Source organism: Gopherus flavomarginatus, chromosome 20 (genome assembly GCF_025201925.1).
Source record: "Gopherus flavomarginatus isolate rGopFla2 chromosome 20, rGopFla2.mat.asm, whole genome shotgun sequence".
In the NCBI taxonomy this organism is placed as follows: domain Eukaryota; kingdom Metazoa; phylum Chordata; order Testudines; family Testudinidae; genus Gopherus; species Gopherus flavomarginatus.
In genome coordinates, this window is record NC_066636.1 from 2,204,695 (window position 1) to 2,271,399 (window position 66,705).

At 60.8% G+C, this 66,705-nt stretch overlaps 5 protein-coding genes across 8 annotated transcripts in view; 2 read left to right on the plus strand and 3 right to left on the minus strand.

Annotated features, from left to right (window-relative positions):
• Positions 1-8,813: 8,813 nt before the first annotated feature.
• On the plus strand, positions 8,814-11,385 carry LOC127038017 (interferon-inducible GTPase 5-like). 2 transcript variants are annotated; one of them, XM_050930341.1, is made up of 2 exons: positions 8,814-8,928; positions 9,748-11,384. In XM_050930341.1, the coding sequence occupies exon 2, from the start codon at positions 9,764-9,766 to the stop codon at positions 11,000-11,002; it is 1,239 nt and encodes a 412-aa protein (XP_050786298.1). In that variant the 5' UTR covers positions 8,814-8,928; positions 9,748-9,763; the 3' UTR covers positions 11,003-11,384. The 2 variants fall into 2 exon arrangements, with proteins under 2 accessions (XP_050786298.1, XP_050786297.1); XM_050930340.1 differs by having other exon boundaries at positions 8,818-8,973; positions 9,748-11,385.
• Positions 11,386-12,120: 735 nt separating this feature from the next.
• SMG9 (SMG9 nonsense mediated mRNA decay factor) lies at positions 12,121-24,840 on the minus strand. 2 transcript variants are annotated; one of them, XR_007770642.1, is made up of 14 exons: positions 24,567-24,840; positions 19,366-19,530; positions 19,203-19,277; positions 18,474-18,717; positions 18,053-18,150; positions 17,629-17,741; positions 17,191-17,302; positions 16,644-16,739; positions 16,290-16,375; positions 15,664-15,770; positions 15,155-15,262; positions 14,415-14,540; positions 13,932-14,158; positions 12,121-13,037 (listed from the first exon to the last, which is right to left on the minus strand). XR_007770642.1 is itself a non-coding variant. In XM_050931084.1 (14 exons), the coding sequence occupies exons 2-14, from the start codon at positions 19,519-19,521 to the stop codon at positions 12,959-12,961; spliced, it is 1,545 nt and encodes a 514-aa protein (XP_050787041.1). In that variant the 5' UTR covers positions 19,522-19,530; positions 24,567-24,838; the 3' UTR covers positions 12,121-12,958. The 2 variants fall into 2 exon arrangements, 1 of the variants encoding a protein (XP_050787041.1); XM_050931084.1 differs by having other exon boundaries at positions 14,014-14,158; positions 24,567-24,838.
• LOC127038351 (uncharacterized) lies at positions 20,530-28,988 on the plus strand. Its single transcript, XM_050930935.1, has 6 exons — positions 20,530-20,783; positions 22,448-22,551; positions 23,748-24,007; positions 24,060-24,429; positions 26,364-26,453; positions 26,949-28,988. The coding sequence occupies exons 4-6, from the start codon at positions 24,358-24,360 to the stop codon at positions 28,986-28,988; spliced, it is 2,202 nt and encodes a 733-aa protein (XP_050786892.1). The 5' UTR covers positions 20,530-20,783; positions 22,448-22,551; positions 23,748-24,007; positions 24,060-24,357.
• Positions 28,989-31,655: 2,667 nt separating this feature from the next.
• KCNN4 (potassium calcium-activated channel subfamily N member 4) lies at positions 31,656-41,919 on the minus strand. Its single transcript, XM_050929785.1, has 9 exons — positions 41,613-41,919; positions 39,810-39,905; positions 37,074-37,483; positions 35,754-35,883; positions 34,907-35,017; positions 33,995-34,113; positions 33,379-33,448; positions 32,936-33,113; positions 31,656-31,745 (listed from the first exon to the last, which is right to left on the minus strand). The coding sequence occupies exons 1-9, from the start codon at positions 41,811-41,813 to the stop codon at positions 31,738-31,740; spliced, it is 1,323 nt and encodes a 440-aa protein (XP_050785742.1). The 5' UTR covers positions 41,814-41,919; the 3' UTR covers positions 31,656-31,737.
• Positions 41,920-62,760: 20,841 nt separating this feature from the next.
• LOC127038260 (protein BTG3-like) overlaps positions 62,761-66,705 on the minus strand; it is a 7,451-nt gene continuing 3,506 nt past the window's right edge. For both annotated transcript variants that reach the window (XM_050930781.1, XM_050930780.1), the window contains exons 2-5: positions 65,815-65,995; positions 65,340-65,477; positions 64,662-64,872; positions 62,761-63,857 (exon numbers count right to left, since the gene is read on the minus strand). In XM_050930781.1, coding sequence (XP_050786738.1) covers positions 63,669-63,857; positions 64,662-64,872; positions 65,340-65,477; positions 65,815-65,987 — 711 coding nt within the window. In that variant the 5' untranslated portion in view covers positions 65,988-65,995 and the 3' untranslated portion in view covers positions 62,761-63,668. The remainder of the gene's footprint in view (positions 63,858-64,661; positions 64,873-65,339; positions 65,478-65,814; positions 65,996-66,705) is intronic.

Genomic DNA, 66,705 nt, shown 5'->3' on the forward strand with positions numbered 1-66,705 from the left:
TTTAAAATAAACAGATTAATACAACACATGCACCGTTACATATACCCCTAAGTATATAACTAACAGACTTCTACATTTTAAGAACACTTTTTAACTACTGAATTCTGGGAAACTCTCACGGGAGAGTGCATTAGCTACTTTGTTAGAAGCTTCTGTGATGTGCTGAATTTTAAAATCAAAATCTTGGAGAGCTAAACTCCAAAGAAGAAGTTTCTTGTTGTTCCCCTTGGCAGTATGAAGCCACTTTAGTGCAGCATGGTCAGTTTGTAGTTGGAACCGCCGTTCCCAAACATATGGGCGTAGCTTTTCCAGGGTGTACACAATGGCATAGCATTCCTTTTCACTGACTGACCAGTGACTTTCCCTCTCAGACAGTTTCTTGCTGAGAAACACGACAGGATGGAAGTTGTGATCTGTTGCTTCCTGCATGAGCACTGCTCCTATACCACGCTCAGATGCATCCGTGGTTACTAGGAATGGCTTGTCAAAGTCCGGGGCCCTGAGCACAGGGTCAGACATGAGCGTTGCCTTAAGCTGGGTAAAGGCCTTTTGACACTCATCAGTCCACCTAACTGCATTTGGCTGGGTCTTTTTGGTCAGGTCGGTCAGTGGGGCAGCGATTTGGCTGTAGTGTGGTACAAATCGCCTGTAGTATCCGGCCAAGCCTAAGAAGGATTGGACCTGTTTCTTTGACCTTGGGACAGGCCACTTTTGGATAGCATCCACCTTGGCCTGTAGGGGGTTTATGGTTCCTCGACCCACCTGGTGCCCCAGGTAAGTCACTTTGTTTTGGCTTATTTGACACTTTTTGGCCTTAACAGTTAGTCCTGCCTGCCTGATGCGCTCAAAGACCTTTTCCAGGTGTAGCAGGTGTTCGGGCCAGGAGTCTGAAAAAATGGCCACATCATCGAGGTAGGCAACTGCAAATTCTCCCAGTCCAGCTAATAGACCATCTACCAGCCTCTGGAAGGTGGCGGGTGCATTTCGAAGGCCGAAAGGAAGGACATTGAATTCATACACCCCCGCATGGGTGACGAATGCTGACCTCTCCTTGGCAGGTTCATCTAGCGGTACTTGCCAGTACCCCTTGGTTAAGTCTATTGTAGAGATGAACTGGGCACGTCCCAACTTCTCCAATAGCTCATCGGTGCGTGGCATTGGATAGTTGTCCGGACGAGTTACAGCATTTAGCTTACGGTAGTCCACGCAAAAGCGTATTTCCCCATCTGGTTTGGGTACCAGAACCACTGGAGATGCCCATGCACTGGTAGATGAGCGGATTATACCCATCTGTAGCATGTTCTGGATCTCCCGTTCTATAGCAGCTTAGGCATGAGGAGACACCTGGTAGGGTGGGGTTCTGATTGGGTGAGCATTACCTGTATCAATGGAGTGGTATGCCCGTTCAGTCCGTCCTGGGGTGGCTGAGAACAATGGGGCGAAGCTAGTGCACAGCTCCTTGATTTGTTGCCGCTGCAGACGTTCCAGGGTGGTTGAGAGGTTCACCTCTTCCACGCCACCGTCTTTTTTCCCGTCGTAGTAGACACCGTCAGGCCACTCAGCATCATCTCCCTGGACTGTAAACTGACAAACCTGTAAGTGTCTGGAATAGAAAGGCTTGAGAGAATTAACATGGTACACTTTAGGCTTTAGTGAGGAATTGGGAAATGCTATGAGGTAGTTTACAGTTCCCAGGTGCTCTTGGACCGTGAATGGCCCTTCCCATGATGCTTTCATCTTATGGGCCTGTTGCGCCTTCAAGACCATAACCTGGTCTCCTACCTTGAAAGAACGTTTTCTGGCATGTCTGTCATACCAGGCCTTTTGCTCTTCCTGAGCATCCTTTAGGTTCTCTCTAGCAAGGGCTAAAGAGTGTTGGAGGGTGCTTTGTAGGTTGCTTACAAAGTCCAGAATGTTAGTTCCTGGAGAAGGCATAAACCCCTCCCATTGCTGCTTCACCAACTGTAATGGCCCCTTAACCTTGTGACCATACACAAGTTCAAATGGTGAAAACCCTAAACTGGGATGTGGTACAGCCCTGTAGGCAAACAGCAACTGCTGCAACACTAGGTCCCAATTATTGGAGAATTCGTTGATGAATTTTCGTATCATGGCCCCCAAAGTTCCATTGAACCTTTCCACCAGGCCATTGGTTTGATGGTGGTATGGGGTGGCAACCAAGTGATTCACCCCATGAGTTTCCCACAGTTTTTCCATGGTCCCTGCCAGGAAATTAGACCCTGAATCTGTAAGGATGTCAGAGGGCCAACCTACCCTGGCAAAGATGTCTGTTAGGGCCAGGCACACAGTGTTAGCCCTGGTGTTGCCTAGAGCTACTGCTTCTGGCCATCGGGTAGCAAAGTCCACTAAAGTCAGTACGTACTGCTTTCCTCTGGGCGTCTTTTTTGGGAAAGGACCCAGAATATCCACAGCTACTCGCTGAAATGGGACCTCAATTATGGGGAGTGGCTGGAGAGGGGCCTTGACCTGGTCTTGAGGCTTTCCCACTCTTTGGCATACCTCACAAGACCGGACATACTTGGCAATGTCCTTGCCCATCCCCTCCCAGTGGAAGGACTTCCCCAACCGGTCCTTGGTTCTGTTCACCCCAGCATGGCCACTGGGATGATCATGGGCTAAGCTTAAGAGCCTCCCCCGGTACTTAGTTGGAACCACCAACTGTTTTTGCGGCTGCCATTCTTTCCGGTGTCCACCAGAAAGAATTTCCTTGTATAAAAGTCCTTGTTCTATAACAAACCGGGATTGATTAGAAGAGCTGAGAGGCGGTGGGGTGCTCCGTGCCGCCGCCCAAGCTTTCTGAAGGCTGTCATCCGCTTCCTGCTCAGCCTGGAACTGTTCCCTTGAGGCTGGGGTCACCAGTTCTTCCTCAGACTGTGGACTTGGGCTTGGTCCCTCTGGAAGCGATGTAGGTGATGGGGTTGTTTCCGTTGCTGGTGAACCGCTCTCCGCTGGTGCACCTGAGGGTATTTCAGGCTCTGGCTGAGCCTTTTGGGTATGGCTGTCTGTTTCTTCTGCCAGTTTTGGCTCGCTGGCGCCCTCTGGCGTTGAGTTTGAAGATGGGGTTGCACTTGCTGGTGCTGGTTGCTGTTCCAGTTCCGGGCCTGGGACTGGAGGTGTTGTGGCTGTTTCAGTGGTTGGCCTGGAATCCGGGTCCACTACCTCTGTTGGGGCCTCTGTGGACGGCTCAGGAACAGGAATGGGTCTGGAAGCTTGCCTGGTTTGGCTACATGTAACCATTCCCACTCTCTTGGCCCGCCTCACCTGGTTGGCCAAGTCTTTCCCCAGTAGCATGGGGGTAGGATAATTGTCATAGACTGCAAAAGTCCACATTCCTGACCAGCCTTTGTACTGGACAGGCAGTTGAGCTGTAGGCAAGTCTACAGCTTGTGACATGAAGGGGCAAATTGTAACTTTGGCCTTTGGGTTGATGAATTTGGGGTCAACGAAGGATTGGTGGATAGCTGACACTTGTGTCCCCGTGTCTCTCCACGCAGTAACCTTCTTTCCACCCACTCTCAAATTTTCCCTTCGCTCCAAGGGTATTTGAGAGGCATCCGGGCCTGGGGATCTTTGGTGTGATGGTGGTGTAATGAATTGCACTCGCATGGTGTTTTTTGGACAGTTGGCCTTGATATGTCCCAGTTCATTACACTTAAAGCATCTTCCATCTGATGGGTCACTGGGCCGAGGTGAGTTACTGGAGACTGGTGAGGTGGAAGGGTAGGGTGTCTGTGGCTTTACTTGGGTGGTATGTGGGGTCTTTGGCTGTCCTCTGTTGTAGGGTTTATGGTCTGTGTGCCCCCTGGGGTAATCGTTCCCCTTGACAGTAGCTTTCTTGCTTTCTGCCAGTTCCATCCATTTGGCTCCAATCTCCCCCGCCTAAGCGAGATCTTTGGGTTTTCCATCTTGTATGTACCGTGTGATGTCTTCAGGAACACCATCCAAGAACTGCTCCATTTGTATGAGGAGGTGCAGTTCTTCCAAGGTTTGAACGTTGTTTCCTGTTATTCAGGCCTCATAGTTTTTTGCAAAGTAGTAGGCGTGTTTGGGAAATGACACCTCTGGTTTCCACTTTTGGGTTCTGAAACGCCGACGGGCATGATCTGGGGTTATCCCCATTCTGTATCTGGCCTTGGTTTGAAAAAGTTTATAGTCATTCATTTGCTGCTTAGGCATTTCAGCTGCCACCTCTGCTAAAGGTCCACTGAGCTGTGACCTTAATTCTACCATGTACTGGTCTTCGGGGATGCTGTACCCAAGACAGGCTCTTTCAAAATTTTCCAAGAAGGCCTCGGTGTCATCACCTGCCTTGTAGGTGGGAAATTTCCTGTGCTGTGGAGCAATAATTGTCGCCGGGTTGTTAGGGTTGGCTGGCACATGCAGCCCAGCTTTTGCCAACTCCAGTTCATGTTTTCTCTGTTTTTCCTTCTCTTCATTCTCTTTTTGTTGTTTTTCCATTTCTTTTTGGTGTTTTTCCATTTTTTTTGGTGTTTTTTCCATTTCTTTTTGGTGTTTTTCCATGTCTCGGCGGTGGGCCAACTCTTCTTCTGCTTGTTTCCTTCGGTAGGCCACCTCTTCTTCTTCTAGTTTTCTTTTGTGTGCTGCCTCTTTGGCTTGTTCTTCTCTTTCTTTCATCTCCATTTCTTTTTGTTTTATTTCCAGTTGTCGCCTGTGTGCAGCTTCTTTGATTTGTTCTTCGGCCTCAATTTTTGCCTTAGAAGTCATGATTCCTGTTTTCTTGTGTTGGGGTGCCCTCCGGTGTTTATCTTCTGAACTGCAGGTTCTCTGTTGCCTCCTGAAGTCTGCCTAGCAACAGTGCCTTTAGCTAATCTTCAATGTTAAGTAAACCTGAAAAACCACTTTATTTGCATTTATATAGTGCTGGTAATGACTCTCAATGGGAGTGCTATTGTGTGACAAAAGACTCTTAATAGCACCTTAATGGTTTCTTGCTTAAGATGCAAGCTACAAACTGCCAGAGAGAGCAGAAAAAAAAATTCTCTCTGGTTCCCTTTTAAAACCAAACTGTTTCTCTCTGCTAAAAAGCCCTTAGCAGAGAAAAGAAAAATATAATATTCCTACTGGCTTCTGGATTCTGTCTATCTCCCGCTGCCACTCATGTCATAACCTTAGTCCCAGATTTGGACCTTAGCGTCCAAAATATGGGGGTTAGCATGAAAACCTCCAAGCTTAGTTACCAGCTTGGACCTGGTACTTGCTGCCACCACCCAAAAAATTAGAGTGTTTTGGGGCACTCTGGTCCCCCTGAAAAACCTTCCCTGGGGACCCCAAGACCCAAATCCCTTGAGTCTCACAACATAGGGAAATAATCCTTTTTCCCTTCCCCCCTCCAGGTGCTCCTGGAGAGATACACAGACACAAGCTCTGTGAATCCAAACAGAGTGACTCCCCCTCTCCGTTCCCAGTCCTGGAAACAAACAGCACTTTCCTCTTCACCCAGAGGAAATGCAAAATCAGGCTAGCAAATTCAACACACACGGATCTCCCCTGATTTCTTCCTCCCACCAATTCCCTGGTGAGTACAGACTCAATTTCCCTGAAGTAAAGAAAAACTCCAACAGGTCTTAAAAGAAAGCTTTATATAAGAAGAAAGAAAAATACATACAAATGGTCTCTCTGTATTAAGGTGACGAAATACAGGGTCAATTGCTTAAAAGAATATTGAATAAACAGCCTTATTCAAAAAGAATACAAATCAAAGCACTCCAGCACTTATATTCATGCAAATACCAAAGAAAAGAAACCATATAACTTACTATCTGATCTCTTTGTCCTTACACTTAGAAACAGAAGACTAGAAAGTAGAAACTACTTCTCCAAAGCTCAGAGAAAGCAGGCAGACCGAAAACAAAGACTCAGACACAAACTTCCCTCCACCCAGAGTTGAAAAAATCCGGTTTCCTGATTGGTCCTCTGGTCAGGTGCTTCAGGTGAAAGAGACATTAACCCTTAGCTATCACCCTTAGCTATCTGTTTATGACAGCCCCTCCTCCCCCCATCAGCGGGCCTGGCCAGATGGGGCATGAAGGTACGGATGGCTAAGTAAGGTGACCACATAACCGTGTTTAGCTCACTGGGTCGTCTTCAGCCCATGCACTGTGCTTTTCAGGGACGGTGGGTGAACATCCTCCCTGCAAAAAGACAAAAAGTGGGGGAATGTCGTAGGAAGAGAGCCTGAGACCAAAGCCCGTGTATGAGAGGCCTGGTCTGAGGCCCGAGGCCTTGGCTAAAGTAGTGAAAACTTTGTTGATATAAAGCAAAGTTAAGCTGTGAGCAAGAGGCAGGCCCGCTCACAGGAGCTGGCAAGCACTGGGTTAACCCCGCAGAAACACACAAGCCTAAGTAAAGCTGGCGTAAGAATAGGGACGCAAGCACATTCCAGAAAGGTGGTACCCAGGGCTGCCCGGGGGGGGGGGGGCAAGTGGGGCAATTTGCCCCAGTTCCTGGGCCCCACAGGGGCCCCCCCGAAAATATAGTATTCTGTAGTATTGCAACTTTTTTTTATGGAAGGACCCCCCAAATTTGCTTTGCCCCAGGCCCCCTGAATCCTCTGGGCAGCCCTGGTGGTACCCGAACACCTCGATACCAAACACATCCCCCAAAGAGAACCGGAATACACTGACCCAGCCGAAAGATAAGGGCAGGATGACAGGGCGATGGATAGAGATGTTTTGATTGAACCAACGTGTACAAGGTAACGGGTGGCACCCAAATACATCCGAAGGTGGCACCCAAATATGGCAGGAGTGATGCGCAACTTGTTTGTATCGGTGAATAAAGACACAGAGGGAGAGTCTTTGGCTGGCTTAGGAGATAATGGAAAGTCCCGTCCTTAACTGAGCTAGTCCATTGCCCTGGGCATACCTGTGTTAGGGTACCTGCGACCACTGAGCCAGGGCCTTAGCACCGTGCTTCGCTGAATATAAACCTGACCGAGAGCCTTCGCTACGAACCCAGTCTGGGCAGTTCTCTCGAGGGCTGCTGAGCCAGCTGCCTGCACCAAACTGGGGGATCTGAACCAGAGCGGGACGGGGACCCCATGCAGGGAGAACACACGCACGCAGCCGAACATCTGATGACAGTGAGGATAGCGTATGAGGGGCAGTCATGCTGGAGGGACCACACAGCACGTGGCCAGGAAAAATTCCCTGCTGTCGCCAATTTCCTCCTGCCGTAGCCATGTGGCGTCGAGGTGCTTCCCCTTTGCCTCTGGGCTTTCCGACAGCCTTGGCCCCCTTCTCTGGCCTCACGCCGCCCGGCCAGCGGCTGGTCAGGGAGACCGAGCTCTCCCGCTACACCGGAACCTGCCAGCAGTGCCACCAGCCGCTCCAGCCTGCCGTTTCCTGGGCTCGTCCAACCCGGCCTCGCTCACGCTTGGCTAGGGTGACTAGAGGGCAAGTGTGAAAAATCAGGACAGGGGGTGGGGGGTAATAGATGCCTATGTAAGAAAAAGCCCCCATACTTGGGACTGTCCCTACAAAATCGGGACATCTGGTCACCCTACGCTTGGCCCTTCTAAGCCTCTTCAGCTCTTTATACTCACCTGCCTGTCCAGCCCCTGGCTCTGCCGGGGCAGCCTGCAGCCCTCTCAAACCCACACTAAGCTGTTCGAGGCCTGAGTGGCGCACACACCCCACCACGCTGCGACATGCGATATAATGAACATAAGGGAACACGCAAGACAGCCAACACTGCACACAGGCTAGATTCAGGCGCCACATAATTCAATTTGTTTATATACAATTTTGCTGGATAATATCGCTCTGGATTTTTAAGGGTTTTTTTTTAATCATTTACATGTTCACAGTTGTGCCAAATTATTTGTCTGACACATTTTCCTCTCCCTATTTTTATCTATTTTAAATATTTGCAGTAGCAGGAAATTCGGGGGGAAGGGAGCAGGGCCACCCAAAGGGTGGGGGCAAATGGGGCAATTTGCCCCATGCCCCAGGCTCTGCAGGGGCCCCCACGAGAATATAACATTCTAGAGTTTTGCAACTTTTTTTTTATGGAAGGGGCCCCCAAAATTGCTTTCCTCTGGGCGACCCTGGAGGGGAGAGGCAATAATCCTTGCAAGACGAGTGATACAGGTTATACTGGAGGCTCCCACGGGACAGAGAATGCAGCCTGCGAGCGTAGGTGGGGTTTCTGGGTTATAAACGCTGTTGCCATGTGAATCCCACCGTGCCCAGTGACTGTGAATGAACAGTGCCGCACCTCGCGGTGTTGAGCACCAGTGGGTACACGAGGGGTCCCACGCGTGCACGGCTGGACTGGTTTTTCTGAGCAAGCCCCAGGCTGGATTGTTAAGGGATCAGGGCCCAACAGGGAGAGGATGAAATCTGCTGTGTGTAGGTTGACCAGACAGCAAGTGTGAAAAATCAGGACGAGGGTGGGGGGGTAATAGAAGCCAATATAAGATAAAGCCACCAAAATTGGGACTGTCCCTATAAAGTCGGGACATCTGGTCACCATAGCTGTGTGCAGCAAACAGAGCTGGGCTTGGCCTTGCTGGAGGAGGAGAGGAGCCGTGTGGGTCCCTGCCGGGGGTGAGCCCTGCTCCGCGGGTGAGGTGCCCAGTGGCACAAGTTTAAATACTCCAACAGCTGGTAAGTGAGCGGTGGGCTGGGCTCAGACGGGGTAGGGGGCGGAGGTTGTGGGGATTTGCTGTGGGAGGGGCACAGGGGAGTTAATTCCTTCCAGCAGGGGTGGATGTGTGCAATCACACACACACACACAGAGCAGGGCTCCTTCCTTCCAGCAGGGGCAGCAGCGACACACACACAAACACACACACACACACACACAGAGGAAACGAAAGTGAAAGCCTCCAGCCGGCGGGTCGCGCACGCGTGGGACAAGGGCGGATCTGGCCCCACTCGGGAGGTGACCACGGGGACGGGGGCAGAGACAGATGGGGCGGCCGGGAAGGTGCGGGAGGGGGGCGGGAAGGAGCCGGAGCCGGAGCTGGAGCCGGGGGGGACAGCCGGAGGGAGGGGGAAGGAAATGGGGCTGGGGGGAGAGTGAAGGGAAGTGGGGGGGATGCAAGGGGAGAGCCGCGGGTGTGGACTCGGGGGGCAGAGGGTGAAGAATGGGGGGGGCAGGGGGTAAAGGGGTCGGAATGGGGAGCAGAGGGAGGGGGAGCCAGGGCTGGAATCGGGGGCAGAGGAAGTGGAAGCGGGGGGGCAGAGGGGGAGCCGGGGGGCAGACAGAGATGGGGACAGACTGAATCAGAGCAGGGCGGAGACCCCCCCTCCCACCACCCCAAATGGGGTGGCCAGAGCGACCGACCCAGAATGGCTGGGGGGGGAGTGGAAACTGGGGAACCTTCCCCCCCTTTCTGCCTGAACCCCCAAGGATGGGGGCCACGTTCAGGAGACATGTGGTGACGATGTGGGTGGGGGCAGGTGAAGACCGCAGCCCAGCAGTGCCCTGGCCTGTGCTCCTGGCTTTTGCCAACCCCCCAGGGGAAGGAGGGATCCCATTCCCTGCCCCCACCCCCAAGCCAGCCAGTCCCCTGCCCTGGGCTGAAACGGGGTCGGCCGCCCCTAGAGGAAAGGCCCCCATGCCCCATTCCCTGCCCCCCTGCGCCAGCCAGTCCCCGAGCTGGGGCTGGATGGGAGCCGGCGTTCCCGGGGGGGGAAGGCCGCATGTCCTGTTTCCCTACATTAACCCCCACTTTTGCATCTCTCTGCCCCCCCCCAGCGCTCTCCCAAGCCCCATGGCTGATCAGACCCCCCCAGAGAGTGAGCGGCGTCCTGCCGACTTCAGGGAAGAGTATGACATCATCACCGATGAAGACATCGCGGAGATCAGAGACGCCCTGGAAGGGGGCCGGCTGGACGAGGCCGCTTCCAAGATCCTGGAGAGCCTGGAGGACTTGGAGAAGACCCAGCTGCACATCGCTGTGACGGGGGAGTCTGGCTCCGGCAAATCCTCCTTCGTCAACGCCGTCCGCGGCCTGCGAGACGATGACGAGGGAGCGGCCCCCACGGGGGTGGTGGAGATCACCGCGGAGCCGACGCCGTATCCCCATCCCACGCACCCCAACGTGACGCTGTGGGACCTACCGGGCATTGGCACTCCAGCCTTCCAGTCCCACACCTACCTGGAGCAGGTGGGCTTCCCTCGCTATGATTTCTTCATCCTCCTCGCCTCCGAGCGCTTTCGAGCCAACCACGGTCAGCTGGCCCGGGAGATCCAAAAGATGGGCAAGCGCTTCTACTTCGTGCGCTCCAAGGTGGACGCCGACCTGTATGCGGCCAGAAAAAGGCGACCGGCGAGCTACAGCGAGCAGGGGGTCCTGACGCAGATCCGGGACGACTGCTGCCGGCGGCTGCTTGCTCAAGGGGTGCCTTCCCCAACTGTCTTCCTCCTCTCCAGCTGGCATCTGGGCAGCTACGACTTCCTGGCGCTGGAGGAGACCTTGGAGAAGGAGCTGCCTGCTCACAAGAGACGCGCGTTCCTCCTGGCTTTGCCCAACCTTTCGCTGAGCATCCTGCAGAGGAAGAAGGAAGCCATGCAGAGGCAGATCTGGAAACTGGCCATCATCTCCTGCGGCGTGGCTGCTGTCCCCATCCCGGGGCTCTCGGTGGCCTGCGACATGGCCATCCTGGTCAAAACTCTCTCCAAGTACCGCCAGACCTTTGGCTTGGACGACGAGTCGCTCTGCAAGCTGGCCGAGAAGGTGGGCAAACCCGTGGAGGACATCAAGGAGGCCATTAGGTCACCTCTGGCCAGGGAGATCTCCAGGGACCTGGTGCTGAAGTTGCTGACCAAAGCCGGAGGGGCAGCGCTGATGTTCATAGAGTACCTGGCCAGCACGGTGCCAGTGTTTGGGTCCATGGCGGCCGGGGGGATCTCCTTCGGAACCACCTATTACATGCTCCACAGCTTCCTCGAGGAAGTCGCCAGGGACGCCCACAATGTCCTCATCAAGGCCTTTGAGACGGATGTTTGAGAGAGGGACCATGGAGCCCCGGTCCACCGGCCATGGCAGAAATCCCCACGCAGGAGAGATTTCGGAGCTGGATCCTCAGAGGGAGTAAATCGGTGTTGGGCTGATGGACACCGGCTGGGGAGTCAGCTGGTATCAGAGCAGCATGTGACCCCCATGGAGGGGGAAAGCAAACCAGGGGGTCATGGGAGGCCATGAGCTGTGGTGCTATTTTGGGGCCCTGCAGGGGGCTCCTTGCGGCTCCTCGTGGAGGATTGTGGGAGCTCAGCGCCCCTGGTCTGCGATCAGCCTCGCTTTGGTGCAATCAGCGTACGGTTCAGCAAAACGGGATTGTTTGGCAGGTGGTTGATTAAAAAACAAAAAACTAAGTTTTTAATTTAAAGTTGTGATGGTGGGGTAGAAAATGGGATCCAGGACTCAGGTTCTGTCCCTGGCTCTGTGAGTGAAGTGGGGTCTAGTGGTTACAGCGGGCGGGGGGGTGGGGTGGAGAAGAAGCCAGGACTCCTGGGTTCCATCCCTGGCTCTGGGAGGGAAATGGGGTCTAGTGGTTACATTTGGGGAGGCCGGGGAGGGGAGAAGCCAGGACTCCAGTAGTTAGAGGAGGGGTGTGGGAAGCCAGGACTCCTGGGTTCTGTCCCTGGCTTTGAGAGGGGAGTGGGGTTTAGTGGTTGCAGGCAGGGGAGGGGAGAAGCCAGGACTCCGGGGTTCCATCCCTGGCTGTGGGAGGGGAGTGGGGTCTAGTGGTTACAGTTGGGGCACGCCGGGGAGGGGAGGAGCCAGGACTCCAGTGGTTAGAGAAGAGAAGGAGGTGGGAAGCCAGGACCCCTGGGTTCTATCCCTGGCTTTGAGAGGGAACACAGTACTGACTTCACAATCTTTCCACAAAGGCCTAACCTGAGCCCCCACTCAACACACTACCAGCGTAGACGCGGCCGTTGCTCTGACACATCGCAGGTGCCCGACACCGGGCAGACGGGCCCGTTGCTCTGCTTTGCAGGTGCAATACCAGGTGGATGGGCCAGTTGGTCAGATCTGGGGGTGGCATGGGGGGGTCCGCACGAGGTGCTCTGCCCCAATGCACCTTCTCCAGGTGTTAACAAAATCCACCACAAAGTCAGTGCCCAGCTTGAAGCTCTCTTTATTAGCAGGGGTGGTGTGGGGGGTCGGGGTGGGGGCAGGCACAGCATGGAGGGTCCTCACAGACAGAGGGGAGACCCTATGGCGATTGTGGGGGACCCCAGTATGGGGTCAGAGCATCACAGGCGGCAGGGACAGTGGGAAGGGCAAAGGGGGTGTGAATGGGGGAGAGGAAAGATTCTTCCCTAAGGCTGTGTGGATGAGATATGGGGGAGGGAAGGAGAGATGAAGGAGGGGGGATAGGACAGAAGGAGGGGGGAGAGATGAAGATGGAGGGGGGTATGGAGAGAAGGAAGGAGGGATGGAGGGAAGGGTGGAAGGGGGAGAGGAGGAGAGATGAAGGGGGGAAGGACAGAAGGAAGGAGGGATGGAGGAAAAGGAGAGATGAAGGGGGGAAGGAAGGAGGAAGGGAAGGGGGCGAGGAGGAGATGAAGGGCTCAGCTCCATGGGGCACTGGTTCAGGACTATGGCCCTGCCCTATGGTTCACCCCGCCCCGATCCTGCCCCATGGCATCATGGGGGGTGCATTCTCAGCCCTGGGCAGGCTGGGAGAGTCAAGGACTCCCTCCTCTCTAGTACCCCTGTCTGGCTGGGGGAGCTCTCATGACTTGGGGGGGTCAGGACAGCTCTGCCCCAAGTGCCTCTGGGAGTGGGATGGTGGCCCAGGAGGGGCATCCCGCCCGGACTCTCACGCACCGCGCCTGGAGTCAGCAACCAAACAGCACCTCCAGGCTGCCCAGCAGGCCCCTTCTGCCCCAGGAGGCAGAGGGCGGGGGTCCTGGTGTGGCCCCCCAGCACGGCAGCTTCTTGGGCAGCAGTCGCTCAGGCCAGCAGGCGGCTGTACTCCGAGAGCGCCGAGGATTTCTTCACCCCGTCCCAGATCCGGGCCGCGTAGTGGAACCTGCCGAGAGGGGTGCACAGCATGTGTGTCAGCGCCGAGCTGGGGGAGAGCCCCCACCCCCTGCAGCACAGCATCCCTGAGGATATGAAGGCCAGACCTGCCTGGCAGGGGAGAGCCCCCCACTCCCAGCCGCACAATGCCCCCTACGACATCGGGGCCAGCCCTGCCTGCCAGGGGAGAGCCCCCCACTCCCAGCCGCACAATGCCCCCTACGACATCGGGGCCAGCGCTGCCTCCCAGGGGAGAGCCCCTCCCCACTCCCAGCCGCACAATGCCCCCTACGACATCGGGGCCAGCCCTGCCTGCCAGGGGAGAGCCCCCTACTCCCAGCCGCACAATGCCCCCTACGACATCGGGGCCAGCCCTGCCTGCCAGGGGAGAGCCCCCCCCACTCCCAGCCGCACAATGCCCCCTACGACATCGGGGCCAGCCCTGCCTGCCAGGGGAGAGCCCCTCCGCCCTCCCAGCCGCACAATGCCCCCTACGACATAGGGGCCAGCCCTGCCTCCCAGGGGAGAGACACCCCCCCGCAGCCGCACAATGCCCCCTACGACATCGGGGCCAGCCCTGCCTGCCAGGGGAGAGCTCCTCCGCCCTCCCAGCCGCACAATGACCCTACGACATAGGGGCCAGCGCTGCCTGCCAGGGGAGAGACACCCCCACCTAGCCGCACAATGCCCTCTACGACATCGGGGCCAGCCCTGCCTGCCAGGGGAGAGCCCCCCACTCCCAGCCGCACAATGCCCCCTACGACATCGGGGCCAGCCCTGCCTGCCAGGGGAGAGAAACTCCGCCCCCAGCCGCACAATGCCCCCTATGACAGCGGGGCCAGACCTAACTGTGACAGCAGAGCCCCCAGCCCACCCCCTATAGTACATCCCCAAACCTACTTACCCATAATCCTTTGCTCCACAATCTCCTACCCAACTTGCCTACCCATAGTCCCCTGCTCCCTGGGCTGTATCCGGCCCCTCACCAGTTCTTCTCGGTCAGGATGGTGTGGGAGAGCTGGGGCCGCGCCATAGACATGATCTGGCTGCGCAGCTTGGCCATGAGCGTCTGGAAGCTGGGGTGCCCCTTGTACCCGGGCAGCAGGGAGAAGAGGGGGCCGCCCCCAGGAGCTGCAAGCACAAGGAGGGAGAGAATGAAAACAGGGCTGCCCCGAGGACTGCAGGGGGGCAGAGGAGGGCACTGCCCTAGGGGCCGTGCTCAGGGACCGCAAGGGGGCATAGGACAGCACCGCCCTAGAGGCCACGCCCCAGGACTGCAGATGCCTGCACCCCAGCCCAGGGGAAGGAATACACACAGCGCCACCTAGGGCGGCACAGAGGGACGGCAGGGTAGGAGGACTCTGGGGGCGGGATCCCAACTCCCTACCTGCTCTGGGGAAAGTGTCGTCGGCGTCACTGTCCGCGAACGGCAGGAGGAAGAGATTCACCTCCATGTCCAGGTAGTCGTAGGGGAGGCCAGGGAAGATGTTACATTCCAGCATGGAGAGAGTGCCTGAGAGACAGAGACACGGGCCAGCTGGCCGCAGCGTGGCACTAGGGGGCGCTGTGCTGTGGGGACGGGGTGGGGGCTCTCCCCTGGCAGGCAGGGCTGGCCCCAATGCCCCAGCGCAGCACTAGGGGGCGCTGTGCTGCGGGGACGGGGTGGGGGCTCGCCCCTGGCAGGCAGGGCTGGCCCCAATGCCCCAGCGCAGCACTAGGGGGCGCTGTGCTGCGGGGACGGGGTGGGGGCTCTCCCCTGGCAGGCCCCAGCACAGCACTAGGGGGCGCTGTGCTGCAGGGGGCGGGGTGGGGGCTCTCCCGTGGCAGGCAGGGCTGGCCCCAATGCCCCAGCACAGCACTAGGGGGCGCTGTGCTGCGGGGATGGGGTGGGGGCTCTCCCCTGGCAGGCAGGGCTGGCCCCAATGCCCCAGCACAGCACTAGGGGGCGCTGTGTTACTTTTGAGGTGAGAATCACACCCAAGCTTCCAGCCATTCCTGGTCAATCCAACCCCCCCCAGCACTTTCTCCTGCAGGAACTGGGCCGTTAGTTCTGCATCCTGGAACCCAGGTGTCCGGGGCCCCGTTCACCCCACCCCCACATGGGGGGAGCCAGTGCGGAAGACTTACCCTTGTATTTCAGGTGCGAGTGCATCATGATTTTATCGATAACCACGTGCATCTGCTTCAGGTTCCGGGGACAGAAATTCTCCCGCTTGGCCTTGTTCTGCAGGAAAACTGGAGCGAGGAGCAGAGATGCCGGAGGGGGGTGGGGGGGTGGAAATTTAGCCTGGACATCACAGCACAGACCAACCCCTGCTAGAATAACCTGGCCCCAAATAACCAATGGAGCGCTAGGGGGCACTGTGCTATGTGAGCAGGGTGGGGGCTCTCCCCTGGCAGTCGGGGCTGGCCCCGATACCCCAGTGCAGCACTAGGGGGCGCTGCGCTGCAGGGAGCAGGATGGGGGGTCTCTCCCTTGGCAGTCAGGGCTGGTCCCAATATCCCAGGCTGGCACTAGGGGGCGCTGTGCTGCAGGGGGCGGGGTAGGGGGTCTCTCCCTTGGCAGTCAGGGCTGGTCCCAATGCCCCAGGCTGGCACTAGGGGGCGCTGTGCTGCAGGGGGCAGCAGCTGCTCACCGACGTGGGGATAATACTCCGTGCCCTCGTCGGCACCCGAGGAGCCGGTGGATTCGTGGCTGGGGGAGGGCGTGGAGGGTTTCACCATCTCGGCCGTCTGCAGGAACCTGCCGTGGGGACACAGGGAGCTGCGGTTAGTGGGGAGCTGGGGGGTCCTGGGGCCATTTAGTGCCTGTGGGAGGGGAAGGGGAGGTCCCCTGTCCCTGCTGGGAACGGGGCTGAGACCTGGCAAATTTGATTCACACATGAATTGCTGAGCCCGGAGCCCATCCCCCAAAACAGCCTGGGGCCTGCTCAGAGCCAGTACCCCCTAGAGGGGAAAGACTCTGTACCCCATTTCCTGATCCCCGCCCAAGCCAGCCAGTCCCAGCCCTGGGGATGAATGGAAGCCAGTGCCCCCCAGGTGGAAAGACCCCATGCCCCATTTCCCATCCCCCTGCCCCAAGCCAGCCAGTCCCAGCCCTGGGGATGAATGGAAGCCAGTGCCCCCAGGTGGAAAGACCCCGTGTCCCATTCCCCACCCTCCTGAGCAAGGCAGTCCCAGCCCTGGGGCTGAATGGGAGCTAGCGACCCCAGAGGGGAAAGGCCCCATGCCCCACCCCCCACCCTGCTAGGGCCCTGCTCACCTGTACAGACTGAGGTCGGTGAACCAGTCCTGCACCACGATGACCACGTGGCAGACGGTGAAGAGGAAGGCTGCGATCTGCAGGGACTGCAGGGAGCAGAGAGCTGTCAAACGAGGAGTCTCTGGGATGGGGTCCCCCCAGGACCCGGCCAGCAAAGCGAATGTCCCTCCTCCCCCCAAATAGTAGCAACCAATCAGTGCAGTGTATCCCACTACCCACCACCTCCATCCCCCCTACCCTGGGGCTGGATCAGAGCTAGCGTCCCCTAGATGGGCAAGGCCCCCTGTCCCGTTCCCCAGAGCCAGTCAGTCCCACGCCCTGGGGCCGGATGGGAGGTGGGGGGCAGCAGCCTACCTGCATCTCCACGTAGGTGTGGGGCAGGTTGTACTCGGGGGGCAGCTTGCGGTCGTTGTTGATGAGATGGTCCAGGATGGAAGGGCTGAGAATCGGCTGGAGGGAGACACGGGGCAGGGAGCGTTACAGTGTCTGACTGTCCCGAGCCGTGCGAGGTGCTCACAGTGACACACACACGGAGCAGGGCTCGTCCCCACCAGCAGGGGGCGACACACATACCGAGAGGGAATCACCTCACTGTATCCCTGCCTTGGCCAATGAGGGAATCCACCCACAGCCCGTAGAGATCCCCCATTGCTAGAGAGCCAGCCAGCCCCACCCTGCCACCAATCAGCCCCCATCGACCAATGTGCCACATAGACCCTCTACTGCTCCCAGCCCAGGGAGCCTCGTCCGGCACAAGGCATCAGCCCTGAGAGCCAAGCTCATCAGGGTAACAAGCTGGGCTGGCACAGACCAGCTTCGGCAGAGGTGGTATTGCACCAGGATCTCCATGCCCATTGCCACCAGAGGGGTGTGCCCCCTGGAGAAGGGGGCGGGCAGGGACCTGGGTGTCGAGGAAGATGATGCGCTCCTGGGTGATGAAGAAGTCGATGCCGCTGGTCTGGTTCCCCCCGCGCTCCTTGATCTCCTGGCTCTGGGTGCGGAACACGTAGGCCCTGGGATGGGGGAGGGGGGGGGAAGAGAAGAGTCAGTAGGGATTGGGGGGGGAATATGTGTCCCCTTGACCTGCTTCTTGAGGCCCATCCTCCACCCAACAACCTTCAACATCCCACCTCCCCAATGTCCCCCAATATCCCACCTTCTTCTCAAACACTTGCCACTGCCCTTACTGCTGTGCCCCCTCCAGGACCCACATCCACTGCCCACCTTCCATCCCACCCCAACTTCCCCCTTTCCCCTCATGCCCCAGCCACTCAGCATTCACGCCCATTTCCCCATGAACATGTCAGACCCCGTGCAAGCCCCCTCCCACCCCACATACCTTTGATCTTCTTCAGGCTGGTTAGCCGACAGCAGAGACATCAGCATGGATTTGCCGGTGCCCTGTAATCCCAGCACCCCGACCACCAGCACGTCGGTCTGGTCCAGCAGGTACTGCCGAGGAGAGAGAGCTCTGTGACAGCCGGCTCCCTGAGAACCCAGGAGTCCTGTGGAGCAGCAGTACAAGAGCAGGGACCAGCAGGCTCAAGGGGCGGGGAAATGGGGCCTTTCCCCTCTAGGGGGCACCAGCTCCTATCTAGTCCCAGGACAGGATCTGGCTAGCTCGGGGTGGGCAGGGAATGGGGCTCAGGGCCTCTCTGCTAGGGGTTGCCAGTTCTGATCTGGCCTCACTAGCAGGGCCCGGGGAGGGCAGGGGGTCGCTGGGAGGATCTCTGTGGGGTGGGGGGCGTCCCGGGGCCAGGTACCTCGATGGCGCTGTCACACCAGTTCATCTGATCGTCCACCAGCTTGATGCTGTGCTTCATCTTCTCCGGGGCCAGCAGCTTTGCCTGGCCCACCACGGCTGGCGGAGGAACAGAGAGACAGGGCTCAGAGAGGCTGACAGCCCAACCAGGGGCTTAGCTACCTGCTGCTCTAACCCACTGGAGAGAGAACCCAGGCGTCCTGGCTCCCAGCCCTTCCCCCCCAGCTGCCTGGAGGCTGGCCCCACAGCCCAGCAGGGAGGGGTTGGCTGCCATCTCGTAGTGCGCATGGATAACTACATGCATATTAAAGGGCACCTGGTTCTCTTCCCACATCCCACCTCCCTGGGGCTACAGTCCCCTGCCCCTTCCTCCTCCTCCTCCTCCCCTTCCTCCTAGCCCCGCCCCCGCAGCGGGTACTCACGGTCCATGGTGCTGCTGGATGCAGCGGATCCCATGCCCCGGTTCTGGATCTGGTAGACGGGTTGCGTGGGGCGCTGTCCCTCCTTCTCCCCCTTGGCAGCAGCTGTGGGGAGCTGGGCAGCCCCCTCCGACACCCCCACTGGGCCTTTGCCTTCCTCCCGTGACTTCATCAGCACGATGGGCTTCTCCATGGGAGGTGGGGCAGTGGCAGGTGGGGCTGGAGCTGGGGCAGGGGCCAGCTTGGACTGTGGGGAGAATGAGGCTGGTAGAGACCTCATGTCTCATCCTCAAGCTGAGGGCAGAACCCAGGAGTCCTGACTCTCACCCGCCCTGCTCTAAGCACTAGACCCCACTCCCCACTCAGAGCTGGGATAGAACCCAGGAGTCCTGACCATGGTCTGCCCAGCTCCTACTCTTACTGGACTCACATATCCTGCAAATGGTTAAGAAGCGGTGGTGAGACACCCTTGCTTGGCGGCTGCTCTGTATAGTAGCTAATAGCCTACTGCTGCTGCCTGCTGACAGAGTAACTCCTTTAGTTTCACGTGGAGGATACCAGCTCTATTACAGCTGCCTACTGACGAAGCCACTCCTTTAGCTGAAGCAGCAGAGTCCTGTGGGCTGGCACTGCTGGTGGTAGGTTCAATCCCCACTGTTGGTGGGGGTCACACACACACAGGGTGGGTGTGACAGGCCCGAGGGGGCAGCATCCTTCCCATGTGGGTCTTACCCTCTCAGCGGGCGGCTTGGCCAGGATGATGGGTGTCTTCTGCATCATGGACCCGACCGGCTCCTCCGTGGGCTCCTGGGGAAGAAATCAGAGAGGAGTGAGAGGGGGCTCCCCACGTGGCCTCTTCCCCACCCCGCAGTCCCTCCCCTGCCCTGTCACTCACCCGGCGCTCGCGGTCCCAGGGGCCATAGTCACGCTCCCGGCCCGGCCCCGACAGGCTCTGGGGGCCGCCCGGGGGGCCCAGCTCCTTGTCACGGTTCCAGCGGCGCCGGCGGTCGGGGCCGTACAGGCCGGGCTGGCTGTGCCCGGAGTCCGACATGGCCACCACCTGCGGGGGGCAAGAGTCACGTCAAGCCCAGCGCTGCGGCGGAGGGACACGGCGCGGGGGGAGGAAGGGGGAGAATGTGACAGCACCAGGGCATTATTTCCCCAGTGGGGTGGAGGGATACCATACAAAGAGGGCATTAGGGACTATTTCCCTGGTATGGCAGATGGACACCGAGGCACACTCTTGGGGACTATTTCTCCCCACTGCGGTGGGATATCACAGAAGAGACACCATCACTGGGGTCTATTTACTCGACATGGTGGAAGGGCACCGGGGTTATTTAACCAGCAAGAGAAAGACACCACGGGGAAGATGGGGCCTATTTTCTCCGCACTATTTACCCTGCCTGGCAGAAGGACACTAGCACAGAAGGGCAGAGAGATACTGGAGAGGTGGTGAACCACCAGGGACTATTTACCCAGCCCAGTGGAGGAGCAAACCAGGACAGGAAACTACTTAATCTGCGCAGCGGCCAGCCACGGGACTACTTTGCCAGCATGGTGGAGGGATACCATGGAGAAAAGTTGACAAGATGCATGGGTGGGGGCAGAGGGGGGCCGAGAGCCATTGAACCAAACTGCAAACCCTGGATATGTTGGAAACCACGTCAAGCCGCACCCCATGTCCCAGCCCGTGTGTGGGGAACTATTTAACCCACGGGGTGGAGAGATATTTAACCTGCTCTTAAGATTCTGGGGTGTTATCAGACCCATGGGGGTAGCAGCCCTGCGGATGGATACGGGGCAGGAGGTTGCTGCGATTCGTCCTGCTCAGCTGAGGGATTCTGGGCACCAGGGTTATGACCCCATCCCAAGGGGGCACCACTGGGATTATATACCCTGTGGAGGGATAAGATGTTATGGGATTACACGGCCTGCGGAGGAATATGGGGGCAGGCAGTGACCCCCCCGGGCTATACTGCCCACAGATGGATACGGGGGGCATCACATCTGGGGCTATGCGGACTGTGGAGGGATACAGGAGAGATGTGAGGTGCCAAGCTGGGAGCCATACGGACCGTGGAGGGATACAGGAGAGATGTGAGGTGCCAAGCTGGGAGCCATACGGACCGTGGAGGGATACAGGAGGGATGTGAGGTGCCAAGCTGGGAGCCATACGGACCGTGGAGGGATACAGGAGGGATGTGAGGTGCCAAGCTGGGAGCCATACGGGCCGTGGAGGGATACAGGAGGGATGTGAGGTGCCGGGCTGGGAGCCATACGGGCCGTGGAGGGATACAGGAGGGATGTGAGGTGCCGGGCTGGGAGCCATACGGGCCGTGGAGGGATACAGGGGGGATGTGAGGTGCCGGGCTGGGAGCCATACGGGCCGTGGAGGGATACAGGGGGGATGTGAGGTGCCGGGCTGGGAGCCATACGGGCCGTGGAGGGATACAGGGGGGATGTGAGGTGCCGGGCTGGGAGCCATACGGGCCGTGGAGGGATACAGGGGGGATGTGAGGTGCCGGGCTGGGAGCCATACGGGCCGTGGAGGGATACAGGGGGGATGTGAGGTGCCGGGCTGGGAGCCATACGGGCCGTGGAGGGATACAGGGGGGATGTGAGGTGCCGGGCTGGGAGCCATACGGGCCGTGGAGGGATACAGGGGGGATGTGAGGTGCCGGGCTGGGAGCCATACGGGCCGTGGAGGGATACAGGGGGGATGTGAGGTGCCGGGCTGGGAGCCATACGGGCCGTGGAGGGATACAGGGGGGATGTGAGGTGCCGGGCTGGGAGCCATACGGGCCGCGGAGGGATACAGGGGGGATGTGAGGTGCCGGGCTGGGAGCCATACGGGCCGCGGAGGGATACAGGGGGGATGTGAGGTGCCGGGCTGGGAGCCATACGGGCCGCGGAGGGATACAGGGGGGATGTGAGGTGCCGGGCTGGGAGCCATACGGGCCGCGGAGGGATACAGGGGGGATGTGAGGTGCCGGGCTGGGAGCCATACGGGCCGTGGAGGGATACAGGGGGGATGTGAGGTGCCGGGCTGGGAGCCATACGGGCCGTGGAGGGATACAGGGGGGATGTGAGGTGCCGGGCTGGGAGCCATACGGGCCGTGGAGGGATACAGGGGGGATGTGAGGTGCCGGGCTGGGAGCCATACGGGCCGTGGAGGGATACAGGGGGGATGTGAGGTGCCGGGCTGGGAGCCATACGGGCCGTGGAGGGATACAGGGGGGATGTGAGGTGCCGGGCTGGGAGCCATACGGGCCGTGGAGGGATACAGGGGGGATGTGAGGTGCCGGGCTGGGAGCCATACGGGCCGTGGAGGGATACAGGGGGGATGTGAGGTGCCGGGCTGGGAGCCATACGGGCCGTGGAGGGATACAGGGGGGATGTGAGGTGCCGGGCTGGGAGCCATACGGGCCGTGGAGGGATACAGGGGGGATGTGAGGTGCCGGGCTGGGAGCCATACGGGCCGTGGAGGGATACAGGGGGGATGTGAGGTGCCGGGCTGGGAGCCATACGGGCCGTGGAGGGATACAGGGGGGATGTGAGGTGCCGGGCTGGGAGCCATACGGGCCGTGGAGGGATACAGGGGGGATGTGAGGTGCCGGGCTGGGAGCCATACGGGCCGTGGAGGGATACAGGGGGGATGTGAGGTGCCGGGCTGGGAGCCATACGGGCCGTGGAGGGATACAGGGGGGATGTGAGGTGCCGGGCTGGGAGCCATACGGGCCGTGGAGGGATACAGGGGGGATGTGAGGTGCCGGGCTGGGAGCCATACGGGCCGTGGAGGGATACAGGGGGGATGTGAGGTGCCGGGCTGGGAGCCATACGGGCCGTGGAGGGATACAGGGGGGATGTGAGGTGCCGGGCTGGGAGCCATACGGGCCGTGGAGGGATACAGGGGGGATGTGAGGTGCCGGGCTGGGAGCCATACGGGCCGTGGAGGGATACAGGGGGGATGTGAGGTGCCGGGCTGGGAGCCATACGGGCCGTGGAGGGATACAGGAGGGATGTGAGGTGCCGGGCTGGGAGCCATACGGGCCGTGGAGGGATACAGGAGGGATGTGAGGTGCCGGGCTGGGAGCCATACGGGCCGTGGAGGGATACCGGGGGGATGTGAGGTGCCGGGCTGGGAGCCATACGGGCCGTGGAGGGATACCGGAGGGATGTGAGGTGCCGGGCTGGGAGCCATACGGGCCGTGGAGGGATACACGAGAGGTGTGAGGTGCCGGGCTGGGAGCCATACGGGCCGTGGAGGGATACCGGAGGGATGTGAGGTGCCGGGCTGGGAGCCATACGGGCCGTGGAGGGATACAGGAGGGATGTGAGGTGCCGGGCTGGGAGCCATACGGGCCGTGGAGGGATACAGGGGGGATGTGAGGTGCCGGGCTGGGAGCCATACGGGCCGTGGAGGGATACAGGGGGGATGTGAGGTGCCGGGCTGGGAGCCATACGGGCCGTGGAGGGATACAGGGGGGATGTGAGGTGCCGGGCTGGGAGCCATACGGGCCGTGGAGGGATACAGGGGGGATGTGAGGTGCCGGGCTGGGAGCCATACGGGCCGTGGAGGGATACAGGGGGGATGTGAGGTGCCGGGCTGGGAGCCATACGGGCCGTGGAGGGATACCGGAGGGATGTGAGGTGCCGGGCTGGGAGCCATACGGGCCGTGGAGGGATACCGGAGGGATGTGAGGTGCCGGGCTGGGAGCCATACGGACCGTGGAGGGATACAGGAGGGATGTGAGGTGCCGGGCTGGGAGCCATACGGGCCGTGGAGGGATACCGGAGGGATGTGAGGTGCCGGGCTGGGAGCTATACGGACCGCGGAGGGATACAGGAGGGATGTGAGGTGCCGGGCTGGGAGCCATACGGGCCGCGGAGGGATACCGGAGGGATGTGAGGTGCCGGGCTGGGAGCCATACGGGCCGTGGAGGGATACAGGAGGGATGTGAGGTGCCGGGCTGGGAGCCATACGGGCCGTGGAGGGATACAGGGGGGATGTGAGGTGCCGGGCTGGGAGCCATACGGGCCGTGGAGGGATACAGGGGGGATGTGAGGTGCCGGGCTGGGAGCCATACGGGCCGTGGAGGGATACAGGGGGGATGTGAGGTGCCGGGCTGGGAGCCATACGGGCCGTGGAGGGATACAGGGGGGATGTGAGGTGCCGGGCTGGGAGCCATACGGGCCGTGGAGGGATACAGGGGGGATGTGAGGTGCCGGGCTGGGAGCCATACGGGCCGTGGAGGGATACCGGAGGGATGTGAGGTGCCGGGCTGGGAGCCATACGGGCCGTGGAGGGATACAGGAGGGATGTGAGGTGCCGGGCTGGGAGCCATACGGGCCGTGGAGGGATACAGGAGGGATGTGAGGTGCCGGGCTGGGAGCCATACGGGCCGTGGAGGGATACAGGAGGGATGTGAGGTGCCGGGCTGGGAGCTATACGGGCCGTGGAGGGATACCGGAGGGATGTGAGGTGCCGGGCTGGGAGCTATACGGGCCGTGGAGGGATACCGGAGGGATGTGAGGTGCCGGGCTGGGAGCTATACGGACCATGGAGGGATACAGGAGGGACGTGAGGTGCCGGGCTGGGAGCTATACGGACCGTGGAGGGATACAGGAGAGATGTGAGGTGCCGAGCTGGGAGCTATACGGACCGTGGAGGGATACAGGGTGTGTGAGACATCACTCCCCCGTCCCCGGGGCTATATAGCCCACACAGGGATACGGGGGTAGGGATCACCCTGGGGCTATATGGACCGCGGAGGGATACAGGGCACGGGAGGCCTCACCCCGCGGAGGGATACGGGGCGCTATATCAAATGGAAACGGCTAGGGCAGTGGAGTGCGCACCCGCGGAGGGATACCTCCCTAGGTCATGCCCTGCGCGGCTCACCGGGCTGCGGTGAGAGGGACCGCAGCACTGCACACGGGGCGGATTAATCGCCAGGTAAGGAGAAGCCAGAACTAGCTACCCGCGGAGGGATACCGGACTGGGTAACTTGTCTCAACCGCCCGCCCCTCGGAGGGATACCGGGGGTGTGACGCGTCACCCGGCGCTATTTACCCCGCCCCGCGGAACGGTACCTGAGCGCTGCTGCTGAGAGCAGAAGCCGGAGCTGTCGCCCCGGTAACGGCGGAGGGATACCGGGCGGCTCACTGGGGCTGAGGTACCGTGCAGCGGCCGGGACAGACTGCGGGGGAAGGCCGGCGGCGCGAACACAGCATCTAGGCGCCGGCTTGGAACGAACCTGCTCGGCCACCGTTGTTTCGGAATGCGCTTGCGCGCAAGGGGCGTGTCCAAAATGGCGGCTTCACGCCTGCGCCTGCCGCTGATGGCACATGCGCACTACTCTGGCATTGGTTGACTAGACCCCTCTTAAGGGGCGTGGCCTCCAGACAGAACAAGGCTGGAAGTGGGGGCGGGGAGACACAATGGTGCGCATGCGCAGGGACGCCTGGGTCTCCGCGTGGCTCCCGGAGCGGAGCGGGGCCGAGGGGGCGGAGCCTGGATCCCGGTGCGGCTCGGGTCGGACCCGGCTCCTCAGTCCCCCCCGCCCAGCGCTGGGGGCGCTAATTAGCCGGAGACAAACAACCCCGAACAGGGACCCGCCCGCGGGCTGGGCCCGGCGGGGAAAGACTCAGCGCCCCCCAGGGCCCCCCCGATCTGTCCTGCACCCGCCCGCCCCCCCGTGTCCCCCCCGATCTGTCCTGCTCCCGCCTGCCCCCCCCAGGGCCCCCCCGATCTGTCCTGCACCCGCCCCCACGTGTCCCCCCCCGATCTGTCCTGCACCGCGCCCGCCCCCCCCGTGTCCCCCCCGATCTGTCCCTGAACCCGCCCCCACGTGTCCCCCCCCCGATCTGTCCTGCGCCCGCCTGCCCCCCCCAGGGCCCCCCCGATCTGTCCTGCTCCCGCCTGCCCCCCCCAGGGCCCCCCCGATCTGTCCTGCACCCGCCTGCCCCCCCGTGTCCCCCCCCGATCTGTCCTGCACCGCGCCCGCCCCCACGTGTCTCCTGCGGCCCCTCCGCACAGCCCCCCAGCCCCCCTCCCTCTCCCTGCACTGCCTCCTGCCCCCCACAGCCCCCCCTTCTCGTACTGACCCCCAGCCCTCTCCCTGCACTGACCCCCAGCCCTCTCTGGCCCCCTCCGCACAGCCCCCCACCCCCACCAGCAGAGGCACCTTCCCTGTTCCAGACAAACGGGCCATATTGTCCCGCCTCCCACTCCGTAGCTCTGGGCCATTTAAAGGCCGCAGCTGATGGGGGGGTGAAACTACATTTCCCAGCATCCCCCTGTGGCCCCTCCCCCCCGCTGCCAGCTTCCGGGCTAACAGGCTGGGGCTGGGGAAGGGGCTGGAGAAGGAGCTGCTCCCCCTCCCACGGGGTGTTTGGGATCCAGCGAGGACCATGCACGAGCGGGTCCTGGGCTGGGTATCTGCACCACTAGGCCGGGCAAGTAGCCCCAGGTTGGCAGCACAGGCCCTGGGCAGCCCCCCCCCGCCCCTGCTCTACCCACTAGACCCCACTTCTCTCCCAGGTTGCCTGAAATTTACTCCCCATCGCTCCAGCCCCGTCCCCATGAAAACTGAGGTCTGCTTTCTCCAGCCTTCGCAGGACTCCTGGCTTCTCTCCCTGGCTCTGGAAGGCGACTGGGGTCTAGTGGTTAGAGCAGAGGGCCTGGGAGTCAGGACTCCTGGGTTCTATCCTCTACTCCACCACAGATACTCTGCGACCATGTGCACATCCTTGCTTGTATGCCTCAGTTTCTCCCTCCCACCGGAGGCAGCAGGCCGCTGTGCACTTTTGAAGTCCTGTCAAGGTGGCGGAGGCCGCAGCGTGCTGCTGCCGCCGATCCACTGAGCGTGTTCCCTGCTTTGCTTCCAGGCAGCCATGGACCCGGTGCCGGCAATGGAGGTTGGGGCCGAGATTGAAGTGACCGAAGATGGCCTGTTGGAGGAGCTGCCGCTGCGGCTGGTACGTCCCGGCACTTGTATCTGAGCAGTGGGTGCTCCGGCTTGGGCGGCAGATGCAGCTGTCTCTGGGGTAGGGCAGAGGTTGTTTATACAAGACCCCTCACCCAGCCCTGAGATGTGCTGCTCTGGAGTGGGGCGGGGGGGCTGCTTAACACTTTGAGACAGGAAGTGCATGAACTTTGCATACGTGACTGTCATTTTAGGGCGGGTAGTTTTGGTCTGGACTCAGAACTTCACTCCACATCCTGTTCATTGTGTGGGGACTCCATAGAGACCTTGATGTGCTTCAGGGGGTGAGATGGGGGGATTTCCCGTGGCAGTGAGGGCTGCCCCCGCCCCCCCCGGCAGCAAGACGGGGACTGTGCTGCAGGAGGTGGGGAACCCTGAGTCAGGGCTGGCCCCGATTCCCCAGTGTGTCAGTAGGGGGTGCTGTATCACAGGGAGTGGCGTGGGGGTGCTTCCCCCTCCCCAACTTACCCCCATTTCATCCCCCCAGGAGAACGCTAAGAACTGCCTCTCATGGGAAGGCCTGGAAGTCTCCAGCAGCGATGACGACGGGGAGACCACCGCCCCCACCTCCCTGCCCCCCTTGCGCCCACCTCGGCCCCTGGCGCCAAACCTGCTGGCTCCCCCCTTCACCACCAAATCCCTGCCTCTGGAGAACATCATTGTCCCCTTCCGCCCGGGGCCTGCCGCCGCCCCAGGGACCCAGGCGTGCGGGGCCTACCAGTGCCAGGAGTGCTGCCAGGTCTTCGTGGAGGAGTGGCACTACCTCCAGCACGCCCAGGAGCATGCCCAGGAGCTGGCCCGGCGGCCCCGACCAGCCCTGCCCCACTCCCTGCCCCGGAGGAAGCAACGCTGCCCAGAGTGCGGAAAGAGATTCTCCCACCAGCCCCGCTTCACCAGACACGTCAAGTGGCACCTCAAGCTGGCGCAGGCAGGCATCTGGGTGCAGCGGAGACGGGGGGCCCGGCCTTGCTCCCTCACCTCCTACGTCTACCAGCCACTGGGCGCCGGGAAGAACCAGGCGGGTTCTGGGGATGTTCCTTGCCCGCCGCCCAGCTGGGAGGGTTCGCCCGGCCTCAGGAAGCAGCAGGGTGGGAGGTGTGTGGGGCAGACGAAGGGGCGTCAGATGCCCGAGGCCCGGACAGCGAGCAAGGAGCAGGGCACAGAAGGGCCCAAAGGGACCCGGCAGCGTAGACCGACTCTGGGCCGGGAGTTCAGCCTGCCTAGGCCAGTTGGCATGAGTCCTACCCAGCCAATGAATATGGAGGATGAGGAGCGGGCGGACATCTTGGACAGCAAGGTTGTCATGAGTCCGCCACAGCCAATGAATGGCCAGGTTAGCGGGAGCGTGCTTCAGGCGGCCATCTTGGACAGCCAAATTGGCGGGAGCACCTTTCAGGCAGCCATCTTGGATGGCCAGATTGATGGGAGCCCTCTCAGGACGCTGGTCATCAATACCGAGGAGCAAGCGGCCATCTTGGAGAGCCTTCTTGGTGGGAGTCCCCCACCACCGGCGCACCTCAAGGAGGAGGCGGCCATCTTGGCTAGCCTGGTGGGCGCCAGCCCTCTCCACTCTTTCCGGACCGTGGTGGTGGGAGCTGAGGAGCCGGTGGCCATCTTGGAAGGCCAAGTTGGCGTGAGTCCCCTGCACCCCATGCCCCTGCGGGCCGAGGAGCTCCCGCCTTCCTTGTTCCTGGAAGCCGAGCCTGGCCTCAGCACGGCGGTGGATGCGGTGACCCTTCGCCTGGTCCCGTTGCTCCCTGACCCCCAGGGGCTCGTGCCGTGGGGCAGCCAGATGGTGAGGGAGCTTCCCGATGAGGCCGGAGACGCTCAGCCCACGGCTTTCCAGCTCACGGGCTACCTTCCGCCACTCAACCAACAGTGCTGCCCCCCAGGCCCGCTCAAACTCCCCCCCTCTCCACGGGCCCCCCTGCTCCTCCACCTGGTGCCCACCCACCCTGACGAGCTGCCCCAGGTGCTGGAGCTGGAGTATGCACCGGGCGGTGGGCTGGCAGCGGAGCCCTGGCCAGGGGGCTTGGCACCAGAGGCCGGGGACGACTTTATCGTGGTGGAGCTGGAGGCGGATGCTGGTGGGCAGGAGGAGGTGGTGGCCGGCCAGCCTGGCACTGCAGGGCCTGAGCGCTCTTTGGATGCCAGCAGGCGCCGACACTTCTGGTGCCCGGACTGTGGGGTATGCTACGGCCGGGCGGCCCAGCTCCGCTCCCACCGCCGGGGGCCAGGGCGCCGGCTATGCGGCTGCGGCCGGCCCTTCCGGGGCCTCCTCCACCTCCTGCGGCACCAGCTCTGGCAGCTGGAGGGCGCCGCCTTCCTTTGTGCCGCCTGTGGGGAGGCGCTGAAGGGGCGCCGGGCACTGGGCCGCCATGGGGGGCGGCACCCGGGGGCCTCCTGCTTCCACTGTCCCTGTGGGGCGGGCTTCCAGCGCCTACCCCGCTACCTCTGGCACCGGATCCGGAACCAGCCGCCCGGCCTGGGCGTCTACAGCCTGGACAGCTTCCTCACCCCGGCCTGAGCGGGGGGGACCAGCTCCTACCCGGCCTCATGGAGGGCAGGGAGTGGGGCATGGAGCCTCTCCCCTCTAGGGGGCACAGGGCCTTTCCCCTCTAGGGGGCGCCGGCTCCCATCCCACTGAGTGAACTGAGTCTTGTTCTAATTAGATTGTTCCTAATTAAAGAACTAAAGCGCGTCAGTTGTCACCACCTTTCCCCCCCCACCTCTGGGGGGCACTGGGACCTGGTGTGGGGGCACTGGTGATTTCTCGGGGTGCCCTCCCACCCAACCCCATGCTGAAACTGTGGAAGCAGGGGGGTGAGGGGCTTCTCAGACTCCCTGAAGCTGATCCCCCCAGCCAGCCCCCTATCTTTTCCAGCATCCCCTGCCCCGCAGGCCTCCCTTCTCTTTCGAGGAGCCAGGCCGAGCTCCACCAAGGGAGGCACAGACCCAGAAGCCCTGGAGAGCCCCTAGGGTTGGGGGAAGGAAACAGGGCAGTGGGAGTAGAAAAAGGGGGTGTCCCTGGGATTGAGGGGGCCTTGGTGAAAGGGTGTGGGGGCTGTGAATGGGGAAGGGAGCTGGCATAGTAGGGGGCAGGATGCAGGGGGACAATGGGAGTGAGTGGCGGAGGGGGAGCTGAGCGGGTGGGCTAGCAGGTTTTGGGGGTGACTGGGGAAGGGGCTGCAGGGGCCCTTTATGGGGTGAGGGGGGGCTGGTGTGGGGAAGGGGGCTGCTGAAGGGGGAGAGGGGAGGATTTTTGGACCCCAGGCAGGCGAGCTCAGAAGGAAGTAAGAGAGGCCGAGGCGGGCATGTGGGCAAACAGCTCTTTTATTTCCAATGCAGCAGCTAGGTTTGTAACCCTCAGACCGACGGGAGCCACTGCGCCAGGGGCTGTACAGCAGCACAGCTAGGAATCCGCCACCCCAGGGCCCTGCGCGCCAGGTGCTGTACGGCAGCATGGCTTGGCATTTGGGGGACTGTAGGGATGCCTCAGTCCTTCCCCCTCCCCACCCGCCCGGACACCACCCACTGAACAAACCCCAACCCCAAAGCTGGTCCGTGCCCCAAATAGCTGGCAACGACAAAATGCCCCCCATCATCTCTGCGGGGTATATTTCACACCATCTAACCCCAGTGGGGCTGTCATGGCATCTTAATTTAGGGGATTCCAGTCCGTCTGTCCCCCTCCACCACACACATACAGTTCTGGTTCCTATTTTTGCCTGAGATGTTCCTGACTCACAGCCCAAATGGCTAGACAGACACCGCTTGCCTGGCGCTGAGATGCAGCCACCTCTCGGGTGGAGCCCAGGGACTGTTTATACAGGGACCCCTCGGTGCTGAGATGCAGCCACCTCCAGGGGTTTAGGACAGCGCGTGAGCGAGAACTGAAACAGCACTGGGCAGTTTAGGGAAGCAGAAGGGAATTGGGAGCCGGGCTTTGGCCAGGACGCCTGGGTTCATGTCCTGAGTCTGGGACAGGAGGGGGAACCAGGAGGGCCCTAGTGCCCACAAAGGCCAAGAACTCAGATTTGTCTCTTAGCTGAAATGTGCAATGCACCGGTGTGCCCTGCATTAAACCCCACGCTCAAGGGGCCATTCCTGTCCTGGCTATTTCCTAGTGCTCTAGGCTGGGTAGTGACAAGAACCAGCCTTGGGCGCGCCTGGTGCTGTACGCAGGGCCATTTGCTCTGGGTGAGAGTCGTGCCCTCCATGGTCTGCTTCCTGAGCGAGTGGTGCGAGCATGCACAGCCTTGTCTAAAGAGGGGAACCAGGCTTTCACACTTAGCCCCCTTGCACGCCGAGCCGCCACCTGTTATGACACCCATGTGCTCTGTATTTCACGTTTCTACGGTCTCTCACGGCTGCTCGCAATCCCAAAGCCCCTTTTGCAAAGCAGGTGCTTTCCAAGTCTCGCACACTGGGTCCCTCGCATGCCAGAGCCCCTGGTGCAAAGCATGCGTCTGCCGTGTTTCACAGCTGGCATCCCTCACATACTTGTTCACAGTCACGCTGCCCCTGGTGCAAAGTGCAAGCTGGCCGTGTTTCACAGCCTGGCTCTTTTGCACAATGGCTCACATTCACCACTCACCCTTGTGCACAGCATGGGCCTGCTGTGTCTCACGCCCTGGAGCCTTCACAATCCCAGAGCCCCTTGTGCAAAGCTTATGTCTTCCCTCCCTCACATCCTGGATTCCTCGCATGCCAGCTGCCAGTCACAGCACCTCTTGTGCAGAGCACGCACTGTGTGTCCCTCAGTCCCACGCAGGGCTGCTTGCACTCAGCGATCCCCTCGTGCAAAGCGTGTGCCTTCCCTGGCTCACATCCTGGATCCCTCGCACACTGTTCACAATCACAAATCTACTGGTGCGAAGCACGTGTCTTCCATCTGCAGCTTGGGTCTTTGCACGCCCACTCACAGCTGGGGGTGTCCTGCTGCAAAGCGTGGGCCTGCTGCATGGATCGCTCCCCAGTGGGGAGCCCCTCGAGGAAGACGTGTGCTGCCATATTTCACCTGACGGCGGCCGTGATCTAACCAGCCCCCCTTTGGGGGTGTAACCCTCTTGCACTTTGGAGCTGGGGTGAGCACAGGCAGCCTGCGGTTCCAGCCCGTGGCCACCAGGGAGCGCTGTTGTCCACCCATTCCCAGCCCCCCAAGTGGCATCTCCTTCAGTCCCAGTCGGGGTACAGGGGGCTGAGTCCCTGCAGGCCCCTATGGGGCAGGCGCCCCTGGACCCGGGTCTGGGCTCCAATGCAGGGTCAACAACGCCTCACCGGCCTGCAAAGCAGAGAGAAACGGAGCCAGAGGTTAATCTCGCCCCAGGGGGAACCCGGCCCTTTACACTTCACACCCCAGCGCCCCCCTCCCCCCACACTAAGGGGTGGGGAGGAAAAGGGGGGCTTATGGATTTGCAGGCAGAGCTAGTGTGGGGGGGAGCCCAGGGCTGGGCTAGCAGGGGGCTGCAGGTCGGGAGTGAGGGGCACTGGCAGAGCTGAGAGGGGAGGGGGCAGGGCTGGGCTAGCAGGGGGCTGCGGGTCGGGAGTGAGGGGCACCGGCAGGGCTGGGCTGGCAGGGGGCTGTGTGTTGGGAGTGAGGGGCCCTGGCAGAGCTGAGGGGGGAGGGGGCAGGGCTGGGCTAGCAGGGGGCTGCGGGTCGGGGCTGAGGGGCACCGGCAGGGCTGGGCTGGCAGGGGGCTGCGAGTCGGGAGTGAGGGGCACCGGCAGGGCTGGGCTAGTAGGGGGCTGCGGGTCAGAAGTGAGGGGCACTGGCAGAGCTGAGGGGGGAGGGGACAGGGCTGGGTTGGCAGGGGGCTGCGGGTCAGGAGTGAGGGGCACCGGCAGGGCTGGGTTGGCAGGGGGCTGCGGGTCAGGAGTGAGGGGCACCGGCAGGGCTGGGCTAGCAGGGGGCTGCGGGTCAGGAGTGAGGGGCACCGGCAGGGCTGGGCTGGCAGGGGGCTGCGAGTCGGGAGTGAGGGGCACCGGCAGGGCTGGGCTGGCAGGGGGCTGCGGGTCGGGAGTGAGGGGCCCTGGCAGGGCTGAGGGTGGAGCCCTGGGCTAGTAGGGGGCTGTGGGTTGGGAGTGACGGGCCCTGGCAGGGCTGAGGGGGGAGGGGGCAGGGCTGGATTGGCAGGGGGCTGCGGGTCAGGAGTGAGGGGCACCGGCAGGGCTGGATTGGCAGGGGGCTGCGGGTCGGGAGTGAGGGGCCCTGGCAGGGCTGAGGGGGGAGGGGGCAGGGCTGGGCTGGCAGGGGGCTGCGAGTCGGGAGTGAGGGGCACCGGCAGGGCTGGGCTGGCAGGGGGCTGTGGGTTGGGAGTGAGGGGCCCTGGCAGGGCTGAGGGTGGAGCCCTGGGCTGGGCTAGTAGGGGGCTGCGGGTCAGAAGTGAGGGGCACTGGCAGAGCTGAGGGGGGAGGGGGCAGGGCTGGGTTGGCAGGGGGCTGCGGGTCAGGAGTGAGGGGCACCGTGCCCACCTGTCTGGCTGTCCTGGGGCTGTAGCAGCCACTGCTCCTGCGGTTGTTTGGCCTCCAGGGCGGCCGTCACCAGCCTTGTCAGCGCATCCAGCTTCTGGTCCAGGGTGTTGATTCGCTTCTCCAGGCCCCGCTGGGAGGTGCTGAGCCCGGTGCTGAGGTCACAGAGAATCGTCTGCACCTGGAGGGGAGCAGACAAAACCCCGGGGCATTGTGGGAAAGTGGCCCACTCTAACACACTAGACCCCACTCCCCCCCGGAGCCGGGGCGAGAACCCAGGAGTCCTGGCCCCCAGCCCCCCATCCTGGCTCAGTCCCTGCAGCTTATTGTCCCCGAGCAGGGGGCTGTGTGGGGCTGGGTTACTTAGGGGTCCTGGGAGAGGGACGCCAGGCTGGGATCCCCAGATCAAAGACTCCCCTCCGCTGGGACGCGCAGGCAGGACTCACCTTCGACATGTCCACCAGGGTGTTAACCTGGTCCCGGAGCTTCCGGTGCCGAATCCGGACCTCCCGGAACCTGCAGAACCGGAGAAAGCGCTCAGCTGGTGCCCCTCACTCCCGACCCGCAGCCCCTGCTAGCCCAGCCCTGGGCTCCCCTCCCCACCCCCACCCCACAGCCCTGCCAGTGCCCCTCACTCCCGACCTGCAGCCCCTGCTAGCCCAGCCCTGGGCTCCCCTCCCCGCACAGCTCAGCTGGTGCCCCTCACTCCCGACCCGCAGCCCCTGCTAGCCCAGCCCTGGGCTCCCCCCCGCACAGCTCAGCTGGTGCCCCTCACTCCCGACCCTCAGCCCCTGCTAGCCCAGCCCTGGGCTCCCCTCCCCACACCCCCACCCCACAGCCCTGCCAGTGCCCCTCACTCCCGACCTGCAGCCCCTGCTAGCCCAGCCCTGCCCCACCCCAGCTCAGCCAGTGCCCCTCACTCCCAGTCCCCAGCACCCTCCCAGAGCTGGAGAGAGAACCCAGCAGTCCTGGCTCCCAGCCCTGTGCGCTAACCACTAGATCCCACTGCCCCCACCCCTACAGGCCGGGAGCGGACCCAGGCATCCGGGCGCTGTCACTCACCTGTGGATGGCCGCCAGCAAGCGCCTGTGCTGTGTCCGGGCCCGACGCCCGGCCCTGGCCTTGCTGTGTCTGTGGAAGAGCCAAGCCGCCTGCAGGACGTTGGCTGCCGAGTTCTTCATCTGGGGGGGACGGAGACATGTCAGGATCCTGAGCCCCTCATCCTTCCCACAATGCACCGGGGCAGCTGTGCCCTACCCCCCCCCCACCTGGGGCTCTTGGGGTGGGATGGGAAGGGGCACAAGGCACCTGAACTCTGAGCTCCCTCCCTATACTTCCCACAATGCACCTGGGCCACAGGGTTGGCCACTTTCCCACCATGCACCTGGGGCCTTAGTATTCCCCCATCCCACAATGCACCTGGATCTTGGCGGCTGGGCACGTTCCCACAATGCACCGGGTTTTACTGTTCCCCTGTCCCACAATGCACCTGGATCTTGGCGGCTGGGCACGTTCCCACAATGCACCTGGCTTTCCAGGGCTTGGCCACCTGCTCACAATGCCCCTGTGTCGGCTTAGCCTGTGCAGGCCCAGCCAAGCCCCACCATGCCCAGGGGGAGGGGGATCAGGGCCTGGCTGGGGGGAGCGGGGGGGCACGGGGGGCCCTGCCCTCCCCCCCCAGCAGGCACCGGCAGCGTTTCCCATCCCCGTCCACTGAAGGATGTTTGTAAATCAGCCACATTCCCGGCACCGGGAGGGGAGTGAGGTCAGAGCAGGGGGGCTGGGAGCCCGGACTCCTGGGTTCTCCCCCCAGCTCTGGGAGAGGAGTAGGGTCTAGTGGTTAGAGCAGGGTGGGAGAGGGGCTGGGGGCCGGACGCCTGGGTTCTCCCCCCAGCTCTGGGAGAGGAGTAGGGTCTAATGGTTACAGCAGGGTGGGAGAGGGGCTGGGGGCCGGACGCCTGGGTTCTGCCCCACCTCTTTGGTGCACTGTATGTCCATCATGAAGTTGTAAACGTGTTTCTCCGCCCGGTTGAACTCCATTTTGTCAGCTGCCACTGCCACCAGCAGCGCCGTGCAGCCAACGCCCTGCGGCAGAGACGGAGGATGCGATTAGCCAGGCAGTGCCCCAGGGCAGCACTAGGGGGCGCAGCACTGCGGGGGGGGCTGACCCCAGAGCGGCACTTGGGGGCGCTGCGCTGTGGGGAGGGAGGGTCTGGCCCCAGGGCAGCACTGGGGGGCGCTGCGCTGTGGGGAGGGAGGGTCTGGCCCCAGGGCAGCACTAGGGGGTGCTGTGCTGTGGGGGGGGTGTGGCCCCAGGGCAGCACTAGGGGGCGCTGTGCTGCGGTGGGGGGGGTTGGCCCCAGGGCGGCACTGAGGGGCACTGTGCTGCGGGGGGCAGGGGCGGGGGGGCTGGTCCCAGGGCAGCACTAGGGGGTACTGTTCTGCAGGGGGGGGTTGGCCCGAGGGGCCGCTGTTCTGTGAGGGGGGGGCTGGCCCCAGGGGCCACTGTGCTGTGGTGGGGGGGGTTGGCCCCAGGGCAGTATGAGAAAGCGCTGTGCTGCGGGGGGGCAGGGAGCTGGCCCCAGGGCAGTATGAGGGGGCGCTGTGCTGCGGTGGGGGGGGTTGGCCCCAGGGCAGTATGAGAAAGCGCTGTGCTGCGGGGGGGCAGGGAGCTGGCCCCAGGGCAGTACTAGGGGGCGCTGTGCTGCGGTGGGGGGGGTTGCCCCAGGGCAGTATGAGGGGGCGCTGTGCTGCGGGGGGGGGGCAGGGAGCTGGCCCCAGGGCAGTACTAGGGACCGGGGGTGGGGGGCAGGGCCCTTACCATGATGCCGGTGCACAGACAGACCAGCCGGCCGCACGCCGTCCGTGGCACCACGTCCCCGTAGCCGATGGTGAGGAAGGTGATGGGAATGACCCACAGCGTCTCCTCCAGCTGCCATGCTCTGTTCTCCCTGCGGCGCGGGGGGCACAGAGACAGCGTCAGAGACCCCCCCACTGAGCCTCCCCGCCCCCACAATGCCCCTGGGCCTTCTGCCTGGCGGCTTTCCCAGCATGCCCTTGGGCCTACAGCGGGAGCCCCTCAACCCACAATGCACCTGGCCGCTTGGCTCCTTTTCCATGCTGCTCTTTCGCCTTCAATTGCCGGTTTTCCCACCATGCCGCTGGGCCGTTGCCACTTTCCCATGACGCACCTTGGCCTATGGCCGCTTTCCCACGATGCACCTTGGCCGATGGATGATTTCCCATAATGCACCTTGGCCTAAATTAAACTGCTTTCCCATGGTGCACTTGGGCCCTAAGTTGGCCCCTTTCCCACAATGCACTTTGGCCCTGGACCACTTTCCCACAGTGCACCTGGGCCTGAAGTTGCCTGTTTCCCACAATGCCCCAGGGCCCTCAGCTGCCTGCATCCCGGCATGCCCCGGGGCCGGGCCTGCCCTCCCACAGTGCACTCGGGGCCCATGCTGGCCGCTTTCCCGGCATGCCCCGGGGCCGGGCTGCCCTCCCACAATGCACTCGGGGCCCACGCTGGCCGCTTTCCCGGCATGCCCCGGGGCCGGGCTGCCCTCCCACAATGCACTCGGGGCCCACGCTGGCCGCTTTCCCGGCATGCCCCGGGGCCCCGGGCTGCCCTCCCATAATGCACTCGGGGCCCGCGCTGGCCGCTTTCCCGGCATGCCCCGGGGCCGGGCCTGCCCTCCCACAATGCACTCGGGGCCCACGCTGGCCGCTTTCCTGGCATGCCCCGGTGCCGGGCTGCCCTCCCACAATGCACTCGGGGCCCACGCTGGCCGCTTTCCCGGCATGCCCCGGGGCCGGGCTGCCCTCCCACAATGCACTCGGGGCCCACGCTGGCCGCTTTCCCGGCATGCCCCGGGGCCGGGCTGCCCTCCCACAATGCACTCGGGGCCCACGCTGGCCGCTTTCCCGGCATGTCCCGGGGCCGGGCTGCCCTCCCACAATGCACTCGGGGCCCGCGCTGGCCGCTTTCCCGGCATGCCCCGGGGCCGGGCTGCCCTCCCACAATGCACTCGGGGCCCGCGCTGGCCGCTTTCCCGGCATGCCCCGGGGCCGGGCTGCCCTCCCCCTATGCACTCGGGGCCTACGCCCCGGGGCCCCGGGCTGCCCGCGCCCGCCGCACCTCTCGCAGACGGCCAGCACCCAGGAGGCGGTGAGCCAGAGCCCCAGGGTGAGCACCAGCAGCACCCGGCCCGGCTGGCGGTTGACCAGCAGGCGCAGGACGAACGGGTACTGGAAGCGGATCTGGTTGAGGGAGCCGATGGTGCGGTACGAGGCGTCCCCCAGCACCCGGCTCTGCAGCAGCGCAGCCCGCGGCACCAGGTAGAGCCGCAGGAACATCAGCAGCGACAGCGGCGTCTCGGCCCCCGGCAGGAAGGGGGCCGCGGGGGCCAGCTCGGGGGCCAGGCACGGGGAGCCCCCCATGGGGAAGGGGTGCAGGGAGCAGACCAGCAGCTCCAGCAGGATCAGGCCCAGCTTGGGGCCGCTCACCGCGAGGCGCCAGTCCTGGAGCGAGTTGTCCAGCATGAAGAGCTGTGGGGGGCGAAAGAGGGGGAGAGCATGGAACCCAGGAGTCCGGGCTCCCCACCCCCCATCTCGGCTCTAACCCACCAGACCCCACTCCTTTCCCAGAGCCGGGGAGAGAACCCAGGAGTCCGGGCTCCCCACCCCCCACCTCGGCTCTAACCCACCAGACCCCACTCCTTTCCCAGAGCTGGGGAGAGAACCCAGGAGTCCGGGCTCTCCACCCCCACCTCAGCTCTAACCCACCAGACCCCACTCCTTTCCCAGAGCCGGGGAGAGAACCCAGGAGTCCGGGCTCCCCACCCCCCACCTCGGCTCTAACCCACCAGACCCCACTCCTCTCCCGGAGCCGGGGAGAGAACCCAGGAGTCCTGACTTCACCCCCCACCTTGGCTCTAACCCACCAGACCCCACTCCTCTCCTGGAGCCGAGGAGAGAACCCAGGAGTCCGGGCTCCCCACCCCCCACCTCGGCTCTAACCCACCAGACCCCACTCCTCTCCCGGAGCCGGGGAGAGAACCCAGGAGTCCTGACTTCCCCCCCTCCCCCGCCCCGGTCACTGTTTCTCTCCTTTGTTTTCACTTTCTCCATCTTTCTTGCCTCTCTGGGATTTGCCCCTGCCTGGAGGAGGATCCTCAGTTCAGTTGCTCAACGCCCCCCCACCCCCCGGTCCCCTGCTGCGGGCAGGGGCCAGTCACGGCCCCCCACTGCCTGGCCCCCCAGGGGCCATCAGGGCAGGGGCAGGGAGACCCAGAGCTACTCTCCCGCTAGAGGGGCCCAGGAGAGGCTGGACCAGGATGCGGGCGGGGGGGTGACCCACTGCTGGGTGGGGCTGAGCCCTGCTCCCTGTCTGTCTGTCTGGGCCATGAGGTGTGTGTCTGTCTGGGCCACGAGGCGTGTGTGTGCGGTGACTCACCGCCGGGATCTCCTCGCTCTCCCGCCCCAAGAACCCGGGGCGGGAAACTTCCACCCTCGCAAGATCAACCTCCCATTTCCACCCTGCCGGCTGCTGGGACTCCAACACCACGTGTGTGTCTGTGTGTGTATCTGTGTGTGTCTGTGTGTGCCCGTGCGTGTCTGTGCGTGTGTGTCTGTGTCTTTGTGTGTGTGTCCATGAATGTGTCTCTGTGTGTCTCTCTGTGTCTCTGTGTGTGTGTGTGTGCCCTTGTGTCTGTGAGTGTGCGTCTGTGTGTGTATCTCTCTGTGTGTCTGTGTGTCTCTGTGTGTGCCCGTGTGTGTCTGTGTGTGTGCATGTGTCTGTGTCTTTGTGTGTGTGTCCATGAATGTGTCTCTGTGTGTCTCTCTGTGTGTCTCTGTGTGTGTGTGTGTCCGTGTATGTCTGTGTGTGTGCGTGTGTGTCTGTGTGTCTCTGTGTGTGCCCGTGTGTGTGTGTGTGTGTGCGTGTCTGTGTCTTTGTGTGTGTGTCCATGAATGTGTCTCTGTGTGTCTCTCTGTGTGTCTCTGTGTGTGTGTGTGTCCGTGTGTGTCTGTGTGTGTGCGTGTGTGTCTGTGTGTCTCTGTGTGTGCCCGTGTGTGTGTGTGTGTGTGCGTGTGTCTGTGTCTTTGTGTGTGTGTCCATGAATGTGTCTCTGTGTGTCTCTCTGTGTGTCTCTGTGTGTGTGTGTGTGTGTGCCCGTGTGTGTCTGTGTATCTGTGTGTGTCCATGAGTGTGTCTCTGTGTCTTTGTGTGCGTGTGTGTCTGTGTCTCTGTGTCTTTGTCTTTGTGTGTGTGAGAGAGAGAGAGAGTGTATGTGTGTGTGCAGCAGGGACATAAACAGCCAACCCACAACTCACAGCCCTCTGTCACCCACCAGCAGCCGAGGCAGCTAGACAAGCCCAGACTCAGCCTGATCTGGGGAGATTAGATGGAATCTGCCCCCAACTGATGGAAAAATAGTCAGTGACCGTTTTCCGTCACCGGTTTGGGGGGTTGGAGTGGGGGCTGGGAGCCCGGACTCTTGGGTTCTTTCCTCGGCTGTGGGAGGGGAGTGGGGCCTAGTGGTTAGAGTGCGGGGGTTGGGGGGGCTGGGGCAGGACTCCTGGGTTCTTTCCCTGGCTCTGGGAGCAGAGTGATGTCTAGTGGTTAGAGTGAGGGGGCAGGAGTGGGGGAGGAGCCAGGACTCCTGGGTTCCAATTTGACTTAGGAAAAGCTGATAAGGAGGTGGCCACTTTCGATCCAAGAGCTCAGAGCAGCTGGGGGGAGCTTCAGTCCCAAAAAGGGGAACCCCAAATGTAGCCCCACCCCACCCACTGCAGGGGAGCCTTCTTCGGGGTGGGAGAATCAGGGGCAAGTCTGGAGGGGGGAGTTCCTAGGATTTGAGGGCAGGAGCCTTACCTGGATCTCCTTGACGTGGAAGGCGAGGATGAGGGCCAGCAGGGTGGCGGTGGAGAGCGAGAGGAGGCATTTCACCAGGAACAGATACGCAAACCACTGCGGGGTGGGGGAGAAAACAAGGGTGAAACCCCCCGAGCCAGCCAGGCCCTGCCCTGGGGCTGGATCAGAGCCAGCACCCCCTAGAGGGGAGAGGCCCCGAGCCCCATTCCCGCCCCAGCCAGGCTGGGTGGATCTGGGGTGTTTGACCCCCCCCCACCCCCAGTAGCTCTCGGTGCAAAATCTCATTGTTCTTTGTAATCAACCCAGGAAAGCGGCCACCAGCCAAGGCTGACACCACAGCCGGGCCCCAAGGGAGCGGGGGGTGGGAATCGCCCCCCCACCTGTTCCCTCCCCCCGTCCCGTGGCTCTGCTGGCAGAGGGCTGCCTCCGGCCCAGTTCAGATCACAGCCCCACCCTGAGCAAACACGGCGCTGCCGGGGCAGGTGGAGGGTTTGGAGCGAGGCCGGGAGGATTTGCCACGGAGAAGGCGGCAGGGCGCGGGCAAGGCTGCTTAAAGGGAGGCAAATGCAGGGAACCCAGAACCCAGCCCTGATAGAACCCAGGAGTCCGGACTCCCAGCCCCTCCCCCCTGCTCTAACCACTAGACCCCACTCCCCTCCCAGACCCAGGGAGAGAACCCAGGAGTCCTAGCTTCCAGCCCCCCCCCACTCTAACCCCCAGACCACCCTCCCCCATGCCCTGTGCAATGATTGATCGATCTCCTCTTCCGTATGAAGCTGCCACCTCCTCCTTCCTGATCAATATTTATCCTGTCACTGGCCCAGAATCAACACCCCTGGTGAAGGGCGCGATTGTGTTGGGAACAATCGGAGCAGCCAGTCCTGGCGGCTTCTTGCACAGGGGCTGGATGGTGCCAAGAGCGAGAGCGGGATGGCCAAGGTCTGCACCAGGAGCTGGTGCCCAGCGAGACATCAAAATGAGCACTGCTTGTGCCTCAGTTTCCCCACTGACTCCCTCGGCTCCCCTAGCACCACACGGGGGATCAGGCCAGCCCTACCTGCCAGGGGAGCACCCCCACCCCGCTCCCTGCAGTACAGGTTGTTTCTGTACCGTCTCCGGGTTCCCGCCCTGACATGCCCACAGAAGGGAGAGTTCTGGGAGAGGGCCCAGAACGGATCCAGGGGCCCGTTCCAGACACTGAGCCAGGCTGCGCCCACGGCTAATCGCTGGGAGGGTCCATTGGCCACCGGAGAGTCCTAGCCGTTAGCCAGACCCCACTGAGACTCCAGAGCAGGGAGTCAGGACTCCTGGGTTCTACGGCAAGAGACAAGATGAGAACCCAGGAGTCCGGGCTCCCAGCCCCTCCCCCCTTCTCTAACCCACTAGAACCCACCCCCCTCCCAGATCTAGAGATAGAACCCAGGAGTCCGGGCTTCCAGCCCCTCCACTCTGACACTTCCCCCCTCCCCCAACGGCCCGTGCCTGACGGCTGGTTTAATAAATTATTTGAATAAGTTTCTGCAGCCTGGGGCTGGTGGCACCAGTCACCGAATTCCAGCACGTGGCGGCTAGTTCCGGGATGGGGCTGCAGGTCGGGAGTGAGGGGCACCGGCAGAGCTGTGAGGTGGACCCAGGCTGGGCTAGCAGGGGCTGCGAGTCGGGAGTGAGGGGCACCGGCAGAGGTGTGGAGTGGACCCAGGCTGGGCTAGCAGGGGCTGCAGGTCGAGAGTGAGGGGCACCAGCAGAGCTGAGGGTGGGGAAGCAGGGGGGGCTGCGGGTCGGGGCTGAGGGGCACCGTCCTACCTTGCAGCCCCCGAACCAGGCCAGCTCTGTGTGCAGCACCATGAGCAGGATCCCCCCGAGCGCCAGGGCCAGGCCCCAGCCCGCCAGCTGCCCCTCGGCCTTCAGCAGCCCCTTCCGCTGCTGCAGCCGACGCAGGTTCTCGCCCGGCGCCCCCGGCACGGGCAGGACGGTGGCTTCGGGGGGGTTCTGCTTGACTCCCATCTCATGGGCGTAGGGGGGCCTGGGCAGGCAGCGGGCGAGGGATCCCCCGGCTGGTCCCCATCGCTGGCGCTTCAGCAACCAGCATGCAGCCAGCGTGACACCGGGGTGGGGGCACAACCCCTAGGGGGGCTGGCAGGGGCACGGAGCGGAAACAGGGGGGCAGAGGAAAAGAGAGAGCTGGAGAAATCAAGGGGGTGGGGAAGGAAGGAAGGAGGGGGTGCGAGTCACTGCAAAAGGCCGGGCAGCAGAGAGAAGGGGATGACTGGGGAGAGACGGGCCCACGAGCGAATCAGCCTGGCAGAGGTGCCAGGACCACAGGAACGGGACAGCCCCAGAAAGAGACGGCGGAAGAAAGGGAGCAGGTGAGACCGAGAAAAGGAGGGAATTTGGAAGAGATGGGCATAGAGAGAAGAGAATGGAGGGAGTGTAGAAGAGAGAGATGGAGTGATAAAAAGATAGAAGGAAGGTGGAGGAGAGAGATGAAGGGGTGTTAGTACAAAGGGAAGGTGGCAGAGGGAAGGTGGCAGAGGAAGGTGGCAGCGGGCAGGGGAAGGTGGCAGAGGGCAGAGGGAAGGTGGCAGCGGGCAGGGGAAGGTGGCAGGGGAAGGTGGCAGACCCAGACAGGCAGTGGGCAGGGAGGAGGGCCGCAGGCGGAGGGATGGAGCGGGGGGATCCCCAGCCGGGCGAGGGCACCTGGCAGCTGCTGGGCTCGGCTCCGGGTTGCTCCCTTCTCTGCCCCGCCGCGATCTGGCCCCTGGGTGCGGCGGGGCAGGGCGAGGGCTGGCGGTGGGGGAGGGACTTGACGGAGCAGCAAGTGTCTTGGGACGAAAGGGGCGGGGGAAGGAGCCCAGGGCTGGGCTAGCGGGGGCTGCAGGTCGGGAGTGAGGGGCACCAGCAGGGCTGGGCTAGCTGGGGCTGCAGGTCGGGAGTGAGGGGCACCCGGAGGGGTGGCGGGGCGGAGCCCAGGGCTGGGCTAGCAGAGGGGCTGCAGGTCGGGAGTGAGGGGCACCAGCAGGGGTGAGGGGGGGCAGGGCTGGGCTAGCAGAGGGGCTGCAGGTCGGGAGTGAGGGGCACCCGGAGGGGTGGCGGGGCGGAGCCCAGGGCTGGGCTAGCAGGGTCTGCAGGTCGGGAGTGAGGGGCACCAGCAGGGCTGGGCTAGCGGGGGCTGCAGGTCGGGAGTGAGGGGCACCAGCAGGGCTGGGCTAGCGGGGGCTGCAGGTCGGGAGTGAGGGGCACCAGCAGGGGTGAGGGGGGGCAGGGCTGGGCTAGCTGGGGCTGCAGGTCGGGAGTGAGGGCCACCCGGAGGGGTGGCGGGGCGGAGCCCAGGGCTGGGCTAGCAGAGGGGCTGCAGGTCGGGTGTGAGGGGCACCGGCAGGGGTGGGGGTGGCGTGGGACCTGAATCCCAGACCCCGCCCCCCAGGAACGGGGTGGGGGAGGGGGAGGGATACCCCCCACCCCTGTCACTGGGGAGGGTCCGAGCCGGGGAGGGTGGCTGGTGGATTCCTGAGTCCCAGGCAAGGTGGGGGGCTCTGAAGGGACAGACCTGGTTTGGAGCCCTGGGAGCCCAGGTGGGAGCGGCTGGAATCTGCCCCCCCATCTTCCCCTCTTTCCCCAGCCGGGGCGGGGGGATCGGATAGTTTTCAGCGAAAGGCTCCGTCCAAGCCACAGACTGGGCTCCTCTCCCCGCCCCCCTGCCCACTTCTGCCGGTGCCCCTCACTCCCGACCTGCAGCCCCTGCCAGCCCCCACCCAGCCCTGCTGGTGCCCCTCACTCCCGACCTGCAGCCCCTGCCAGCCCAGCCCTGGGCTCCCCACCCAGCCCTGCTGGTGCCCCCCAAAGAGGTGTGACTGTTTCATCAGAGCCATCCCTGCCCCGCTTTGAATCACCCCCAGCCCCTCTCAGCCCCCCCCCGGGGCTCTGAGTCACCAGGGAGGCTGCCACCCCTGACTCAGCCTAGGCACATCCTGTGGCATCCTTGATTTCTCTGGCTGGGTTCCCAGCCCTGCCCCGCCCTGACCCCCCCCCAGACCTGGGGCGGGCTAGGGATTTGTTCCCCTGTATATACAGCTGCCCTGCCCCAGAAGCAGCCGCATCTCAGCACCGGGTGAGGTGTCCCTGTAGAAGAACATAAGAACGGCCAGAGTGGCTCAGACCAAGGGTCCATCCAGCCCAGTATCCTGTCCTCTGTCAGTGGCCAATGCCAGATGCCCCAGAGGGAAGGAACAGAACAGGGAATCATCAGGTGATCCACCCCCTGTCACCCATTCCCAGCTTCTGGCAAACAGAGGCTAGGGACCCATCCCGGCCCAGCCTGGCTAATAGCCATTGATGGATTGATTCTCCACGAGTTTATCTAGTTCTTTTCTGAATCCTGTTATAGCCCCAGTGCCCCACCCCAGAGCTGGCTGCATCTCAGTCCTGGGCAAGGGGACCCTGTATAACCAGCCCTCGCGTCTCACCCCAGAGCTGGCTGCATCTCAGTGCTGGGCGACGGGGCCCTGTATAACCAGCCCTCGCGTCCCACCACAGAGCTGGCTGCATCTCAGCATCGGGTGAGGGGGCCCTATATAACCAGCCCTCGCGTCCCACCCCAGAGCTGGCTGCATCTCAGCATCGGGCGACAGGGCCCTGTATAACCAGCCCTCGTGTCCCACCCCAGAGCTGGCTGCATCTCAGCACCGGGCGAGGGGACCCTGTATAACCAACCCCCACGTTCCACCCCAGAGCTGGCTGCATCTCAGTGCCAGGCAAGGGGGCCCTGTATAACCAGTCCCCACTTCTCACCCCAGAGCTGGTTGCATCTCAGTGCTGGGAGACAGGACCCTGTATAACCAGCCCTCGTGTCCCACCCCAGAGCTGGCTGCATCTCAGCACTGGGTGAGGGGACCCTGTATAACCAGCCCCTGCGTCCCACCCCAGAGCTGGCTGCATCTCAGTGCCGGGCGACAGGGCCCTGTATAACCAGCCCTCGCATCCCACCTCAGAGCTGGCTGCATCTCAGTGCTGGGTGAGGGAGCTCTGTAGAACCAGCTCTCGCATCCCACCCCAGAGCTGGCTGCATCTTAGCACTGGGCAAGGGGACCCTGTATAACCAGCTCCCATGTCCCACCCAGAGCTGGCTGCGTCTCAGCACTGGGCAAGGGGACCCTGTATAACCAGCCCTCACATCTCACCCTAGAGCTGACTGCATCTCAGCGCTGGGCGAGGGGGCCCTGCATAACCAGCCCCCGCATCCCACCCCAGAGCTGGCTGCATCTCAGTGCCAGGCAAGGGGGCCCTGTATAACCAGTCCCCACGTCTCACCCCAGAGCTGGTTGCATCTCAGTGCTGGGAGACAGGACCCTGTATAACCAGCCCTCGTGTCCCACCCCAGAGCTGGCTGCATCTCAGCACCGGGTGAGGGGACCCTGTATAACCAGCCCCTGCGTCCCACCCCAGAGCTGGCTGCATCTCAGTGCCAGGCGACAGGGCCCTGTATAACCAGCCCTCGCATCCCACCTCAGAGCTGGCTGCATCTCAGCGCTGGGTGAGGGAGCTCTGTAGAACCAGCTCTCGCATCCCACCCCAGAGCTGGCTGCATCTTAGCACTGGGCAAGGGGACCCTGTATAACCAGCTCCCGTGTCCCACCCAGAGCTGGCTGCATCTCAGCACTGGGCAAGGGGACCCTGTATAACCAGCCCTCACATCCCACCCTAGAGCTGACTGCATCTCAGCGCTGGGCGAGGGGGCCCTGTATAACCAGCCCCCGCATCCCACCCCAGAGCTGGCTGCATCTCAGTGCCGGGCGACAGGGCCCTGTATAACCAGCCCTCGCGTCTCACCCCAGAGCTGGCTGCATCTCAGTGCTGGGCGACGGGGCCCTGTATAACCAGCCCTCGCGTCCCACCCCAGAGCTGGCTGCATCTCAGTGCCGGGCGACAGGGCCCTGTATAACCAGCCCTCGCGTCTCACCCCAGAGCTGGCTGCATCTCAGTGTTGGGCGACGAGGCCCTGTATAACCAGCCCTCGCGTCTCACCCCAGAGCTGGCTGCATCTCAGTGTTGGGCGACGAGGCCCTGTATAACCAGCCCTTGCGTCCCACCCCAGAGCTGGCTGCATCTTGGCGCCAGCTGAGCACCCCTGAAGCTGTTGCAGGAGCTGCAGCCAAGGTGCCCTGTCATGGTGAATAAGGGTGCTCTGCTAACTGGGAGGAAGAGAAAATATGATTCATAAAGGGACGGGTGAGCCGCTAACGGCTATTTTCAGGAGCCTCGGGAGGGGTCGGAAATCAGCCTGGATCCTGGGCTGGAAAATATGAAACCTTCCCCTGATAGGGAGAAATTCCTGCAGTCCCAGCCGCTGCACCAGGCCCATGGGGAGCCCAGAGCTGGGCTAGCTCGGGGCTGTGGGTCGGGATTGAGGGGCACTGGCAGAGCTGGGAGGGAGTCCAGGACTGGGACAGCAGCAACCCCAGGTGTTCCCCCCCATAAGTGCCCCCCCACCTCTTCCCAGAAGCCCTTGGGGAACTGAGAGTCATGACATGGGGTTTCTGGACTCTCTTTCTTTCACGAGGCTCAGGTACGGCTCATGACCCTCAGTGGCTTCCCCTTGGCTCCTGAAACCTTCCCCTCCACCCTGGACAGAACAGGAAGCACATATGAGGGTCAGAGACGAGGGATGTCTAGCTTTCTTCCCCAGCTCAGCCTCCCACTGGCAAGTCAGGGCCACTCACTCTGCCTCAGTTTCCCTCTCTGTAAAATAGGGCTAATGATCCCGTTAGACTGTGAGCGCTCGGGGCAGGTCCCGTCTCTGGCTGTGTCTGGGCAGCGCCTGGCATGACCGGGCCCTGATCCCAGTTGTGCCTGGTGACACAACTGCAATGCACTGAATTATTCATTTCTCCTTGGCAGGGATGGGAGCCGGCGGAGACCCCAGGGACGGTTCGGGCTCATTAAGTTACACACACAGTGAGGGAGGGTGACGAAGTGGGGCTGTTCTTAATGTTTCCTCTGAATCCTGTGTGGGGGCCTCACTTTCCAGCCAACACTCTGTCTCCTGGCGACTAATGGCCGGGGCCCTTCCCCCCTGCCAGGGGATGCTAAAGGTTTGGGAGAACAAAGAGATCAGGTGACCTCCTGGCCCGGGAAAGAGACAAAGGCCAGAGAGGAGGGGCTGGAGGGGGTTGCAGTTTGGGGCTGGCTGGCGACGAGGAGTGAGGGTAGATGGGGTTGTCTGCCTTGCTGGGCCCCAGAATGGACCCGGCCGAGGGGTCCCGTTCTCTGCACCTACAAGCTCTGTTTTAGACCCTGTTCCTGTCATCGAATAAACCTCTGTGTTACTGGCTGGCTGAGTCACGTCTGACTGCAAAGTGGGGGGGTAGGACCCTGTGGCTTCCTCAGGACCCCGTCTGGGTGGATTCGCTGTGGGAAGCGCACGGAGGGGCAAAGGATGCTGAATGCTCCAAGGAGAGACCCAGGAGGTGAAGCCGTGGGAGCTTCTTCCCCTGAACAAGTCTGCTCCAAGGGAGAGGAGGCTCCCCAAAGTCCTGACTGGCTTGGTGGGGAGCAGTTCCAGAGCATCGCCCGGTGACTCCGTGACAGGGAGCTCAGAGATGTCACCTCCGAACAGAGAAGGTGAGATGGATGAGAGCACCCCCTGCCCCCCCCACAGCAGAGTTTGTCCCCTCCATCAGGGGGCAGCAGGGACACACACACACACACACACACACACACACACACACACACACACACTCTTTCTCTCTCTCTCTCTCTCTCTCTCTTTGGAGCCACAAAACATTCATGCCTTGAGCTTGCAGCCGGATGACCAACCTTGGGCCCGACACAAGACCCATCACCTCAGCCAACAATTGCAGCATCCAGCCCATAGCTGGTCCCTGAGGTAGCGGCGATGGCTCAGGCACACCCAGCCTTCATGTAAAGGCACCTCCGTGGCCCTGGGTAACTTGTGCCAAGGGTCGATTCCGCTCCGTTAACAAGCCGCACCTTCATTCCAGGCTGAATTTGTCTCACTTCAGCTTCCAGCAGCTGGCTCCTGCTCTGCCTCAGGCTGCTGGATTCATCGCTCCCCTAAGCCAAAGAGCTCAAATCCCTGATGTCTCTTGCGAGGTGTTTTCCAGAGCCCGGCTCATTCTTGTGGCTTTCCAGCAACAGCCAGGGTTAAAAAGAGGCTCCCTTCTGCTTTGCAATCCATGAATTATTAAAGGAGAATCTTCCTCCAGGGAAAGGCAATGCGGGGCATAGGATATGGATTTTAAAATGTCCCTTTGCCTCTTTAAATCTTGGATGTGAAGAGCACCTGGAGGATCCCAACGGCCGAGGGTGGGAGCGAGGGAAGGGAAAAGTCCAATATAATGGAGTCTAAAGGGACGTAACAACATCCAGGAATTAATTTTGGCTTTAAATAAAGCGGCTTAAATCACATCTGGGAATAGGACATGGGTCTTCTGCTCTCTAGGGGCTGCAGGCCCCGATCCGGTCCCAGGGCACGGCACTGGCAGGCCCAGGGGGTGGGGAATGGGACACGCGGCCTTTCCCCTCCAGGGGGCGCCCAGGTGTCGATGCATTATTCTAAGGTCTGCACACGGCCCCCCCTGGTGGACACATCTGGAAGTGCAGCTGCCCCGGCTCCAATCGCCCCGATTTAATTTCCTATGTCAGATTTTTCTTTTAAGGGACATTTTCGTGGGGGGCGGGGGCATTTTCTGGCTCAGAAACACAAGAGCTCGACCAATCTGCATATCCTCAGGGCAGGCCCCGTGCAGCTGGCCACCAACCCATTGTACAGAGGAGGAAACAAACGCTGAGAATTTTGGGGCAATCCTCACGCTGGGGCTGGGGGTGGGTCTAGCTCTGGCACTGAGCGATGGTACCCAGGAGTCCTGGCTCCCAGCGCCTCTTGCTTTAACCACTAGACCCCACTCCCTGACTTCCCGTTCCAGTGTTTTAATACCCAGCTCACTCCTTTGGCAGCGAGCAGGGAGGATGCGAGACTTTGTGGCTCAGGAAAAGGACACAATAAAGCCTCACTCTGCGGCTTCGTCCCATAAGGACCCAACCGTCCTGCACCTGTGACAAGTCGATTCAGCCCGGTATGCGAGTAGAAGTGAAAACTGGGCTGCAAAGCGCTTGCGTTTTAATCACAGAGCATCAGAATCCTTCATCGGCGCTTCCAAGCTCCTGAAGGTCCCTTATTCCCCAGCTCTAACTTCACCTTTTGCCATTGACTCGCCGTCTGCACGGCCTTGTCTTCCAGGCAGGGGCCTCAAAAGCTGCTCGAAGGGGCCAGCAGCTCTGCTGCTCTGACGCTAGGTAAACAGACGTCCGTCCCGCCCCGTAAAGCCCCGGGAACTTTGAAACTCCCCTTCCCATTTTCTTGGAAAGTGCCCACTTATCTGGCCAGGTGACAATGGCTGCGCCATGGAGCAAAGGGTCTCCTGCTTGGAGCAATGCTGAGCTGCTGGAGCTGATTGGTGTTTGGAGAGAGGGGGCTGTGCAGGGACCTAGAATGCCCTGCGATCTCCCCCTTCCCACAAGACCCGCTGTCAAACTAGAGAGAGCTGCACTGTGGGGTCGCAGCTCCCATCGGTGATGGCTGGGCCGCAAGCCGGTGGAAGGACGTGAACACAAGCCAGGGCTTTACTTGCACCGGTTCACTATCACCGGTGAAACTGACAGCGCAAGTGTAGACGTAGCTTCAGGGCATGACGTCACTGGCAGTGTTACAGCAGCCCCCTGCCGCGGCAGCACTTTAACATGGCTCGCGGGGTCGTGGGATGAGTGCTAAGAGAGCTCTAAAACCCCCATCTCCACGAGGGGGGTCATAACTATAGAGAGAAGGGCAACAACCCTCCTGTGTACAAGTCTATAAAATCCCTCCTGGCCAGAGGCACCAAAATCCTTTTACCTGTAAGGGGTTAAGAAGCTCAGGTAACCTGGCTGGCACCTGACCCAAAGAACTAATAAGGGGACAAGACACTTTCAAATGGGGGAGGGGGGAACTTTTGGTTTGTGCTCTTTGGTTTTGGGGGTTGTTCCCTCTTGGGATTAAGAGGGACCAGACAGCAATCCAGGCTTTCCAAACCTTCCTGCACCAGTCTCTCATATTTCAGACTTGTAAGTAACAGCCAGGCCAGGCGGGTTAGTTTACCTTTGATTTTCCTCAACTTGTAAATGTTCCTTGTGCTAGAGTGTTTACCTCTGTTTGCTGTAACTGTGAACCCAAGGCTAGTGGGGGTTCCTCTGGGATCTCTGAATCTGATTACCCTGTAAAGTGATTCCCATCCTGATTTTACAGAGATGAACTTTACCTTCTCTTTTAATAAAATTCTTCTTTTAAGAACCTGATTGATTTGTTCATTGTTTTAAGATCCAAGGGTTTTGGATCTGTGTTCACCAGGACTAACCGGCGAGGAGCTACTCTCAAGCCTACCCAGGAAAAGGGGGTAAGGACTTGGCGGGGAGGAATTAGTCTCCAATCTGCCCAGGAAAGGGGGGGTTAGGGACTTGGGAAATATTTGGGGGAAGGCAGAGTTCCAAGTGGCTCCCCCTTAAGATTTGGAACATGCTTGGTGGTGGCAGCTTACTATTAACCTGAGTTGGTAAATAAGCTTAGGGGTCTTTCATGCGGGTCCCCACAGCTGTACCCCTGAGTTCAGAGTTGGGAAGGAACCTTGACAAGGGGCGTTACAGTGCAGAAACTTGCAGCGCTCGGGGGGGGGAAGGGGGTGTTTCACGCCCCTGAGTGAAAAAGTTACAGCACCGTGAAGTGCCAGGGCAGACAAAGCCTCAGACGCTGGGCGAGGTGAGTTTCTTTCAGCACTGCACCTGCGCGGTTTCTGCGCTGCGTGGCAGGGCGGCGTGTGCACCTCAGGCGTGACAGCGTGGAAACTTGCCAGTGGAGACAAGGCCTTTGTCAATGTGCACGTGACATCTTAGTGATGTTGCTCGGGGCAGGAATAAGCCACTTCCCTGAGTGACGTCGGGTACACTGACCTAGTGCCGGTGTGGACAATGCCATGTCAGTGAAAGAGCTTCTCCTCCTCCTCACAGGTCTGTGCTGCCTTTTGCCGACAAACCAGTGGAGCTGTACACACCACAATGCAACTTTGGGCAGCAAAACTCTCCTGTTTTGCTGACGAAATAAAACCACCTCGACAAGAGGCGAGAGCTTTTGGGGGCAAAGTTAAAGCGACAAAGAGGGCAGGGGACTGGACTCGATGACCTCTCGAGGTCCCTTCCAGTCCTAGAGTCTATGAGTCTATGAATCTATAAGAGTTGGTGTCGATGCTGCCGTTTGTTAGGTCGCCATAAATGGCCTCCCCCAGTATCCCACAATGCCCACCGTGACCGCTTTGCTGACTGTTTCGAACTCCATTGCCCTGGATCCAGCGATGCAGACGTGTGACCCTCCTCTTTCGAAGCTCGGGGAAGCTCTGATGGCTGAGCCGATCTGAGCCGGCAACAAACAATCACGTGGGATCCTGGCACTAGGAACACAGTGGAAGGCAGGCAGGGGTGTGTGTGTGTGACACACACACACCACACACAGACTGCTGTGCTGTGCTGTGCTGTGCTGTGCTGTGCGGAGCCGGGGAGTAGGGTGACCAGATGTCCCGATTTTATCAGGACAGTCCTGATAGTTGGGGATTTTTCTTATATGGGCCCCTATTACCCTCCACACTCTGTTCTGATTTTTCATACTTGCTGTCTGGTCACTCTACGAGGAGGGAGGGAGATGGGGGCTAATGTCAGGGGTGTCCCCATCCCCCTGCCTCAAGACTGGTTGCTTCCAGCCACTGTCTGAACTTAAAGAGACATTGTGACGACACACTCACTGTCTCCCAACACACGCACTCCTCCAACACACGTGTCTCTCTCCCATACACACTTCCCCCTGCAAATTCTCTCATATGCTTTGCCAACACACTCTGGCTGTCTGCCTGTCTCTCTCTCTCACACACAGACACACACACATTCTCCCTGTCACACACTTTTCCCCATTCGGTTGAAAAGCAGCTGGCAATCCAGTAGGATGCCCAGGGAAGGATGTGGTTGAGAAACCTGCATCCTGTGACGCTGTCCCTGCCCCGTGAGGTGCTGCAAACCCTTCCCAAAGCCCCCCGTGGCCAGTTGCTCAGCGGGCTGGCTACTCACCGTGCCCTGCTCTCTGTGGCCGTGTGAGAGCTGCTGGTGTGGCCGCACTCCGTCGCCCCAAGGCGCACAGGCCGTGCCTACACTGGCACGTTCACCGTTCAGACGATGCTCACTCAGGGCTGTGTTGTAACGATGAAAAGCACCGCGGTGGCCAGCGCGTCAGGGGACGAAGGTCCCACCCCTCGCTGGCAGTGGGTTTATTTTCTCGCCGGGAGTCAGGGCCGTCCCTAGACATTGTGGTGTCTTATGCAGCCTCCCCGCTGGGGTGGGGCAGTCTCAGGCCTCTGTGGGGCGCAAGACTGCACCCATGGTCTGTGGAGGGCAGGAGTAGGCTTGGGGGGTAGGAGGGAAACTGGGCTGGGGGCAGAGGTGGGAAGAGGCAGGGCTGGGGCAGAGCAGTGGTTTGAGCATTGGCCTGCTAAACCCAGGGTTGTGAGTTCAATCCTTGAGGGGGCATTTAGGGAGCTGGGGTAAAAAGAATAGTTGGGGATTGGCCCTGCTTTGAGCAGGGGGTTGGACTCGATAGCCCCTGAGGTCCCTTCCAACCCTGATATTCTATGACAGAGCAGGGGCGGGGGCCATGGGGGGGTGGCTCAGCAGGCAAGGGGGATTGGGCTGGCCACTGGAGCAGCACACAGCAGCAGAGGGCACCAGGAAATTTGGTGTGGCGTAGTTTACATTTGCAGATGGGTAGGGCCCACCTGGCTGGGAGGTCTCCCTCCCCTAGTGATAAGGAGTGGCCACACAGCGCACCTTTCACCGGGGCAGTGGCACAGTCCCACAGCGCAGGCGTAGCCATGGTGTGGACGTGCCACAGCAGTTTGGTGGCTGCGTGTCGGTGACGGTGTAACCTTTGTTGACAAAACTCTGTCGTGTCAACGAGGCCTGAGACACTGACCAGCTCGTGCTCTTTGCTCTGCCCCCATCCAGCATTTCCTCCACTCGAGCCATGAAACCGACCGAGATCTCTCCGGTCTGGGCAGCACCGAACAGCCGCAATGGCGCTCAGGGAGGGGTGAGAACTTCCCACCGCTAAACCGACCCAGGCCATGGCCAGGCTGATGGAAAAATGCTCCTGTCACCCCCTACCGCTGCTCGGGGAGGTGGGTTAGTGCCAGTGAGGGGAAAACCTTCCTGCCGGAGCGCCCCAAGCCGAGCCCTGGCCTGGTCTCAGACCTTCTCCTGAGCCCTGGGGACTCTTCTCCGCACCGTTCCCAGTTTCTCCACCCTCCTTCGTAAAGCGCCTGCCCTGGGACTGGCCACGGGCTGCCAACGTCCGACAGAGCGGTGCCACCCGCAGAGAGACAGGCCTGCTTGTCATTCAGTGCCCCTCGACGTGCCCCATGTCCCTGGCTGATCCGCAGAGGGGCTCAGTGCTCACATGAGAACGGGGGCGCCCCAAGCCCCCTCGGTAACGTAACGCCGCCCGTGCCCTGTCCCGTGTCCTTCTCTGCAGGATGCGCTGGGGAAGGAGGCCTGGAAGAAGGTGGTCGACTGGCTGAGACAAGAGTTCGAAGCCCCCAAGAAGGAGCCCAACCAGCCAGGGTGGCTGGAAACGTTCACAGCGATCTCCACGCTCCTTAACACCATCCCCTCCCGCGTCGGGACAGCGGCACCGTTGTGCGGAGCAGCAGGGAAGATTTATTCTTGGCTTGACAAGGGGAAGTGGGGGCAGGGTGATCGAACAGCAAACAGGGCAGAAAGGCAGGGAGGACATGGCCACGGGCAGGTGACCCTGCAGCGTGGAGTGAGGGCAAATGCTTCAGCAGTGCTACTGAGCACGCTCAGTGGAAGCCAAGCAGTGTATCTGGGGAGTCGCTTTTACATGAGTTCGCAGGTCTCAGCTTCCCGGCAGGGCCCAGTGGTGCAGTGACCCCTGCTGGAGCGACCCCTCCTGCTGCTTCGGCCACAGTGGCCGGGGTGTGATGCCAGGGTCTCTGGGGCTGCCCCCTAGGCCACTCACTGGGGTCTGTCCCGGTGGCACGCGGGAGGACGGGTCTGGCCTTCCCAGAAGTGGGATTCGCCTGGTGGCTCCAAATTAAAATCAGCCAGGCCACACGTCGGCATCAGCCCAGCTTGCACAGACAGGCCGCCCTGGGCAGCCATGGAGGAGTGGGGACGACAGAGAGAACTTGAGAGGAGCTGGCCTGTGTCCGCGCTCCCCCAGCCGGGCCGGCCAGCTGGAGTTAAACTCACTCCCGCGCCCGTGGGAGTATTTGCCTGGGGGGACAGTGCGGGGAACTGCACCTTTGAGCAGCTTTGGGGACCCTGCCGGGGAGACGAGGCCATGCAGGCAGCAGCTTAATGGCATCAGATGAAGTTAAAGCTGGGGTGCAAGAGAACTTCAGGGGCTTGGGTGGGATCTCGCCTCTTTGACACTGTGATTAAAACTCACAAGTTCACTTTGCAATCTGGTTTTCACTTCAGTGCACCCAGGGCACTGAACCAGCTGTTATGGGTGCAGGGTGGGTGGGTTGTTCCAGGACAAAGCCGCAGGGTTAGACTCTGTTCTCGCCTGTTTTCCTGAGCCACAAAATTCCGCATCCTCCCTGCAGGCTGCTAAAGGGTGAGCTGGATATTAAAACACTGGAATGGGTTACAGCAGGGGCGGCTGGGAGCCAGGACTCCTGGGTTCTATCCCCAGCTCTGGGAGGGGAGTGGGGCCAAGTAGGTTATATGAGGTGGGGGGGCTGGGAGCCAGGACTCCTGGGTTCTATCTCCAGTTCCACTCTACGACTTACAGCAAGTAATTCCGTCCTGCTCACTGTTTGTTTCCACATCAGCTGTGCGGTGCTGACCACGGGGACCCACAGAGGGGTCGAGCTCTGGGCATTTCTGAGCCAGAATCTGCCTCCCACCCGCCATGAAAATGTCTCTGAAAAGAAAAATCTTACATAGCAAATGAAATACTGTAGGGCAGATTGGAGCCAGGGCAGCTGCACTTCCAGCTGTGGCCTCAAGGGGGGGGAGCCATTTGCAGACCTTAGAATAACGTATTGACACCCGGGGCGAATTGGGGCCTGCCCCCCCAGAGGTGAAAGGCCCCTGCCCCATTCGCTGATGCAATTTAAGCCACTATATTTAAAGTTGAAATTAATTCCTGGATGTCATTACGTCCCTTTAGACTTGGTTCTAATTGACGTTCCCCTTCCTCGTTCACGCCCCCAGACATTCGGGTCTTTCAGGGGCTCTTAAAATGTGTTTAAAGAGACAAAGAGGAATTCAAAATCCATATCCTATGCCCCACACTGCCTTCCTGGGAGGAAGATTCCCCTTTAATTTTTCATGTGGAGTAAACCAGAAGGAGGCCTCTATTTAACCCTGGCTGCGGCTGGAAAGCCACAAAAACAAGCCGGGGCTTGAGCTCTTTGGCTCAGGGAAGCGATGAATCCAGCAGCCCGAGGCAGAACGGGACCCGGCAGCTGGAAGCCGAAATGAGACAAATTCAGCCTGGAATGAAGGTGCAGCTTGTTAACAGGGGCGGGGGGGAAATTGACCCTTAGCACAAGTTACCCGGGGCCACGGAGGTGCCTTTACATGAAGGCTGGGTGTGCCCGAGCCATCGCCGCTACCTCAGGGACCAGCTATGGGCTGTGTGTGTGTGTGCGTGCATGCGTGCGTGCGTGCGTGTGTGTGTGTGTGTGTGTGTGTGTGTGCGCACGCACTGCCCCCTGCTGGAGGAGATGAGCCCTGCTCTGTGTCTGTCTCTCTCCCTGGTTTGTTTCCCACATTCTCTGTTTGGAGGTGAAATCTCCAAGCTCCCTCACTGTGTCTGTAACTAAATGAGCCTGAACCGTCCCTGGAGTCTTCAAGCTACCGTCCCTGCCACGGAGAAATGAATAATTCAGTGCATTACAGGGGTGTCAACAGGTCGCAGCTGAGCTTGGGGTCCTGTCGCGCTGGGCACTGCCCAGCCACAGCCAGAGACAGGCCCTGCCCCGAGCGCTCACAGTCTAACAGGATCATTATCCCTATTTTACAGAGAGGGAAACTGAGGCAAAGTGAGTGGCCCTGACTTGCCAGTGGGAGGCTGAGCTGGGGAAGGGAGCCAGGTGTCCACAGTTCCTGACCCCCTGTGTGAGCTTCCTGATCCATCCGGGGGTGTGGGGGGGGGTTCCAGGAACTGAGGGGATGTAGCCGGGGGGGTCACTGAGAAGGGTCCCAAATAAGCAGATTCCAGAAAACCCATGTCACGACTCTGTTTCCCAAAGGCTTCTGGGAATGGGGCTGGGGGCAGCTGTGGGGGGGCAGCTATGGTGATGGCCCTCAATCCTGACCCGCAGCCCCCTGCCAGCCCAGCCAGGGCTCCCCCCACTCCCAGCTCTGCTGGTGCCCCTCACTCCCGACCCGGAGCCTGCTGGACACCCAGGGAGGCTGTTCTGGCCAGACCCCAGGGGGTCGGGAAGCCGACTGGAAATTCTTCTGCGGTTGGGAGTGTGACTCTCCAAACAGGCGTGTGACTCCCAGCAGACGCAGAGTCCAGGGGAGCTGGGCAATGGGTTGGACAGGAACATAATGAGGGTCTGAAAGGAGCTGGATGCATGTCGAGAACAGTTGGGGTTGGTGGCAGAGAGAAGAGAAACTCGACCCGCCGGCCTTGTGCCGTGTGGGTGCCACGTGACAATGTTGTGTCTGAACCTTTCCACGTCGTCGGGGCCGGGTCAGGCCTCTGGGGGCAGAATCCCACTGGTCTGGGTACAAATCGTGACACCGGGAAGGGAGGAAATGGGAGCTACGTGGCCCCTGGGCGTCTCATCGGCACAGCCACCAGCTTCACCTGGGTCTGTGATTGTCTCCAGAACAAAGAAATGGCACAGAGCAGCCATGAGTCCCCCCAGCCACCTGCTAACACAGGCCAGAGCCCCACGCCCAAGGAACCTCCTGACCCAGCCCATAGCTGATGGGGGAGCTAGGCAGGGTCGCCCAGGCTGGGTTTAAAGACCCTACATGACGGCAGGTCCAATGCCCCCTTTGGAAGTGGTTTCTGATGGTGTTTGTCCCACGCTCTGGAGTGGCTCAGCCCCATGAGTGTCACCCTCAGGGCAGCCCCTCAAGCCGGTGCTGGGGGCTAGAATTCGATTTTACCAACCCAGTAACAAACGTGAACTCCTGGATCACTAGACCATGGAGCCACAGCCAGCGCCCGAGACTCTCCAGTCTGTTGGCCACCTAGACAAACGGAGCTTTGTGATCACTGGTCACTTTCACCAAAAATCACCCCACAGTCCCCAGAGTCCCGTCACTCACCCCAGATCAGCTGGGACTCTGGATCTGAGGACACCGCCAGCAGCTAATTCTATAGCAAACCGCCTATGGCAGGGCGATGACCCACCGGTGCGGCGCCTCCTGCTGGTCGTCCAGGGAGTTAGCCCTTTTCCGCTCCGCAGCGCCCTCTGCTGGCTGATGTCTCGCCTGCCGCTGGCCCCACGTCCTTCCCAGACACAGGTGTCCTTTGCCCAGGGGTTCTGCCCACCCTCTGTCTGGGTCTCCCCTCCCAGGGGAACCCCCAACCTCCTATCCCCACCTTGCTTCAGTGGCTACTGCCAGTCACCATCTAGCCCCCGCTCCCCGGGGCCGACTGCCTTCTGTAAACCACCTTGGCAGGGGGGGTTGGACCAGCTGCCTCTGCTTATCCCTGGGCTGCCCCTCTGCAGCCCCAGTGCCCTTTGTGGGCCCTTAACTCGACCTGCAGCCTGGGGCTTTGCTAGGCAGGAGCTCCCCAGCTCCTTCTGCCCTTCCCCAGCCCTGCTCCACCCCAGGGATCCTGCTCGGCTCCCAGACAGCCAGGTCCTTCTCCCTCAGAAGCTAGAGAGTCTCTGTCTCTGGCCCTCAAGCCTCTTCCAGGGCCAGCTGTGGTCTGACTGGGGCGTGGCCCCACCTGTGGCTGCTTCCCCCCAGTCAGCCCAGCTTTTCCCCTGCCCCAGCCCTCTCCAAGGGAGTGAGCAGGGTGACCACCCCACTTCACCGCCTGAAGGTTTATTAGCTGGGAAAAGGAAGCGAGGGTGATGGAGAGGTTAAAGCAGGTACAATACCTGCCCAGGTGAGTCACAGGCTGTAATTCCCAATGGGAGCAGAGATGCAGCAACCTGCCGGGATCCCACACGTGGCTCAGGGCGGCCCAGACTAACTCGGGGAATCTCCCTTTTCTTGTCCAGCTGTTCTGCCCCGTTAGATGCCAAACAGGCCAGAGATGCAGGATCTTTCCCTAAACCCAAACCGACAGCTCTCGCTCCCGGAGAACAAGCCGCCAGGGTCCCCAGCCCCGGGGGCTCTTCCTTTGAGGCCGGAGAGCGAGGAGGTGTTTCAAATCTTTGACCTCGGTTGTCACACGCAAAGACTCCCACTTGCTTTGAAATGAGCCTTCCTCTGCATCCCACACGGCACCGTGCCCGTCGGATGGGTCATTCGTTCCCCGGGCTGGGCACACAGCCTGGCACCGCTTGGCACCGCGTTAGAACAGGGCACAGAGACGTGAGAACATGGCGAGTAACTGCCCAGTACATTCCTGCAGTTTAAACCCCAAAGATACTCAAGCCTTAAAGAACCGCTCTGCTCTGTACTAGCCACGTGACCCGTCTGGCCCGAGCTGGCGCCCAGTCTGCCAGCCTCACCCGGTCCTCCCGGTTCAATATTGGCATCAGTGGCACTGGAGCCTTTGTAGAAGTGTGTGTGGGGGGGAGAGGTGACGTGTGAAGGGGGGGGTCATGTGCCCCCTCAGATTTGCAGCTTAATTTATACTGAGCATGCTCAGTACCATCTGCTGAAGCCATGGCCCTCATTCTGTCCTGCCCCCACTATGGGGCACCAGTGGGGGGGCAAACTCATCTTTTTTTGCTTGCTAAAGAATAGGGTGACCAGGGCTTCTCCCCCCCCCAGTTCCTGCGCTGTTGGGGGTACCCAGGAAAAGCCCCCCCCCTCCAGGGGCGCTGTGGAATGAGCTGCTGGGCAGCCTGCAGAACTGGGGGGCACCAGAATCTGCTGGGACGAGGGGGTGGGGGGCTTGGATGAGCCGCGGGTTTAAACACTGGGACTCGCCTGCAAAACCCAGCCACACGCGGACCCTGTCCATGAGAGGCAGGCAGGAGTCAGCCCAGCTGAGCAGGTTTCTTGTGTTAAAAAGCGGGTGGGGCCCAGCCCCCACGACCCCAGCACCCCTCATTGGCCTTGGTCCCTTCTTCCCAATCCGGGTTTGGGTCACTGCAGCCCCGGCCGCCCTGCATTTAGCTGCCTGCTGCAGCGTTCGGTTCGCCCCTGGTCGGCTGGCCTGTTTGCAGTGATTACTGGGGGCAGGGGGTTCCTCTCGCTGGGCTGCGGGACCTGGACCTGGCTACATCCAGACAAGCCCTGTAAACAAATTCCTGGTTGCCAAGTCAGGGGCTGGGTGTTAACAGCCGCAGCCCCTGGGCTAGGTACTTATGGGGCGGGGGTGTGCCTGAGCCATGGGGGAGCTTTTCACTGAAGGGACGGTCTCTGTCCATGCAGCGTCCCCTGTGATGCAGCCTGATCTCAGCTGGGGCCAGGACTGCACAACGGGGCCCTGATCTCAGTTGTGACTGGTAGATGCTTCTGTAATGCAGAGAATGAGTCATTTCTCGTTGGCAGGGCAGGCGCTGGCACAGGCCCCGGGGACGGTATCGTCTCACTTCTTAACACACTTAGTGAGGGATCTCAGAGATCGCACGTGCTGTAGAGAGAGGGAATCTCTCTCCTTCTCTCCCAGAACAGCAAATTCCTGCTCCGAGTCTCCCCCTTGCTCTGATCCAAGCACCGAAAACTCCTTCTTCCCACCTTAAACAATTCTCAAGGCTGCTTGGTTTGGGCGCTATCAATTATTAACACGAGTCCCCGGCTGGTCATGGGGCCCCTGGGACATTCACACCCCGCTGGCTTCCTCCATCCCCACCTGACCCCCAAACCCCACCCCACCATCAGTGATGAATTCCCTCCTTTCCACCTGAAACCCAGAGGTGATCCCGGCAATTACAGGCCAGGAAACCTAACTTCAATACCAGGCAAACTGGTTGAAACTATAGTAAAGAACAGAATTATCAGACACAGAGATAAACACAGTTTGTTGGGAAATAGCCAGCATGGTTTTTGTAAAGGGAAATCATGCCTCACCAATCTATTAGAATTCTTTGAGAGGGTCAACAAGCGTGTTCTGTTCAATATCTTCATCAATGATTTAGATCATGGCATAGAGAGGACACTTATAAAGTTTGTGGACGATACCAAGCTGGGAGGGGTTGCAAGAGCTTTGGAGGATAGGGTTAAAATTTAAAATGATCTGGACAAACTGGAGAAATGGTCTGAAGTAAATAGGATGAAATTCAATAAGGACAAATGCAAAGTGCTCCACTCGGGAAGGAACCATCAGTTGCACACACACAGAATGGGAAACGGCTGCCTAGGAAGGAGAACTACAGAAAGGCATCTGGGGGTCAGAGTGGATCACAGGCTAAAGATGAGTCAACAGTGTAACACTGTTGCAAAAAAAGCAAACATCATTCTGGGCTGTATCAGCAGGAGTGTTGTAAGCAAGACACGAGAAGTGAGTCTTCCGCTCTACTCTGCACTGAATAGGCCTCAGCTGGAGTATTGTGTCCAGTTCTGGGTGCCACATTTCAGGAAAGATGGGGAAATTGGAGAAAGTCCAGAGAAGAGCAACAAAAATGATTAAAGGTCTAGAAAACATGACCTAGGAGGGAAGATTGACAAAATGAGGTTTGTTTAGTCTGGAGAAGAGAAGACGGAGAGGGGACTTGATAACTGGCTTCAAGTACATAAAAGGTTGTTACAAGAAGGAGGGAGAAAAATTGTTCTTCTTCACCTCTGAGGACAGGACAAGAATCAATGGGCTTAAATTGCAGCAAGGGCAGTTTAGGTTGGACATTAGGAAAAAATGTCCTAACTGTCAGGGTGGTTAAGCACTGGAATAAATTGCCCAGGGAGGCTGTGGAATCTCCATCATTGGAGGTTTGTAAGAGCAGGTTGGACAAACACCTGTCAAGGATGGTCTAGGTAACACTGAGTCCTGCCTTGAGTGCAGGGGACTGGACTAGAGATCTCGCGAGGTCCCTCCCAATTCTCTGACTCTATGTGGACAAGGGGGATCCAGTGGATATAGTGCACTTAGATTTTCAGAAAGACTTTGACAAGGTCCCTCCCCAAAGGCTCTTAAGCAAAGGAAGCTGTCGTGGATAAGAGGGAAGGTTCTCTCATGGGTCGGTAATTGGTAAAAGACAGGAAACAAAGGGCAGAAATTAATGGTCAGCTGTAAGAATGGAGAGAGGTAAATAGTGGTGTCCCCCAGGGGTCTGTACTGGGCACTGTCCTATTCAACATATTCATAAATGAACTGGAAAAGGTGCCAGACAGAGAGATAGCGAAGTTCGCAGATGATACAAAATTAGTCAAACTAGTGAAGTCCAAAGCCGACTGTGAGGAGTTACAAACGGATCTCACAAAACGGGGTGACTGGGCAACAGCATGGCAGATAAAATTCAGGGTCAATAAATACAAAGTGATGCACATTGGAAAACATCATCCCAACTACACACCTAAAATGATGGGGTCTAAATTAGCTGTTACTACTCAAGAAAGATCTTGGCATCTTTGTGGATGATTCTCTGAAAACATCCACTCAGTGTGCAGCGGCCATCAAAAAAATGACCAGAACATTGGGAATCATTAAGAAAGGGAGGGAGAAGAAGACAGACAATATCCTGTTGCCTCGATATAAATCCATGGGATGCCAACATCTTGAATGCTGCATGTAGAGGTGGCCACCCCAGCTCAAAAAAGATCTATTGGAATTGGAAAAGATTCACAAAAGGGCAACAAAAATGATTAGGGGGATGGAACGGCTTCCGTATGAGGAGAGATTAATATGGTTGAGTCTTCTCAGCTTGGAAAAGAGGCGACTAAGGGGGGATATGATAGAGGTCTACAAAATCCTGATGGGTGTGGAGAAAGTAGATAAGGACGTGTTATTTATTCCTTCTCACAACCCAAGAACCAGGGGCTCACCCAATGAAATGACTAGGCAGCAGGTTTAAAACAAAGAAAAGGCAGTATTTCTTCACACAGCACACAGTCAGTCTGGGGAACTCTTTGCCAGGGGATATTTGAAGGCCAAAGGTATAACTGGGTTGAAAAATGCCCCAGGTAAGTTCCTGGAGGACAGGTCCCCCCATGGCCGTGAGCCAGGACGGGCAGGGGTGCAGCCCATGCTCTGGTGTCCCTAGCAGGCCAAAGGAAGGCACTGTCCTTGGAGGAGCCGGGAATTGCATCCAGGCTCGCCCCTGGCAGATCATATGTAGCCCACTGGCTCCCTCCAGTGGCTGCATCTAGAGGTGCCGCTGCTCTGGCCCCAATCTCACCTGTTCACATTTCCGACAATTTTTTTCTTCCTTTGGGACATTTTAGAGGCAGGTGATCGTGCTGGGTGTCCTGAGAACAGGGGGAAATTACCTGCTCAAGGTCCCAGAACAGACCCTGAAATAAAACCCAGGAGTTCCAGCCCCCTCCCCGCCTCTGCTCTAACCACTAGACCCCACTCCCTTCCCAGAACTGGGGAGAGAACCCAGCAGAGCTGGCTCGCAGCCCTCCTTCTCCAGCCACAATATACCCAATAGCAGTAACAATTCACTGCGACTAGCACACTCGGGGGCCATGCCATGCCCGGGGCCGCTAGCTGCTGCCGTAACAGAAATAATCCCCCAGCCCCTCAGACCCCAGCCCTGCCCACTCCCCCAGTGAAAGGGAGGCTCCCCACCGCTGCCGACACACACAATTTCCTGCGTCACCACAGAGGTCTCCTTAATAGGCACTTGTGAATTTTTATAGAAAAAGGATTTGATTTTGATTTTTTTTTTTTTGCAAAAAACCCTCTATAAATAGATTTGGCATTAAACACCCCCCCCCCACGCACCTCCCTGCTAAACAGCTCTCTCTGCTTCCATAAATTAAATATCAGAGGCTCACTATTTACAGCATATATATTAAAATCATTAGAATAATCCTTTCCCCTGCCTGGCAAAGCAGCATCGAAAAAGCCTTTATAAAGTGCCCATGTTTGTTTGCACCGCAGCACCAATCTGAGGTAGGTGAGTGTTATGATCCCAGTTTTACAGATGGGGAAACTGAGGCACATACGTGATGGTTTTGTGTGTGTGTGTGTGTGTGTGTGTGTGTGTGTGCTTGGTTTTTTTTGCCAGAAGCTGGTCAGAAGAGCTGACAATGGAACCCAGGAGTCCGGGCCCCCAGCCCCCTCTGCTCTAACCACTAAACCCCACTCCCCTTCCAGAGGTGGGGAGAGAACCCAGGTGTCCTGGCTTCCAGGGCCGTCTTCCCTTCCACAGCAAGTTTACCCGTGCGCTTTGCCTGTGCAGACAGGCCTGTAGGATACTGAGTCTCAACTGGCTCAGCCCCACGGCTGTGGGGCCGCACTCCCTGCACAAGAAGAGGGGCTGTTAACCCTTAAAGCACCAGTTGGGCAGGGGGATGGGGGCAGGACATCCCCAACTTTCAGCTGTTTCCAGCCTGGCTCGCTGCATGGCCACCAGGTAGTGCTGTTTGTACTGCTGTGGTGAGTTCCACCCAGTCTCAGCCTGGGAGCCTGGTGGAGATCACTGGGGGGGAAAGGGATGTGGGGGCAGGAGGGAGAGGGGCTGGGGGCTCTCCCCTCTCCCTGCCCCGCCCCTAAGCCCTTGCAGCCCGATGGGTGAGGCGCCGCAGCCGGTCGGGGTTGGATCTCTTCGCCGGCGAGGGCTTTGCTCCGACGCTGACGTAGTAGAAGGTGAGGGGCTGGTAGGTGGGGATGTAGCTGACCAGGCGCTGAGTGGTGCAGGGGACCCACATGGGGGCCGGGACGTAGAACAACTCGGCGGCCTGTGGGGAGAGAAAAGAGACCTTAGCAGGAGTCTGAAATAACCAGAGACCCCTTGCCTGGCGCTGAGATGTGGCTGCCTCTGGGGTGGGGCATGGGGACTGTTTATGCAGAGACCCCTTGCCCGCCACTGAGATGCAGCCGCCTCTGGGGTGGGGCATGGGGACTGTTTATGCAGGGACCCCTTGCCCGCCACTGAGATGCAGCCACCTCTGGGGTGGGGCATGGGGACTGTTTATGCAGGGACCCCTTGCCCGCCACTGAGATGCAGCCACCTCTGGGGTGGGGCGTAGGGGCTGTTTTTGAAGGAACCTCTCGCCTGGTGCTGAGATGCAGCCACCTCTGGGGTCGGGCGTAGGGGCTGTTTTTGAAGGAACCTCTCGCCTGGTGCTGAGATGCAGCCACCTCTGGGGTGGGGCGCAGGGGCTGGTTTTGCAGGAACCTCTTGCCTGGTGCTGAGATGCAGCCACCTCTGGGGTGGGGCACAGGGGCTGTTTTTGAAGGAACCTCTCGCGTGGTGCTGAGATGCAGCCACCTCTGGAACATCTGCTGTGACCTGTCCCCATCGGAGAGATGGGATATGGGGCCTTTCTCTAGGGGGCACCAGCTCCGCTCCAGCCCCAAGGGGTGGACTGGCTGGCTTGTGGGGGGACAGGCTCCAGGCTCTTCTGACTCAGCCCTTCAGCAGCCCTGTGCGTGTGTTGTTTGCTGGGTCTCAGCCCCATTCCCAGCAGGGACAGGGATCCCCTCCCCTCCTCAGGCACCAAACGGGCCATGGGGACCCAGCCCCCCAATTCACACATCACCTGTTTGCTGGGCTCCGGCAGGGCGGGTCTGCTCGGGGCTGGGGCTGGGGGTGGGGCCGGTGCCGGGGAGGGCCGGGCTGATCCCTCGTCCTCCGAGGAGCTCTCCGATGGTGACTCTGAGTGATAGTCTGACGTCTCGGGCTCTGGGGTCCCCTTGCCGCTGCCCCCTTCCGAGGGGCTCACCGTGAAGTACTTGCTGTTCTCCCCAAGTCTTGGGGGGGGGGCAGGTGAACCCGAGGTGTAGGGGGAAGAAGATGCTTTAGAAATTGGGACCAGAACCCCATTAGCCCACAACGGGCCCCGTGCCCCATCCCCCCTGAGCCAGCCAGCCCCCAACCCTAGGACTGGAGCAGAACTGGTTCCCCCTATAGGAGAAAGGCCCCGTTCCACACCCCCCTGAGCCAGCCAGCCCCCACCCTGGGGCTGGAGCAGATCCTGCTCCCCCTAGAGGAGTATGGGGCAGGGTTCAGTGCCTGGTGGGAGCACTGTGAGCCCCACATGCATGAAGGGGGTCCCCGGGGAGGAGAGAACCCAGGAGTCCTGGCGCAGCTGGCTGCGCCATTGGGTGATTCTCCAGGCGCTGCAGCGGTAGTAGGGCTTTTGTCCCCTGCCCGATGGAGGTAGCAGGGGCGCCCAGAGCTGGGGAAGGGGCTAACCCCAACCAGCGGGGAAGCTCACCTGCAGCAGACCTCCCCCGGGTCGATCCAGAGCGAGAGCTCCCGCGGCAGCGCCAGCTGCCAGTACTCCAGCCCGCAGCCCGCGCAGGCCCGGAGCAGCGACTCGTCCACCTGCTGCCGCCGGTTGATGCGGATACACCTGGAGTGGGAGAGAGCGGGAGGGGGGGGTCAGAGCGCCAGGGGCCCCACAGGACCCCCGCAGGCGACCACCCCACCAAGCGCCCTGCAAAAGAGCTCCCCCCTCCCATCCACGCAGCGACCCCCGGCTGCGGCCCCCCCCCATGACGGCCTCCTGCCCTGCACCCGGGGCAAAGAGTTACCGACCTGCCTGGCAACCGGCCCCAAGACGCAGCCCCCGGCTGCCCCCACCCTGCAACGTGCTCCACCCATGGCCCCCTGCGGTGCAGCCGGCTACGCCGAACTGCCGCACGGGTGGCCAGCCCACTCCCCGAGCCTCCCCGCTCCGCGCCCCGTACCTGTAGGCCTGCCCCTTGGCGGGGTTCTCGGGGTACCAGTGCCGGCTGTACCTCTCCTGAAGGATGGCGGCCAGGCACTCCCCGAACTGCTCCATGCGCCCGTTGTCCAGCCGGCCGTGCCGGTTCACCAGGCGCGACAGGAACTGGGCGCCCGTCTCCACCTCCTCTCTCATGGCTTGTCCTGTGGGAGGACGGGACGCCGGTGAGCTGCTGCGGGGGTCGAAGCCAGGCAGAGCAAGGGGGGCTGGGTAAGGGGCTCAGGGGGGTTGAGGGGCTGGATCCCAGGGGAGCTCTGGGCAGCGGAGGGTTAAAGCTGTTCCAAGGGCCTGGGATCCCCCTTAGTGGCCAAGCAGGGAGGAGGGGGTTTGTGGGGCTGACGCAAGCCGGTAACATCACCACGAGTCAGGAAATAACGGCAGGATTGCAGCCCTGTTACATCAGCAATCGTCTGCTCAGCTGGGCTCAGACCCACGGCCTGCCTGGCATCCTGCCCCCGCCAGATCCCCCTCCATGGGCCCATCACCCTGGCATCCTGCCCCCCATCAGATCCTCCCCCATGGGCCCATCACTCTGGTATCATCTCTCCCCTCCCTTTGCCTGTTTCCTGGCACAACCTGCCCCCGCTGGTCTCCCCACCCTCAGCCTGCCCAGAGGTGTCGCAAGGTGGTTACAACACAGCCGCCTGCTCCGGAAATCCAGGGGCGACAGGCAGGGGAGAGACACTTGCCTCCCCACACACCCGTCAGACAGAGATACAGGCAGAGGCAGAGAGGGCAGAGTCAGGGTAAGAGACACCCCCAGAGAAACAGACAGTCCCCAACACACACACACACACACACACACACACACACACACACACACACACACACACAAAGAAGACCTGCAGAGAAA

Bases quoted from the DNA above. Each gene is read 5' to 3' on its own strand.
- KCNN4 (XM_050929785.1), bottom strand. From the start codon at position 41,813: ATGGGAGTCAAGCAGAACCCCCCCGAAGCCACCGTCCTGCCCGTGCCG. The intron at 37,484-39,809 runs GTAAGGCTCCTG...CGCCCCCCACAG, and splicing joins TCCACGTCAAGGAGATCCAG to CTCTTCATGCTGGACAACTC. The intron at 33,114-33,378 runs GTGAGTCCTGCC...GCTCCCCTCCAG, and splicing joins CCCTGGTGGACATGTCGAAG to GTGCAGACGATTCTCTGTGA.
- LOC127038351 (XM_050930935.1), top strand. From the start codon at position 24,358: ATGCCCTGCGCGGCTCACCGGGCTGCGGTGAGAGGGACCGCAGCACTG. The intron at 24,430-26,363 runs GTAAGGAGAAGC...CTTTGCTTCCAG, and splicing joins CGGGGCGGATTAATCGCCAG to GCAGCCATGGACCCGGTGCC. The intron at 26,454-26,948 runs GTACGTCCCGGC...TCATCCCCCCAG, and splicing joins AGGAGCTGCCGCTGCGGCTG to GAGAACGCTAAGAACTGCCT.
- SMG9 (XM_050931084.1), bottom strand. From the start codon at position 19,521: ATGTCGGACTCCGGGCACAGCCAGCCCGGCCTGTACGGCCCCGACCGC. The intron at 17,303-17,628 runs GTATGTGGGGTG...CCCCCATCCCAG, and splicing joins CAGCCTGAAGAAGATCAAAG to GGCCTACGTGTTCCGCACCC. The intron at 13,038-14,013 runs GTGAGGGGCCGG...CCCTCTCGGCAG, and splicing joins ATCCTGACCGAGAAGAACTG to GTTCCACTACGCGGCCCGGA.